This window comes from Watersipora subatra, unplaced genomic scaffold (genome assembly GCF_963576615.1).
Source record: "Watersipora subatra unplaced genomic scaffold, tzWatSuba1.1 SCAFFOLD_75, whole genome shotgun sequence".
NCBI lineage: Eukaryota > Metazoa > Bryozoa > Gymnolaemata > Cheilostomatida > Watersiporidae > Watersipora > Watersipora subatra.
In genome coordinates this window covers 356119-428207 of record NW_027045257.1, presented here as the reverse complement: position 1 = coordinate 428207, position 72089 = coordinate 356119, and the positions used below count along the sequence as shown (strand labels likewise).

The 72089-nt window shown below is 37.9% G+C and overlaps 2 protein-coding genes and 1 long non-coding RNA gene across 3 annotated transcripts; 1 reads left to right on the top strand and 2 right to left on the bottom strand.

The window, feature by feature from the left end:
• The first annotated feature begins 49508 nt into the window (after positions 1-49508).
• Positions 49509-50610, top strand: LOC137410088 (uncharacterized). The gene is made up of 3 exons (XR_010980984.1): positions 49509-49613; positions 50257-50376; positions 50551-50610. It is a non-coding gene; the product is annotated as an uncharacterized lncRNA (long non-coding RNA).
• A 7572-nt stretch (positions 50611-58182) lies between these two features.
• Positions 58183-59193, bottom strand: LOC137410087 (uncharacterized). Its single transcript, XM_068095669.1, has one exon. It carries the CDS (start codon positions 59191-59193, stop codon positions 58183-58185), a length of 1011 nt encoding a protein of 336 aa, XP_067951770.1.
• A 4446-nt stretch (positions 59194-63639) lies between these two features.
• On the bottom strand, positions 63640-64074 carry LOC137410086 (protein FAM200C-like). Its single transcript, XM_068095668.1, has one exon. The coding sequence runs from the start codon at positions 64072-64074 to the stop codon at positions 63640-63642; it is 435 nt and encodes a 144-aa protein (XP_067951769.1).
• Between the last annotated feature and the right edge of the window lie 8015 nt (positions 64075-72089).

Below are 72089 nucleotides of genomic sequence, written 5' to 3'. Positions count from 1 at the left end.
AGTGAAACAAATTATCAAGAAAACAGTGATTAACCTACTGCCTATGTGAAGGTAACTAACCGCTCACCATGATCTTTACTGAATGGAAGAGAGCACTGTTTGATAAGTTTGGTGTGAGGAATCAAAACCCATTCAGATCACGCCACAAAAGTACCTGGAAGGGTAACTGAACCATCACATGTAGCGGTGCACTAAACATGGTAACAATATGTAAGAGAACAACTAAATATCACTTTATAGATCCATATAACCAGAGTAAAACAGAGTACTGGGTGTTATTATAACACCCAGTATAATAACACCCAGAGTACTGGGTGTTATTATATACAACAAAAAGCAATAATGAAAGGAAAAGATTATATGTTTATATCTCTCACCCTGCAATAGGAGAAATGCAATATTGGCCAATATTAGAAGTAAAGTGCACTGATATCAATAGCATGACCAATATTATTATTATAGTAATAGTATAAAACCAATGCACAATTTTGTTTACATTTCAAAACGTCATAGCTAGCAATATCAAGAAGTTGTGATATTTATATATATTTTTAGAAATTCTGTACTACGTAGTCATTGTTCTGTAGTCATCCAAACTTATAATTAAATATTGTAATAACCTCATAAGGATAGTTAGAAAAAAAATCATCGCCATTTCCTTTACTTACACTGCGTTGGACATCAGCTAGAATACTAAAGCATTCAAGACTGTCTAAAATATCAGTTACTTTGAAATTGGCATAAATGAAACTTTCATGAAATGATTTCAGTACTCCTACGTTAATTACAAAAACCTTCGACATTTCGACAATGCTATAGACTAATGAGATGCGCACATTATTTTTTCCGTGAAATGCGCACAACTTAATCATTCTATTCTCTGTTGCTAGGCGTTTCAATTTCCAGTCTTAACTTTTATTAAACCAAACTTGTCAAGCGTTTTGAAAAGAATTTCAGCCAAACTAATTTGTCTATTTGTGTATAATCCGTTCAGATGGGTAAGTTTTAAGATAATTTCGACAATTTACAAAGACTTGGTAATATATTTGAATAGGTTTATATGTGTTTTGTATTGCTATTATACTTTAACAACTCTACAAAATGATTTTAAAAATTGTTGATGAGATTTTGAAACAAGAGTTGCGACGTTAATAATGAATAATTTTCGTAAGTTGTGTGCACATGCATTTATCATTAAAACTCTCAAATCAAACTTCGCTTCCGCTCATTTGGTCGGGGGGGGGGGGGAGATAAGTAATTTGATATATCAGTATGACTCGAGACATTGAGGTCAAGGACCTAATCACTAATCAAGTCTTCTGTTTACCGCTATTAATAGCAGCTGATTTTATAAATAGAGGCTGTTAATTGGTTATTCACCTACTTAATATCTGCCATATATTTTTCCATTCAAGATAATCTTCCCTTGAATTAAATTTACTCTTTTATCTATTAATGTTAGCGTGTTTAGCACATTACCAAAAATTTAAAAACTTTGAATGAAATGTTCGTATGTCATCAAGAAACTACTGTATTGAGTGATCTCTGCTACTTTTGTATTCTGGCATCTCACCTGAACATTCTCCTTCTGTTCTGTCACACAGGTTACAGATGAACTTTTTACATTTCTCACAGGCTTTTATCAGCTGCTCGTTTTTGTTATTTTTACAGAAAGCTTTTCGGTATTTGCCTGCTGTCTGTTCAAATTCTTTCATAGATATGAACTTGTGACCTCCTCGGAAATATCTATCATGCAGCTGAAAAATTGACAAGTACTCGCATCACTCTATGACAGTAATAATAGATGAATGAACCAGCCTATCATTAGAGAGCGCTGAATTAGTGACTCATCAATCAGACACAAGTGGTAGTCAATTACTGTACCAAGGACTATGTATGTTAATTTGACAACTACTGCATGTGACTGCTCTCATTGGTACACTGCCAATTAAGAAGCAATAACAAGTCTTCTGAGAAACAGTATTACAAATTAACTTACATCAGAATTTTTATTACACAAAGTAATAAGTTCTATCAATACTTTCAAGCTATGAAACTAAACAGAAATATTTGCGATGTGCAAAATATGGAATGGAAACAGCTGTGACACTATATATATTTATTAAAGTTGTTCGGTTGTGGAACTTGATATTACGTTCAAAATCCTTACTCTTGGAAGCAGAGCAAACGCTTACACGTTTTAAACACATGACTTTTGACAATAGCTAGTTTTAAAGAAAATTAAGTTTTAAAGAAAATTCTTTAGAGTGAACTTCCAAGATGTACACACAAACTGGTCAGTGTTGATCTATACCCACTTCTTACATCTAGCAGCTAGCCAATATGTGAGCTTCCATGATGCTGGTAATTTGTGAGTCTGCGTCATTTTTGAGTGACAAATAGCAAAAAGTCAAGCGAGTTTTAGTAGCTGAAATTTTTTATCAAATGTTTCGTGCTTTCTGAAGAAAGATATTTCACTAGCAAATTCCGCGTAAGAATATGCCAGGCAAGCTTATCCATTTTCATCATTTTCGCAATTGAGTTGTTTCAATTTGGACTCGGGCAGTTTCATGTGCTCCAACTCAGAATATAACTTTCAGACATAATACTTATGCTTTTAAACTGTATACCCCAACACTCCATTCAGGGACAAAGAGGCATTTACATTACTGTCTCTGATAAACAAACCTGATTTACAAAAGCTCATTGACAGAAAGTTTCAGACGAACCAAGAGATTGTTAGAAGTTTAGCAGAGCTGCTCATCAGGAGAACAAGCTACGAGCAGCTTTAAAACGAATAAAAAGTGCTAAAGCAATGAAGAATTCCTTTTTTTAAAGTGTCCGAGTTAATATACGACATGTGAATATTTATTGTAACACTCATCACGGAGTAACTTAAAGTGTGCATCATCTACAAAGTGAAAATCTAGTTAAAGGTTGACTTGCGACAAAATTCACATTACAGTTATTTGATATCAAAAGGTTCACCATGTCTTACTCTGTTGCGTTGTGTGTTGGTTCCTGCGACCAACACGTAGAGGCGACTGGGTCGGCTTACTCTACCGGTCTGCATTCACCCCTCTCAGGGGCTGTGTAGTGGTTTCCCGTGACCAACACGCAGAGACGACTAGGTCGGCTTACTCCACCGGTCAATATTAACCGCCCCACACAAGGGATTGCGCCCAGAGAGGTTTTATACTAGGTCGACAAGGTCGACCGGAGGTCGACGAGGTCGACAGTGTTTTTATGAGTCTATCCCCACAGCACAGTCCATAGACTAGGTCTTTGGAGATAGCTATATGCCGGGGTGGTTCTGGTATCACACAAGGTAGCAGAAACAGTATGGTTCCAAATGCACTGCATGTATTGAACGAACATAAAGAGCCGAGGTCCTGTCTTAAGTACATCAAATTATGCAAATGAGATGCTAAGACCAGCCTCCCTTAGGGGCGTGGCTACAAAAGGATAAAAAGGGAACATAACTCCAGTTAGAAACTGTACAAGAAGGATAGAAACTTGGTGTTTCACCACACACGCCGCCCCTATAGACAGCAATCGGCTATAATAAAAAAAAACAAAAAAATAAAATAATAAAAGAAAACACAAACAACTAGAATATACTACAAGATAGGGATAGTCAATGTTTTTAACGGGATTCGTGTCGCAATCTTTCACTTGGTCGACATCTGGTTAGCCAACTCTTCCAGGCGACGGGCTGTTCGTCTGAGGCTAGAGGCCTTTTCTCGAAGGGCGTCCACCGTGGCTCGGGGTCGGACATCTCCCAGTCGACATTGGATGCTCCCGACCGTCGTTAGTGTCTTCCTGGGAGCAGGTATGGGTTTCCCCTTCTTGAGCGGACTACATTTCCGATCTATCCGCTTTTCCTTCGGGGGAAAGGGAAAGGGTGCCTGCGGTCCTCTCCTCACAGGTGGCTTCATCTTAACCGGACCATAAGGCATAGGTTTCTCGAAGGCCGGTGGGTTGATTAATTGGACCCTCCTGATCTATGTGGGATAGCGTTCCACCGTGGTTTTTCCGGTTCTCCACGCCCTTCACCCTCGATTGGTGCTTGGCGATTGTATCTCTCGAGGTAGAATTTCTCCCACATTTGCAGAAGAACCTCGTAAAATGTTGTGCAATGTGGATCCGGCGCTGTCGGGGGGTGGATAATGACTGCTGGCACAACGGACAGTAGACACCGTCTTCCTGACATAACTTCATTATTTTCCTGGTCGTCTCCTCTGAGACCCACTTGGTCGGTAGGCGAGAGCTCGGGGAGGAATCTTCCTTCGTCGAGTCGGAATCCATACCATCCAACGTTTCATTGGGAGCCGAGTGTAGTTCTAATGGAGTCACTAGCTCCGATAGCAAGGGTAGAGCTCCGGTAATTGGAGAAGCTTCCTTAATGGTCTCTTTAATCACTTCCATGGCTGGAGGGTGTAAATATGCGTGTGTGTGCGTGTCGAGCTGATAACAAACAGTGAGAGAGCTTTCTTCGGTTTCCAAAATGGCCGTCCTTTGGCCTTGACTCCTTCTGGCCTCTCCTGATTGGACAGTATTGGTGTCATAATCCGCTAGATACGCAGGGGGCTTTCTTATTCGTTGAGGCCGCGTGGTGTTTCCGGTCCCAGTGGTACTAGCCTGGACTCCTTCATTCCCCGTAGCTCTTGCTTCTTTGGTCGCCAATTCGCAGCCAGTGTCGAGGCCAGCCCTCGAGTCAGAGTTGTGTTCACTTGGTGAGACCAAAAAATCTTCGCTGGGGAGCCGAGGTGGTTCCAATCTTCCTGGCGATTGTGGTATTGGTAAATCTATTAATCGACTAGGCAGAAGTGATTCGGAAATAACGGCATCTGGATTACCGTTTTCCCGTGATACTCGTCTCCGGGGATAACCTCTCATGTTGGGACGTCGGGCAGGTTTGACTTCAGCTGGGGCTCGACCTTGTTGCACCGGGCTAGGGCGACAGAGCCTTAATCTTCCTTCGGCTTGAGTGGATCGCTGTCCATATCTTTCTACTTCGTACGTATGATTTTCGTGACTCCTTAGTACGCGATTGGGCCCCACATACTTGGCCGCTAATTTCGGATTTTCCCCTTTTCTTCGCCGCTTGCTTAGCAACCATACGAGGTCGCCCTCATTGAACAGCGGAGGCTCTCTCACATCGGTTGATACAATTTCCTTCTGTCTATCTTGGAGGAGAGTATGAGCTTGTATCAACCGGTCGTGAACAGTCTGGACATACTCGTGTGTGCTCGTAAATGACTCCAACCTATTTCCATGCAGCAATTGGTCAGGAAGACGAAGCTCTCGACCCAACATCAAATAATTGGGTGTTTCCTTAGTGGCGGAGTGCGGTAGCCCTTGCAGCGTCTGCATGATCTGTGGCAATAATTGATCCCAGTCCTCTTGTCCTCTGCCCAGTAAAAGTGCTCGTAGGGAGTCACCCAATATTCGATTGTTTCTTTCAACCACACCATTTCCTTCGGGGTGGTACGGAGTGGTCCTAGATTTGTCGACTCCCCACAAGTCACATAGCTCTTGAAACAAAGAGGACTCGAATTGGCTCCCCTGGTCGGTGTAGATAATTTCGGGCAGACCGAAGTAACTGAATACTCTTTCATCCAAGATTTGGGCCACCGTTGGAGCTGTAGCCTCAGGGATAGCTAAGGCATCCGACCACCGAGTGAAATGGTCAGTGAGTACCAACCCCCAGCTATTTCCTCGAGGTGTCTGAGTTAGGGGTCCCACTAAATCGACTGCTAGACGTTGCCATGGCCTCCCAGCGTACAACCGTTGTCGATTCCCGGAGGTCCGGGCCTTTCCCGTCTTAGCCCGCCGGCAAACTTCACAGGAGAAAACTGCCTTCCTGATATCTCCAGTCATGCCCGGCCAGTACCAATCCAGCTGGACACGCTTCAGGGTCCTTTCCACACCGCAGTGAGTTTGTTCATGGGCCTTCCACAGGATCTCCTGTCGCAGAGTTTGGGGGCATACCACCACCACCCTTTCTCGCCCATTCTGAATGAGATGAAGGGTCAATACACCTGATTCGTCAATCTAGAGCTGATGGAACATCCGGGCCAACCGCTGCAACTCGGAGCTGCCTACTTGTAATACTGCCTCTTCGACTCTTTTCCGGTTCCTGACGGCCTGGTAAATTATCACTAGGTCGGCAGCGGGTTTCTGTTGCAATGCTCGTACTTCATCTGGTGAGGTTTGCACTACTGTCAACAATTCCGGAACCTTTGGAGCAGCTGGCGGTGAGAGATCTAAACTCGTGGCTCTAGCGTCTGATTGTACTGCAACTTGGTCATTCTCCACGCCGAGTCCTGGCTCACCTGCCACCTTGATGGCCCGTAACCGAGGGTTTTGAGACTTTCTGAGGGGGTTGTCCAACACTCTGGGTGACCCCGCACCGCATGGCAGCCGTACTGGAACTTGGCTGGCTGGTGTGGGAGTCGGGAGGCTGGGCCCTGATGTATGTCTGCTGCTGGGTAGTCGAGGCCATTCGTCTTTGTCCAACTGGTGGGCGCTAGGACTGGGTTCTCCCGTACCTTTTGGTGGTTGTACTGGAACTTGGTCCACTAGTACAGTAGTTTCCCAATTAGTCCCTGGGGGTACTAGCGAGTCACACACTTGTAACCTAGTTGGCCCCCGATCCCGCTTCTCAATGGCAGCACACTGCCGGCACTCGATGCACTGTTGTCGACTCAACCCATCGGCGTTACCGTGCTTAACGCCTTTTCGATGGATGATTCGATACTTGTGCTCGGCTAGGCTTTCCAGCCACCGGGCCACCTGGCTAGAGGGTTCCTTTCTCCGGTGCAGCCAAACCAAGCCTCGACAAGGTCGACAAAGCGACAAGGTCGACCGGAGGTCGACGAGGTCGACAGTGTTTTTATGAGTCTATCCCCACAGCACAGTCCATAGACTAGGTCCTTGGAGATAGCTATATGCCGGGGTGGTTCTGGTATCACGCAAGGTAGCAGAAACAGTATGGTTCCAAATGCACTGCATGTATTGAACGAACATAAAGAGCCGAGGTCCTGTCTTAAGTACATCAAATTATGCAAATGAGATGCTAAGACCAGCCTCCCTTAGGGGCGTGGCTACAAAAGGATAAAAAGGGAACATAACTCCAGTTAGAAACTGTACAAGAAGGATAGAAACTTGGTGTTCCACCACAGTTGTAGGGCCCAAAAGTGTAGAAATGTGATTACAAGCTCTAAAAATCTCAAAAACGAAAAACCAGTGTAAATTGGAATCTTTTTATTTCTCTGACGTAGTCATGATAGTTTGGTTATTGTCTTGTGGCGCGATGTTCTCACGTGAATTGAAAGACTAATAACAAGCTCAATAAAAACTTATCGTAGCACTAGTATATGACAAACACTTCGGGTTTTACCAAAGACCCCGTATCAACTATAGATGCTCGCTACTTTACAGTTTTGTTTCGGCTTGAACTAATTGTCGAGTCGTAATCTGATCATGTGACCCAATACTTTGAAAATAATTTTTGCAGCACTTTTCAATTATCACAGTTGACCAACAGGCTCGTCATGCTCATCAGACAATGATATGTACGCCTTTGAGCTAAAGTTAAAAAGGTTAACAAATTTTTATGATTCGTTACAAGAGATCAGTGCTAAATCTGACAACATTACAATGAGGATGAAACAGAAGTGTAATAACAATAGACATGGTTTTATTGAATGCGTGAAGTATATTTGTGAAAATATTTTGACATATAAGGTTGCATGACAGTGTAAACAAAAACCATCTACCACAGCTATGTCATATTGAGCCGTTTTGGCAAAAGAATCCAAACTTCAGTGATCTCGTGTGGCTGCAATTAACTGTTCCTTTTTTGGCTTTCGAGAGCTTGTAATCACATTTCCACATATTTTGCACCTCCAGCGCAACAGAGTAAGCCATGGTGAATCTTTTCATATTAAATAACTGTAATGTGAATTTTGTTACAAGTCAACCTTTAATTAAGCAAAAAGAGTTTTGAATTAGTATCACACATGATTGCACTGTAATGTATCTTTGTGTCTAGTTTCCTCATAAACTGCAAGTATTATCAACAGACTCATTTGATTATCATTATGAAATAAAAAACCTGTTAGTATTCAGTACAAGAGCTATTCTACAGAACTAAACATTCCCAATTTTCAATTACCATAATTATTGCAGGTCTACCATAAACTATTCACTCACTGAGTGTCAGTGTGTGGTACAGCACGTAACTTAAAGTGTGATCTACTGCCATATGTGTAGCAGTTACGAAAATGTTTCTCAAACAGTAACTTTATGATAACAAATAGTTATGACCCATGATAGTGGTTACTGCCTATAATATTCCATTCGCTCGCCTTCTATTTGAACACAGGTAAATGTAATTTTCAAGTTTAGTTACCAAACCTCAACTCTGTCCACACTAACAGGAGTTTGATTCATTGTTTAGTGTAAAATTGAATATATTAACATAATGTGTAATTATAATTGCTTGAAGCTATTAAACAGTATCAGAACATTTTAAATAAATGACAATATACCTCAAGGTCATCATTGCAAACTTTCTCTCCACAGTCTACACAGAAGTTGTATGCTGTATTATTACATGTCGGTCTATCACAGGCCACTGTTGTTGGATGCTCTGACTCATGAAACATCGCAATCAGCAGACTCTGAATGTCAAGCTTCTTGTACACCTTTGCTAAATATATATGCAGTCAAATTTCAAGATGTATCACACCGACTAGTGCCAGCTATAGCATGTAAGTTGGTGTAAATTCGGAATATATATTAACTATAGCATCCCAAAACTATAGTTATGAGATATGAAGTTATTATGCGCTGTAATGGACTCTATTGAATCATATTTACTTCTTGAACATAGATAGAAATTGTCAGATTACCAGAGTGAAAGTAGCTTTTCCTATAACAGACCAATAAGGTGAGAGCATGTTTTTACTATTACCTACAGTACTTAATGATGGACATTTGCAAATTCAATCACAGAAAGCCTCAGATAGTAGATAAAAGTTTCCATCCTCTTTCATACAGCTTTGCTGTTAGGTATTACCATGGTACATGGTAAAAGGGATGAAGTAAAGCTATGTGGTAATATATTCTATTGAATATTCTATTAGGTTTGCGACCTTGTTGAATATTCTATTGGCTCACTTTCAAACAATACTTCAGTACTATTGCTATTCAAGTGAGTGTAAATATCTAAAAATTACATTGACTACATATTACAAGGTTTTACTTACTGGCAGGTTTCACATCTAACACCTTTATGTATCTTGTACTTTGCCTCTAAACACGGGGTGCAGCTGATACGACCACATGGTAAGACACGAGGTTCTGTCAGCTTTGGTAGCTTTCCCCAACAGTGAGAACACTCTTCTTCTTTGTCAAATGTTGTGGCTGATGCCATTTTGAGAGGGAATGATATTTACTTGTTCTAACTGCTGATTGGCTGTCGTTATGAACTGTGTGCTTGACACTTAACTCTATATTCTTATCAGTAATAGATAAGGAATTGATTAGTATTCCATATTTGGTGATTACAATTCGTAATCAGTGACGATGATGTGTAGATGCCACCTACTTAATTTCTATTTAGTCAAGGTCATCTCCTTTAAGGGTCAGCAACAGGAAGCCGACTAAGTGCAGAGCCAGTAGTGAACTGGGTGGTGGACTTGGTGGTGAGATAATGTTCATTAGAAACGAGGCAGAATAAGCATAAGGTGTGTTCAAACTAAGAAGCAGTGAGTCATATGTAAACATTTAAAAAGTTTGGACATTAAAAATTGACTACTACACGGTTATAACCCAGTAATAGCACAGTAAATAATAACGCAAATTCTTTCAGATTTATTCACAAACACTGACAAAACATTTGAAAAGTTCGCCTATACTCTGGAACATGCAATGCTAGCAACATAACAAGTTTTCTATTGGTCAAGTCATCCTTCGGATAGAAAAAGTTGCAGTGAACCAGAGTCTAAATTCGAGATATTGCCTGAACAATTTAAAGTTGAAGAAAAAGAAATCTGAAAGAGGGGAGGGTTGACCGTATTGTAAAAGCATAGGGCCAACTGAAAGGTAAAAGCGGAAGGTCGACTGTAAAGTAAAAGTGGAGGGTCGACTGTAATGCAAAAGCTCACATAATGCAAATACTGATCAACCCCAGAGCTCTATGTCAGCTATTTGTAGCCTTATCACTATTTTATGGTATCACAGGTGGTATATACCTTATTCTGTGCCATGTATGCAACAAAATACTTTATATTGCTATATCAGCTTCATCAAACTAATAAATCATGCCTAACACTTTCTTACTGAAAGTGAAAATGTTTAAGATTGTTGATTTGAGTAACAGAAAGATTTTATGTTATTAGCTATATATAAACATGGATTCATGATGTACTAATTCTATGGCCTCTTGTTTACATTAGAACTTTTACTTGGCTTAAGAATATTAGAAGAGCTATTTCAACAGAGAAAATTTACTAAGACTCGGTTATGATGTGCATTATAAAAACAATATGGTGGCAGCACATTCGTATCTAATGCTAAAACTAGTGTTTCGTTACATCACTAAGGTATTCTTTCCTTTGCAGTATGAAAGAAATGAGTTTAGAAATGATCATGCATCCAAACCTTGACTTGTTAAAGTGATGTGTACAAAAATATCACTACACAGACTTGACCTATGTAAGTATGAGGTCCCTAACAGTATTAGAAGCCAGAGATAGCTGGTTTCAGTCACACTCCATAAGAGGAAAAAACTGCCTCGACCTAATCTTATTCAAGTTCTAAAGTGTTTGGTAAGAGACCAAGACATACATGTAGTTAAACAGAGCTGAATAAAAAATAACTTCAGGATAAACTGACTTCTCTAAGCAGCCACCCAAACTAGCTAGCTAGTACGTCATTTTTTACTACCTAGTATTAAGAAGTAGGGTTTATATTAAACCCCCAGTCACATAACACCCTGTAGATTAGAAGCTATTAACAACTTCACTATGTACAAATCTCGGAAATAGTGTCTGAACTTCCAAAAAGTGATAAGGTGTAGCAAAAATCTGGGCTGGATGAGAATATGCTTCACCATCATATAATCTATGGCCTTGACCCTGTAGAAACTTACTCATGTTTATACTAGTCATTTTGTCACAAATTCTTTATCTCAATCCTCTTACACGAAAATATAGGATTTTAATCAATGGGTTGTGATGCGCTCAGCTATATCTGCACCAGGATAATCCTGACAATGAGTATTGGATAGGCACAGGCATCATGAATAGTTTTGATAATATGCAAGAATGAGCAATGATGACTTTACCATTCGAGATATAGTTTTTGTTGTCGCAATTTTGATGATTACATGATATAGTAATCATTGTGATCTAAATGACAATCACATGCTCATCCCACTTACAAAGGAGTCTAAATGGTTGTTACAATGATGAGAGTACAAAGTGGTGTATGATAACTGAGTGGAGTTTCTATACCTTAGACATGAGCACTAGTAATAATGTATCATTCCTGCTGTAACCTGAGTCTTGTTTGTAAACTATGATAACTTACCACTTACTGTGTAACAAATATATTTGGTAACTACTAAAGTGTTTGCTTCTAGCAGCTTTGAAGCTAATTCAAAACATACAATCACAGAATAGTCAGAGACTGATGAGTGTCATGCGCAAAAAAATGTTGGAAATGTCACACAAAATAAATTTCAGTAATAAACCATCTAGCATATAATAATGAATCTAAATTAATATCGGTGTTTGTCTGATTGTTGGTAACTGAGTTTTGTGTCAAGTTATAGCGATACAGTTGTAGGAGCGAAAAATCTACATCGCACTGAATTTGAACTCCGATCCTCCAAGATTACAAGCAGAAATTCTCTTTACTAGGCTAAGCGGCTAAATAGCTAAACATAGTAATAATCGTGGTCATATTCATTACTTAATTATTCATTACTTATTCATGACACGTAACGATTACAAACTGGCTGCATGGCTCTTAGAATAGTAAATATTTAGACAAGTTTATGTTACTCAAAATAGTCATCTTGCTTATTTTGACATTGGCTAATTAGTCAACTTAGCCAGTACTGACTACATGACCTGTCACTTTTTATAAGCTGGCACTGTAATATACATGTATGTACTAGCAACACTACTACTGTATCAACACTGCACACTCTGCACTAGGTAATACCACAAACACTGGTTATTATGTATGAATAAAGAGTTGTACTGTGTTTATACGGTACACTGCATGTTCGACTTACACTCCGCTGTTACTCGACATAAGAAAGAATGTACATATATGTACTTCCTGTTGCACGCATAAAGCTAGCATTATGAAGGAAGATTTGACAACTCATCGATTGCATAATGAGTTTTCTATGAAATATTTACAAATATGTGTTACATGAAGACCCAACGCACCAGGTTTCATCTTGCAAGCAAGCGCAACAACAGCAACAACAGCAACAACAGTAACAACAGCAACAACAGCACCTTGCTATGCTACATGCCATCAGATAGCATTATTCCAGCCGTTACTCTAGAATGGAGTCAACTTTTGTAAAGTAACAAAAACAATAGTTTTACATTTTTATGCTACAAGACGTATTCAGGCTACGCGTTAGCAACTAGAATTTATTATATACAAACATAACCGATGGCAAGAAACAAAACAGATTAAATATTTCACTAGATACTAAGAGAAAACGACTAGATTTTGTACAGTACATGGCTAAGCCAAGGTTTAGATAGGTAAATGTTTGCTAGATCGTGAAATGATACGCTGCAGCGAAAGGTCTACCCATTCAGATTTTGTGAATCAGCTGCTACATCAAAATGCTTGTTCTTGATGTCAAAGTGAAGCTCAGAATGTGCTTCCAAACGTCATAGAAACAGAATTTTGATATCGACTACAAAACTAATTTTTGAGCATAAGAATTGATACCGATCGATATGACAAAACTGTAACCGATGATTTACAGAATAACAAAAAAGGTATCGATTTCAGGTATGCAAGCAAAGTTTCTCGAATCTTTCAAGAGAATGTTCCCAACCAACTGCGAGAGAAAGTCAACCTTACCAATCCTATCTTCAACTGCTTGTTTGTAGTTGCTGTTGACTTACTTCAGCAGTTGGTCAATTCGCTACTCAACCTTTTCAAGAGTATGAAACTGAGCAACTGCGAAAGAAAGTAAACCTTACCGATTCCCTTTTCAACTTCAGCTCTTTATGCCACTGTCTCTGTTGCTCAGTTGTTTTGCAACTTGCTGTTGATCTACTTTGGCAGATGGATGAAAATAATCTCAACTCTTTCAAGAGATTGTTCCTAACCAACTGCAAAAGAAAGTCAACCTTACCAATACTATCTTCAACTTCTGCTCTTTATGCCGCTGTCTCTGTTGCTCAGTAGTTCTGCGAGGTGCTGTTGACTTACTGCTACAGACAATTAGCCTTTTTTTCAAATATTTCAAAACAAAAAGGCCAATGACCTACAGCAGGAAGTAAACCATACCATGCTATTGACTTATTCGGTCTTGACTGATTCTCCTTATCTTCAATCTCTGCTCATCTCGCATGCAACTATTTCTTCTTACCTACAACCCAACCAAAATAAGTTTGCACTTTATATACTTTAATCTTACTGCTATTGAATACTACTATGTATAATACTCTAACTAGCATTTTGCTATACCTCTGAATTAGACACCAAATCTTCCGGTCGCATAGGTTACTCCTTCTTTATGCCGCTGTCTTTGTTGTTTTGTAGTTCTGCGACGTACTTTCGACTTCCTCTGGCTGCCACTGACGATCTTTCTCTTCAATCTGTCCTCATCTTTGGCATCTGCATGCAGTAATGACTTCTCACCTACAAGCAGACCGAAACACTTTTGTACCCTGAATACTTCAGTTCTAACACCATTGAAGACCATCACAGCCATCGTCAAACCCACTGTCACTGCACGCTTACCATACCACTGGGTCTTTGGGCAGCGTCACCAGATTTTCCCATTCAAGCATTCGTTCGCATTCTGAGTACTCACATTCGCACACCGCTCCAACAATCTCTCGTCTGACAATCATTTGTATACAAGATCATACTCAACATCGCAATCGGCAAGTCAGGTTTCGAAGGCAACATGCTGAGATTCTTATACCAGCACTAGCTATCACGAGGGCAATAATCATGCTGCGGGTGCGAGTAATCATACGTGATGTGATACAGCGCGGCAGAAATTGCTTTTTTCATTCCGTCAATGTCGCCTGAATTCTGAGTGATGGCGTTGCGATAATAAGACTGCAAATCTCGCATCAATGTGTCTGCAAGCTTGCCTTTACCGGAAATAGGCGTCAACGTCTTTTTATATAAAGCGTTGAGATTTTTCAAGTGAGTCCTCAAACGTTTAGCAACATGATTTATACACTCTTCCTTCTTGACACTGACATCACCGTATACGTTTAGACTACACACCGCATCATACGCTAAACTGTCACCATCACCAAGAAAAGCAGTATATCGTAAAGGCTCTGTTGTAGATCTCTGCCAGATGATCTTTGCTGCGTCTCTCCATAGCACCGCTCGAGCCCCCATGGTTCTTCTCGCAAGCATCTTGGTGTTTCTTCCAGAACTCATTGTAATCACTGTCATCCTTCTTCGGTCCTTTCTCACATACCTGGCAGTAGTTTGACATCACTTCAAGGTCTACAACAGATCCAGTAAGAACATCTATAACAACAAATACACCATTGAGTGAACTATTTCCACGCTTCTGCCATGTACCGTCATAACTTACAGCTATATCTACAGTATCTACATCAACATCAGTCCTACGTTCCTCAAGCTTTAGATGCTCTTCCTTTACAATAATCCTAATGATTCTAAAATGCTCCTCTAAAGCTTTAGTGCATGCAGTAGTTAACTTATCTAACTTAGTGTAGTATGCACAAGAAGTAGTAGGCTGAGGTAAATTTAGATCTGAAATAAAGCTACACGCCTGTGCATATCCTACCCCGTTACTCTTACAAGAATAAACATCATTGATATCATAAGCCCTACCAACTACCACACTCGGGGATGTGTGCTGCGACATAATTGTGGCCTCACAATCTTGACAAACTACTTCAAATAAACTAGACATACCGTAGACATTAGCATTCTCAACTAACCTTACATTCGTACTAGAACAGGTGTAACAAACTATATAAGATACTATGCTATTTAGAAATTCCAAACTAACTACCCTATAGCTGCCTGCACAGACACTGCTTGCGGCAGCATCACCAGAAAGAATGTCGGCACTAGCATAAATAGGGTGGCCAGCAGTATATTCCCTGAAGGTCTCCAGCTTGCGCTTGGACGCAGCAACTGGAGTAGCAGCAGAAACTGGAACAGCAGCAGAATCTGTAGCAGCAGCAGAATCTGAAGCAGCAGCAGAATCTGAATCAGCACAAACTGGAGCATAAAATGTTGATGGTGCTGGTGACAGAAGAGATGTGCTCGGTGGTGTTGTGGCGGCATCAATTTTCTAGAAATAAAAAAAATAATGATGCTTAGGAATTATCGGTTACGGATAATTAATTTTTTTGCTGAGCCATCACATTTATCTTGAGTTCATATTCAGCCATGTAGACAACATAAACAGCATACTGAAGCACCATAGCTAACTTCACCACTGATAGAAGCGCTAATAGGAAATCTCCAACACGAATGTTTTGTAGCGAATAGCATAACACCAACTAGGTATTATCGATACATAACCAACATTTTATATTTGATACTGTTGAATTCTTTGGTTTAGCCTAATGAAATAGATAGACGCTGAAATGATATCTAGTAACTAATTAAAACTAGTCATAGCGACAAAAAATTGAATCGAAATAAATAAAAAATAGCAAGACGAGAATACTAACATCATCATCAGTTTTTTTAGATGAAAGACTCTTTTCTTTTTCTTCTTGCCGTATGAACTGGGTGTATATGTCTTCACCATCTTGTAATTCGAAATAGCAACTTGTAATAATGTGTGAGAGTTTTAGAAACGCGTACGTTTGGGTCTTCGGTCAAAGACAAAAGGAATGAGCTTATCAATGGCTTCGCAATGTTTACAATCGCTACCTACATCCGCACCGCGGCATTCCATTGGTCAATTTTAATGATGCGTTGATTTCATTTGATAAGAAAATAGCAGCTCCGACGCAAATCAAACTAGCAGGTTTCACTTGCTTCAAGGTTATTCTTTTGGCGGGAATAAAAAGGCTCTCACTCTTCATTGGTTGATTGAAAGTGAATATTATCAGTACGATTGAAAAGATCACGTGTTGAGCTTTCGCTTGGTGTATAGATTTCATTTGATAACGGCCGATAAGGAGCCATTTATTATGCCAATAAACCGGTCGTAAGGGTTGCATTTTTTGCGGTTTTCTTGCGGTTTGGTTTATTACAGGGTCGCAATAAAAGGCTTATTTGTATAGTTTGCATTAGTTTCTGTCAATAAAATGCATACCTGTTGAAAGAGCACATTCTAGTGCTTACAGTACTTCATAAATCTGCAATTTTAGAAAATTTGACAAAAAGTCAAAGATTTTGTACAAAATTGCCATTACATTACATTGGTTGGATAGAAGACTGCCCATAAAGTACATCTAGTGATTCCACCTGCCATAAAGAGATACCAGATTGGTCACTCTCTATGAGAATAACAAGTCCTTAGCTGTAAATGAGTCAGACAGGCTGATTTTCAGTGTGTTGGGAGAATACAGAAAGTAGATTAATGTTCTAAGGAAACTAAACAAACAAACAAGGATTTAATATTTGTTTCAAACAAATTTATACCAAATGTTAATTGTATATTAGATCTCTTTTAACAAAGGTAATTCATTATAGAAAACCCATTGATAAAGGAATTCATCGTTAAATAGGTCCATCTCATCCTCACTCGGCAATATGGTGCCGTTATATTTGTTCCTCTTTTACACATTAGATTCCTATTCACTGCTTTGGTAGTATATTAAAGTATCATATTAAATATGAGAACTTGTTTAGTAGTATGAAGTAATTAAACTCAATTAAAAATTGATTATGTTATTCTTCTAGTTCAGAATCTCATATCAACCAGAGTGAATGTGTAAACATTGTCTATGTGAGGAAGTCTATGAAACAAAGCTCCACCTACCTGGTGGTGTGACCTGTTTAGTTGATGAAGGTACTCATTAGTTAAATTATTTCAACTAAATAATAGGATGATTATGTTAGTCTTTTAGTTCTGAATCACATATCAAACAGAATGCATGTGTAAACAATGTCTATGTAAATAAGTCTATGAAACTAAGCTCCACCTACCTGGTGGTGTGACCTGTTCCATCAATGCAGGTACTTATGAGTGAGATGCCAAGCCAGGAGAGCAACACAGTAGAGTTGGCAGTATCCCTTAGTTTAAACCACGGCAGCCATCTTTCTCGAATATCATCTGTCCACAGCTAAAGGGCAAGTTGAAGAGATGCATTAGTTTCAAAAAATCGGTATTTGTTCTACCTACAAGGGAAGATAAATACTCTGTATCATTTGAAGAATACGATAGCAAAATACAAGTTGATCAAAAGTAGATCTATGTATGAAAGAACCTGTCTGCCGAGAGGGTGGGTAGCCATGCTACAACATCCCACAAAGATTATGGGTTAAATATTAGTTACCCTAGGACATAGTTACCCTATAATTCGCTAATATTTAGTTTCGTGAGTAGCATACAGAGTAAAGTATTACTGCAACTTAACTTCGCAGCGCTGGAGAGTGCGAAAATATAGTGATGTGAAAATAAAAGCAGTGGAACAAACAATTAGATTCCACAAGTTCAGTTCACTGCAGGCCTGTATTCACTAGTTGCAAGTTGGGGTGGTTAATGTTAGGCGACTGGTTATGAACACCTGGGGGTGTGGAGGGGGCGGTGTAAGACACCAACAGGTTTTTCTTAAGTAGGGCCTCAGCCGGGCCTCTTGTGTTAGGTTTTAAAAAAAAATTATCGGAAAATATCAACATTTTTCTATCTTTTTGAGATTTGTTTTGCTTTAGGTGATGTAATTGACGAGACGTCTTTAAATTGAAATAGGCAAAACTTGACCGCAGTTGAAACGCTCGGAAAAAAGACATCTTTTTCTTTTGAGCGTTTTAACAAAGATCGATTTTGCCAATTTTATTTTAAGTTTATACGGAGATTTCCACGCTTTCGATGGAACATGGCCAAACGGATGTTTGATAAAATTGATATTTTGCAAACCTTTATAAAGATCGCGAACAAGAATATTTTGCCACTGATGAGGATAATAATGATGCCTAAGAACTACTGAAAGGTGATGTTTGTCTGTATGGCTTCGAATGAAGTGATATTCTACAGCGATAAAAACAGTTTCCATAGACGTTGGGCAAATAACTTTTCGAATAAATGGGGTTGAGGTCGAGTTATCTGAAGCAATTTATCATTGCGTGGGAATGGACCAAACAAATCCGTTCGAGTTAACCTTGTGTTTGAGATGAAATGTTACATTTTATTTGAGGGCGAGTTATCCGAGTTTGACTGTACTTAGCCGCAGAAAGTTCCTAAAAAGTTGGAATGGCTCAGCCGGCCAGCCGCCCCAGGGAATACGGGCCTGGTTCATCGATAAGAAAAACATTTCAATTTGGGAACTGTGAATAATTGCGGGTAATTGTGAACTGCAGGTAGAATGGCGTGGGCGAGGTCGATAATGCAATTTGATCGCTTGCTGCCATTTGTTTCTTCGACTATCAATGAACAAAGCTATTTAATTTCGCGTTTTCGCTCATTCGTTATGATAGTTTAGTTTCGCACATTAAATTTTCGCGGGAGGATGACTCCGCGAAAACACGAAGGTTAGATGTGGTGAATACATAAATGTCCTAGGGTATATAGGTCTGACTACAAGATTAATCCATCCAATCACAGAAGCTGTTGTAAGACTACCATGTGGACATATCTAGAAAAGATTTTGTTTTACAAAAGGTCACTAGTCTGCAGTATGCCAATAAGATGGCAATTTGCCAGATTTAACAAGTTCTTCCATAAGCCTGGTTCCCATATCGATTGCAAGACTCCGGCAGTAACACGCCCAGCAAATCGCTTGCGCCGCTCGCTCGCATCTGTTCACATAAAGCCACATCGTTAATAATATCGTAAACATAATTGCGTTATCAAATAAAATACTCCAATGCCGTTTCTATAATGGTGACCTGTACCCGTACAGTGCATTTCGGGAAAGTTTTGTCTGCGGTCTTTGGCGAAATTTGAGCAGTGCAAAACTATTGCGATGCCGCCGGCAACTACCGGCCGTACCCGGCGCGCAAATTCCCATTTCTTCGCTAATAGCTTGCGGTACTGATGGGGTGCTTTGCGACGTATATAGGAACCAGGCTTTACTGAATTACTTGGGACCACCAAAGTTGTTCACAGTGTCACAGTTGTTCACAACAAGTCAGTTAGTTTTACCATAGTAACTATGGCACGGTTGGATATTCACATCTAGTTGAATGCTAAGGGGAGGGGTTGATGATGATACCCAGCTATGATCATGATACCATGTGACCCGTTATGATTTTGATACCACGTGACCAGCTAAGCCGTGATACCATATGGCCAGGTATGCCCGTTATACCATGTGACCAGCAATGACTACCAGAGCATTCGACTAGCTATAACCATGATAGCTTGTGACCAGCTGTGATCATGATACCGTGTGACTAGGTAGGGGAGTTATACCATGTTACCAGCTATAAAAATTATATCCTGTGAGCAGCTATGAATGTGATACGATGTGACCAGCTGTGACTGTTATACCAAGTGACCCGCTATGACTGCAATGTGCTCGACAGTCAGGACATCAAAGAGTTAGATTGAAAGTGAGTCCATACAGCGAGGAGATCAAATATCCTTTTTAGTCTGTAGTTATTTTAAGAGCAGAAACAGAAGGTCTATGACTATAACTGCTATCAAAGTTGGCTGTCAGAAGATACGACCTGATTAAAAGCTATAATCTACTCAAGTTTTAAAAAAGTGATATACAGTACATACCTCCTAAACAGCTAGCTATAAAGTACACCATGATGGTTATAGAAACCTCACCTCTTCTGATCTACAAAGTAAATACAAATAGAGTGATAGTATGTATGTCCAGTGCTTATAATGATACAAAGGCCTGAACTAGTTACAACTAACTATAGATCTAAATATTGTTATTAATAAAGTTAAACTTACAAGAGATGATGTGAGTCTATGTCAGCCTGGAGCACTTTGTTGCTATAAACTATTATAAAAGTATTTTTAAAATAAGAGCAGTGACAATAACCAGAGTAAGATGTACACACGTTATATAACATTGAGGCATGACGTCATGCAACCTTTGTTAGCCCTGTGTAAGGACTGCTGAATTTTCGTAAGTATAGTTTAGGTGAATCTTGATATGGCTGGTTTAACCAGCTTCGAAAATGACCACCATATTGACTTTGTTCTTGCTACATTGATATCGCTATCATCATGAGTTGTGTTTACCTTCTCGTGTTATCTTAACCTAATATAAACAAAACAAGTTGTGAAAGTCACCAAAATGACTCACTCTTTAATTATTACCATTCTGGCCACCAACATCTACATTGTATAGATGGTGTGTAGATAACAGAACAAACAACTACTCTGGTAGTAAAGATTCTCTTTTTAAAGACAAAGGGCTTGTTATTAGTTACATTCTTTGTATCTATTTTAAAGCACGTAAATTACATAATATTTTTATTATGTATTTTAATGCATCAGAGTCTTGGCTTTCGAATGAGCCTATATTCAATACACAAAGAATGATAGAACTATAAAAAACGGGGTGTCAAAAGTACGTCCTGCAAAAAAAAACACTTGGTTCAGGTACTCAAAATGTGACGCCCTAATTCTCATTTAGCCTTAGGTCGTCAATCCCTTTTGCCGCCATTGAGGCTGCGTTTTTCTGTGACAATCGATGCTGTTAAATCCGGAGAGCGCTAATAATAAACTAAGATTCTAGATAATCAACAATGCCTGCGATCGTGCTAACGCCCAACCAATACAAACACATGTTCTGGGTTAATTAATTATGCTTCAATAAATGTACTGTTGTTGATAGAGGTAATGAAATCACATCGATTAAATTATGACCTGCGTGGCCCTTAGACTAAATGTCAACCGCATTTTCGCGAAATCACGCAATGCTTGAAATTAATTAGTCTCAGTCGTCACCCTCAACATTACATTAAAAATAAAGAGCTAGCGCATAATATCATCGGGAAATTATAGTATGGTGCTTTGAGTCTGAGGTACTTATCATAGAAATAATATGTACGTGGAGAACTAATGACACTGACTGATTTGTCATCTTCATTCGTTCTCTGGAGTTATCCTACCTTGGCCTGCCACTAGCGTCATTATCGCCATTATCGTAGTTGATAAATAAACAATAAGAGCACACAACAACGAATATGAGAATTGCGACATCACAATTTTCGAGACTATGCCAGTAAACTCTTTCGCGGTAGAGCTTTAGGGAAATCCTATAAACACCAACCAATGTCTGTCTCACTATGGCAAACAATAGCTAATTTGAAAGCCAAGACTCTAATGTATTGAAATATACCATAAAAAAATTATGTAATTTATGAGCTTTAATGTTAAAGGTTGACTTGCAACAAAATTCACATTACAGTAATTTGGTATCGGAAAATTAGCTATGTCTTACTCTGCTGTGTTGCAGGTGCCAAATATGTGGAAATGTGATTACAAGCTCTAAAAAGCTCAAAAACGAACAAATAATCGCCGCCATCACAAAACCGCTGCAGATTAAAATTTCTTTAAAAAAGATCTTGAGCTTTTAAGATCTTGTAACCACATTTCCCCATATTTTGCACCTACAACACAGCAGAGTAAGACATGGTGAATATTTTGATACCAAATAACTGTAAAATGAATTTTGTTGCAAGTCTATCTTAAACATTCTTTGAAATTCTCTTCATATGGGGGATATCTATTTAGCACGTGTGCATACTAATGTATTTAGGAGGTGTCATTTATGTTACAACCATATCACTGTACAATAATTACAGCCGTTATATTCTAATGACTTGGGCGCGCAATGTTACAATTGTCCTTGACCTTGCACACATATTAATAACCACCAATATAGTCAGTTTGTAAACCATGGGGTGAAGGAGATAGCGGTAAAACAAAAATATACAGACGCATAGATATGTTTGGTTCATCTTAGGTTTTATGCAGACGTTACCATCAATAAATGTTTGTGATATACCTACTTTCAAATGTTAAAAAATAACTATGAGTGGGAACTGTCAAAAAGCTTTTGGGATCCTACAGTAAGCTGAGGGATCCCAACAGAAGATCTCGCAGTGAGTGGGATTCTCTGTTGGGATTCCACTCACTATAGCTGGTACCCTGCTCTGGTGAATGGGACCAGTTCACTAGAGTCCAAACTGTTAATGAACTATTTTAATGGTTTTCCATAAATACTGATCAATATGTTATGTTTACACGCCAAATAAGAATTAACTGCAGTCAGAAAAAATGGAACAAATCTTGGAACGTACCTCCAGCTGTCTCACTATTTTGCAATTCATGAATTTATACGCTTCCTGATGTGAAAGGCATTCAAATCTGTCACAATCTATAGGTTGAATACGACTGTAGATGGTGAAGGTATAGAACTTGGTCTGGAAGTTGAGGTACTCTTGACAATCCTCCTCAGCTAACACTAAAGGAGACAGGGTAAGGTACAACATGACAGTTCTTTGGTTCAACAAATTACAGAGAAAAACAGCTCATCAGTTGACTACCTGAAGAAAATATAACAAATTTTTGTATTACTAACCACCAGTGATAGAGCTCTGGTCACAGCTTACTGTCTACTAAGCTGTGACCAGAGGAGAGGAGCTTTAATAAAGTGACTAGAACTAACAGAACTACACTCAAGACACACTAACACCCACAATGCACTAGTCTGTTCTTTGAAACTTCCTGTTAGGCACAATCAGTCTTCTCTACTTGAGAGAGATTTTCCAATATCTACCCTAATATATTTCTAACCTTCTGATCAATAATATTTTCTCAGTGTATTCCAAAGTTTCTCACATAGTACTCGGTTAGAACTAGCTTGAAAACCTTACAATATACTTCAACTTACGAGTGCCCCAACTTACGAGAAACTTGAGATACGAGTCAGCTTTCAAGCAAGTTTTAGCACTACCATACGAGCCATGTTTGATATACGAGCACCTGAATCAGTTGCCCAGTACGTCGAAGGTGTTTTATGAGAACAGCATCGCGCTATATTTTTTAACTGCTCTGGTTACACTTTTGTACTGTGTTTTTGTTGTGCGCAATTTTCAGTGCAGAATCATGTGAATTAAAAGTACTGTGCGTCGACCGAGTTTTTGCCAGTAAAATAAATAATAATGCAAAAAAAACTGAATGATAGCAATTGATATTAAATGGACAAGTATTGAAAAATAGGCGAAATTTGTATGCGTGATTGAGCTAGCTCAGTAAAATGACAGAAATACATCCACAATTATCAAACAGAAAGTTTATGTTCAGGGCATTTAGTTTGCTAAAGGCCAACCATAGTTTCTACACAACACAGCGATCTTCACGACCGCTGATGAAGAGACTGCTCAGGTATTGAATTAAAGACAAACAATTGGCCGGCGACAGCGTAACTGAAACGATGCTATGTGAAAAAGCCGGTGATATCTATCACAACTATAAAAAATAGACATTCGGACAAGCTGGTTAGTGGTCGTGCATTAACCCTTTGTGATGACACCTGTGTTTGTCCTAATCGCAACATATTGAAAGGGCGACAAAGGCAAATGTCCTTAGATAGGTTTCGGTTAAACAGCCAGCTGGTCGTGAGAGCGAAACACAGGAAAATTAGCTAACTAACGTGAAACTAGAACCACCATACCATACCAGAATACCATAGAACCTTACAATAGATCAAACAGCATAGAATGTTACAAAGATCAGCAATCATAGCACCTAAAGCCGGGTTCCCATATACGTCGCAAAGCACCGGCGACACACCGCAGGCTATTAGCGATGAAATGGGAACGTATGCGCCGAGGACCGCCGAGGATCGCCGGTAGTTGCCGGCGGCATCGCAATAGTTTAGCGCTGTTCAAATTTCGCAAACGACCGCAGGCAAAACCTTCCCGAAATGCACTGTACGGGTAAAGGTCACCATTATAAGAACGGCATGGCGAGCGAACATTTTATTTGTTTACGCAATTATGTTTACAATATTATTAACGATGTGGCTTTTATGTGAACATTAAACTGCGCCGAGCACCGCAAGTGTTTTGCTGCGCGATATTACCGCCGGTGCTTTGCGGCGTATATGGGAACCAGGCTTAAGAATAGATCAGGTACCATAGAACCTTACAATAGATCTGATAACATAGAACCTTGCAATAGATCAGGTACTATAAAACCTTATAATGGACCAGGTACCAAAGAACCTTATAGTAAATTAGGTACCATAGAACCTTACAATAGATCAAATACCATATAAACGTACAATAAATCAGCTACCATAAAACCTTACAATAGATCGGGTACCATATAATCGTACAATAGATCAGATACCATATAACTTTACAATTTATCACGTACCATTGCGGCTTATAATAAATCAGGTACCATATAATCTTACAATACTGACATTAAATTTGATCTTGATCGAGGATGTAACAATAGAATACATATATCAAAGCAAAAACTTGCATTAGATTATTGTTAGCCTGAGTAACTTACGTTAAAGTAAAGCTAGTTGCATCTCTGGCGCTAGGTTCACGACCTTCAATTAGATTAAAACTAACTTGTGTGCATTGCTCTATGTTAAAGTTAGTTTCAGAAAGTATGAGTTATAGCTTCATTTAAGACCTTGTACTAAATCACAAGATATTTGTACTTACTAATAATACCGGATAGAACGGAGTTGAGATTGACAATCCATCTTTGAAGACAACCCAATGTCCCGGAGTTGATTGAACAGGATCACAGCAATCAATGAACCTCCGATAAAAACATGTGGTTGGCACTATGGATCCAGCTGCAATAGAGGTAACTCTCAAATCTAAGAGACATTCTCTATAGATAACACAAGCTTAACAGCAACATTTTAACTAGTACTCAACTATTCCTCTACAGATGTAGAGTTTATAGAGAGAAATTTCTTATAAGTTGACAGTGAGATAAACATCAACTATTAATCAAATAATATACTGAGTTTATATACTACATGAACATGTCTAATATACCATATTATACAAATGTGGTACTTTATGGTTGAATTATTAAAACATAAAATGATGGCTTGTAATGTTAGAATTACTGAGACAAGCTTGTGAAGAGAGTTTGGTGCTTTGAGTTAACAGCTAGGAGTGAGGCGGAACAATGAATGAAACACCAGTGAGACGATGACTAACCTTAACGGTATTCAGAGAGTGAGTTGCCAGGCAATCAGCTATTCCTAAATCAAACAAAGTTAATGGGCTAGATATTACTTTGTTGATTCTGACCCGCAATGGCTATGACACCGTGTGATCAGCTTTGACTGTGATATCATGTGACTAGTTATGAACATGATACCATGTGATCAGCTATGATTGTGATACCATATGATCGAAGTGACCAGCAATGATGCAGGAGCATTCGGCCACATAGCATGATGTAAGGTAAAACAGTCATAGCTGGTCACATGGTAGAACTCCTTAGTTGGTCACGTGGTATCATGGTCATATGTGGTCACAAGCTATCATGGTCAAATGATGGCTTGTGACCAGTTATGACTGTGATACTATGTGACCAGCTATGACCATAGTAATATCATGTTTGCACGAGGATGAAATCTGACAAATATAAATTATTTTTATGTAAAAAATACATTAATAAGCATATATCAAGAGTTACATTGCCAGAAAATGAAAAAAAATTTGAGTTTTACGTGACGCTAAAATAGCTTAAATCTACAAAACTTGATAAAAATAAGGCCCGCTGACCTACTTTAGCGACCTCTGACCCTAAATGACAGCCTCCGACAGAAAAGTTTTTAAATGAAAATGATAGATCACATGTGGAAGAAGACAACTAAAAATTCAGATTTTTAGAAGATATAGTTTTCGAGATATTTGTTATCAAAAAACCTAACAAATCCGACTCGGAGTTGCCCCTCCTGAATGGCAAACTTTGAGGTGATGCCGGCAACGCCACTAAATGTTGAGAGGCTAAGAAATTTAGATTCCCACCAAGTTTGACATGCTCTTTAACATATAATTAGTTTTAATCATATCTGTGACAGGTCAGCACACACATTGGACCAGTCCCCATGGAATGGCCCTTATGCATGAGATAGCATGGGACTAACTAAGACAGTGATGTGATCAACGGCCAGCATATCAAAGAGTTGCACTTAAAGGGAACACTAAAGTTCACCTCAGAGTTCTAATACCCTTTTTAGCTTCTGCATGTTTTAAAATTGGAGGCAGCAGATTATGTTACTATAGGCAACCCTAGTTGTTCGAACTAATATCGGCACCTAAGAAACTGGTTAAAGATCACTAGCCCGCATCACTTGGCTCGTCTGTCATGACAACATCTATTGGTCAGAGCCATCATTCCTCAGACAGGCCTGGCGTATCGAACGAACGACTGGACAACTGAATGTTCAGAGTTGTCAAGATTTATAGAGAGGATCTATGGGTATATCTACAAACAAAGTTGACTGTCAAAGATGTAACCTTATCCAATACTATCAGTATCTACTCAAGTATAGTAATGACATACAGTACATACATCCTATACAGCCAGCTATAAAGTGCATCATTTTGGTTATAGAAAGATGGAGACAACCTGTGATATCAAACACTACCTTCTCGTGTTCTGATCTACAAAGTAAATACAAATAGAGTGATAGCATGTATACCCAGTGCTTATAATGATACAAAGGCCTAAACTAGTTACAACTAACTAAAGATATAAATATTATTATTAATAAAGTTAAACTTACAAGAGATAATGTGGGTCTATGTCAGTTTGGAGCAGTTTATTACTATAAACTATTATAAAAGTATTTTTATAATAAGAGCAGTGACAATAACCAGAGTAAGATGTACACGCATTACATAACATTGAGGCATGGCTTCGTGTCACCTTTGTTAGCCCTGTGTAAGGACTGCTGGCTTTTCATATGTGGAGTTTAGCTGAATCTAGATTTGGCTGGCGAAACCTGATTTTACAATGACTACCATATTGAAACTGTGGTACGTGTTACTACTATGCGCTACCGTGACAACTATGTGTCATTTCATATAAGCATGCACATATTAGCAAAAGTGTACAAACTATGTATCACATACACAATTTTACATACGACATTTGAAGGTTTTGAAATATTTCAGATAAATCTATCACCAAATTGTAACAGAGACTTCACTTAGTTTACTAAAGCTAACAATAGAGTGTTTGTTGTGATATAAAGAGAAACTTGGAGGCATATAAAACTACTTGGTAAGCACACAATAAATTCGTTAAAACAATAGATAGTTTTACACAAGTGTAGATACAGATATGATATATATACAAATACATGGACATGTTGAATATAGATAGCAACTGATCATAAACAGGAAATGAAACTATAGGTAAACAAGTAGAGTTCTCACTGTATGACCTTGCACGTAAAGCTGACAGAATCTACTTCACTTTTTTGTTCTCAAATTAATTTTTTTTCACTAGGACATACTTACATATTTGTTAAAACCTAATATTTCATTAAGGTGCATCCAAAGTTCAAAGCTTTTGAACAGCACGGTCTTTAAAGGTTGACTAGCAACAAAATTTCCATTACAGTTATTTGGTATCAAAAGATTCACTATGTCTTACTCTGCTGTGTTATAGATGCAAAATATGTGGAAATGTGATTACAAGCTCTTGAGAGCTCAAAAACAAACGGTTAATTGCGGCCATTACAAAAACGCTGTGGATTAAAATCCCTTTGCAAAACGGCTCAAATGGGACGTAGTTGAACGAGATGGCTCCCGGTTACACTTTCATGCAACCTTATTCGTCAAAACATTTTCACAAATATACTTCAAGCATTCAATAGAACCATGCATATTGTCATTACGCGTCAATTACATAATCATTGTAATGCTGTCATTTTGAGCATCGATATTTCAAAACCTAACGTTAAAATTTGCTTAATCTTTTAACCTTAGCTCCTAGGAGTGCATATCATCCTCTGATAAACATGACGAGCCTGTTGATTACCTGTGATAGTCGAAAAATGCTGCATAAAATTATTTGCGCTGCTTGGCAGGAAGTATGGGTCACATGATCAGATTACGACTAGACGATTAGACCAATCCGAAACAGAACTGCAAAGTAGCGAGCATCTAGATTTGACACGGGCTTTTCGGTAGAACCCCCGAAGTGTTTGTCATAAACTAGTGTTACAAAACGTTTTATATTGAACTTTTTATTAGCCGTTCAATTAACGTGATAACATCACATGTCAAAACAATAATCAAATTGTTTGAATACGTCAGAGAAATAAACTAATTCCAACTTACAGCGTTTTGTGATGACGGCGATTAACTGTTCGTTTTTGAGCTTATAAGAGCTTGTAATCAGATTTCCCCATATTTTGCACCTACAACACAGCAGAGTAAGACATGGTGAATCTTTTGATACCAAATAACTGTAATGTGAACTTTGTTGCGAGTCAACCTTTAAAGTTTATTTAAAGGTGTAAACCTTTTAATGTATTCCGATATACTGTACAGTTAATCAGCATAAATTGGTTTTACCAACCACAAAAATGTCCGAAATGTTTTGCAGGAATTGCTTGGACATTTTCAAAGCCAGTTTAGCTTCTACCGCAAGCACGTTCATCTCAGACGAGCAATTAATATTATTACAGCGTGCAACATTATTATTACTAAAAAAGTAAAATAATAACTCTCAGTAGAATGATTGTACAACTTATATTAATCTGTGAATGATTTGGTCAATCGATACAAATATATACAATTATGCCTATTCATAAGGCTTATGGTCTGAGATGATTATATTTCTTTTAATGTATGTTCATTCATTTTTGGAAATTGAAATATATTTACTGACTATCTCAATAAAAACAATTTAATATGGTAACCTGCCAGGCTGTTCTAGAAGGAATTGAACTTACCACAATAATGTGGTACAGATCATTCAATACCAGAGGACGTGTGAAGCCACAAAAGTAAGTTGTTCCATGAGCAAATACTCTGTACTATAATTTATCAAGGTAAGTATATTAATACTATAAACTAGGACTAAAGAACTGAAGCTTTGTAGACAGTTGTAGATAGGTACTGACACTTAGTGTTCAGTACTAGATTATGATTGGCTTAGCAAAATGACTAAAATCTCGTTCTTTAGACTTATTTTGTCTTAACTTGTCCAAGTTTTGGACAAACACAAATCTGGTATTCACATGTTACAGATGAGGTTGGACCAACTATTTTGTTGGAAATACATATCATAATCATTATGAATAATATTGATTGTGTATAAAGCAATAGAAGACAATTTTAACAACCAAACTCAACCTTGGTTAGGAATATATATAAATTAAAAAGCAACTAACTTACATCTATTATTAACAGTAATTCTCAAGACAGTTTGTGAATTTTCAGTAGAAGTAAATCATAGGGTTTAAAAACATACTTGGCAAATTATTAAAATTTGTCGTTTAATTATTCGATTAATAATCCATAATTAATTAAACATATGACTATATGAGTACCTAATGTGAAAATAATTGAATGCTAAAAAAAGTGCATTTCCTCTAGTATCAGTTCTGTCACAAAAAATCCCAAAGAGATACTATTTGTACATCACCTGGCTTTTTAAAAAAAAATTTTTTATCATACCTTTTTTTAAATAACTACACACTGACATATAGACAACGATTTTAATGGATATTATTTTACAAATTTGATTCGATGTGGGAAAGGAAATTGTTATCTTATCTCAAACATTCATTACCTTTATTGACACTAAAGTTATAATTATCTGATTTTAGCTTGATATTCTTTATTCTGTTTGATACTTATAGAAAACGTCTGTGCAAATAGGAAAGACAGGCATTGCCATATAACTCATTGGCTTATGGTGGTAAAAGGTTTAGAAGATGTGTTCTTTAAACTGAAACCAGATGTTTCATGTGATAATGGACTCAGCTTTGCTGTAACAATGAACTAGCCAGATGGAGAGCATCAAAAATACAGCTAACTCGTTGTTTTATTGCTTTAAACTTCCTTTTCGATTGGTTAATTCTACACAGCAAAAGTGCTTCGTGATTATGAAACGACCTTCAACAAAACCTTGAATGTTAAATGACAGCATTTTAAAATGATTTTAATTTCTCCAATTATAATAATGATATATCCTTGTTCACCAAAGATTTTGAACTTGAAAAATCAAAACAGTTTGGAAAACACAAAATAATTATGATGGAAGCTCTATGCTGTGACACAAGGTCACTTGTTTGGTAAAACACAGACATATTATATGTGATGTCAATACCGAGGATGAGCAATGTATGATTGCAATATATTTTTACACATTTTCTATCATCTAGACGTCAAACTGAAGGCTTTGATTGCCAAAAATGGCAGATAATCATAATGTGAGGTGAAAACATATTCCACAAAGTTCGAAAAAGGTTGCTTCGTATTTATACGCCCAGCATTAACTTTTAAGTGGAGGTTATAGAATTATACTAACCAGCTTGTGAGCTAGCAAAATGTTCTTTTACACAAACGGGTCCATTAGAAAACTCGAATTCATCAAAGTCGTAGGGTTCGTAGAATTAGCTATTCTCAAATTGTTTGTTCAAAACACAAGTTTTAAACAATAAGCTTAGAAGATGTGTCAGTTTTAATGCTTGAGAATTGCTTCCATCTTATAAACACTTGCTCTGCCTTCATGCTCAAAGATAGTCAAGTTTAAAAATAAACGTTTTAATATGATTATATAATATTGCAACTATTTCTAGTCAAAATTTCCCAAAGCTCTGTCTATTTTTACAATTTAAAAAAGTTGATAAAAACCAGTACATGTTTAAAGTTACACAACAATATTACTCAACCACTAATCTGTAATGTTATCTCTGATTATTAATGCAGTAACAGTTTGTGTCATCACTGTACTTTTAAACAGGCCATGATAAGTGAGTGTTGTGTCTTGTTATTAGCTGTTGTGAGTGTGTTTTATCAGAGCAGCTAATCCGCACTTGAATATGATAGATTATTCATTGTATAAAATAAACATGTACATGGTAATATTTTTATAGCAGCCTCCTTAATGGGCTTAAAATAGGCAATAAACCTATAGAGTTGCATTTCACCAGATATTATCTACTAAGAAGTTCTTGTTTTACCACCACACTTCAATTTTACACAACATCTGAATTCTCAGTAGTGATTAGCCCATTTCTCACAGCACAAACTACTGCTTCCAATTAAAAGGCGCCCAAACTTTTTCATAGCTTAGCAATGCTGGTTCTTTTGTAATTAGTATTAAATGCTTGTCTTTATTACTATTACTACTATTTTCTTCTGGCAGTTAATGTTTTCATGTTAAAATATAGAAGGTTGTGATCAGACACTCAAATATTAAGTTTGTAGTTTCAGTGTTTTCATGTACTAGGTCATACTTTAAAATTATTAACAAAGACAAATCCTTACAACTAAACAGTCTGCACCCTAAAATATTTTACATGTTACTATCAAATTGTATACTTCTTTATACCCCTAATTGTCTGTTTGTTTGTTTCATCTGACATCCAATAGCAACCCAGAGCGGATGTTTAAACAGTGACAGCAATTATTTCACCAACATCTATGGGAAATGGTTAAACAATGATTATAGTTTAACCTGAATCTTTCCGTTATAAAGGCACAAACAAGCATACTTTTATCTATGACAGGAAATCATAGCATAAACTAATAATAAAATATGATTCTGTAAAAAATTCAGAACAAATTCTTAACAATTAACTTGTTACATACACTTAAATCATTTCAATTTGTCTCAAGGCAGAATTCATATTAGTGCAATCAAGCTAAGAAGTTTCATCTTTCTGAAAAGCTCTTATCACAGCTTTTCTTATCAACTTAAACCATAACTGCCACGAACAACTTTTATCGTATTTACTAGGTAAATCAGACATGCTGATTCCGATTTTGTAATCAAAATAAAGATTAGGCCACTAACTTTCAGAGTAATAAAGGATTTTTTATAGCGTTTTAATATCGGTCTCGAAAACAACACGATCGGCATAACAAGCTCCGCCCATAAATACTTGACGTAACCTAGCTTTTTAGGAACAGAAGTTACGTAAAGATGTTTAGACCGATTTAGAATAATAGAGATGGGTGTTTTAAAATCTATTAATATCTAAATCCAGCTTTAAAAATAATATCAGTTTTTTCTGAAAGATAGATAAGCTATTCAGCATTGCGTATTTAAAAAGCGCGATAACAACGCTAGCTCGTGATAAAACCGCGCTTTTTGAGCTCCTTTTTCTCGGCGTCCAGCCCATTTAAACGTCAAGTAACAAGCTGCGAGCAATTTTAAATAGTTTATATCCCTTTCATAAAAAACTGAAATTATTTTACAGGCTGGATTTAGACAATAATGGGTTTTAAGACACCCATCTCTATTATTTTAAATCGGACTAAACTTTCCTAACTTCCGTTTCTGAAAAAGCTAGGTTTCGTCACATATTTATGGGCGGAGCTTGTAATGCCGATTGTGTTGTTTTCGAAACGGATATTGAAACGCTTTAAAAAAGCCTAAATGACTTTGAAGGTTAGTGGACTAATCTTTATTTTGAGTACAAAATCGGAATCAGCGTGTCTGATTTACCTAGTAAATACAATAAAAGTTGTTCGTGACAGTTATGGTTTAATAGATGATACAGTTTTATCAGCTTATGTATTTACATTAACTGATATCACAATCTACGGTATCTTTTACAGGAACTAAAATTTCCGTTACAAACATTTGCGCACATAATTTTATTCTGTAAGCAAACTGAGCAAAGCAATGAATTTAAACAAACTACAAGACTTAAAACTATCCCAATGACTAGAAATGTTTCAATTAATAATACAAAAATCAGCTTGCATAAAAAATCAAATGACAGAAAACAAGACTTTCTATAAAAAAACAATGGCAACCCAAAATGCTGGTAGAGATAAAAGAGAGAATGAAAAACCTGTGAACAATGAAGCAAAGAGTAGCGAAATTGACAACTACAAAGAAAGGTACTTTTTAAGTCACCTAAAAGACCACACTGTGGTAACAATGATAGACCTCTGCACAGCGGGGTTCGAATATACACCATGTACATGTTTGCATTTGCTTGTGTAACTATTTGGGTACTTACTAATGTACACCCATTTCAGTATTATGTTTGATATTATCCAGATGTATTTGATTGCTATCTACCTTTTCATCCTTACTGTAAAATATGAAGAATGCGGAGCCATACTGAGCAACCGGTGGTGTTGCTTGCAGCGATTGAGGTTGTGCATGAAAGCTCTTACTTATCCCTTGTAAGACAACTCGGACGCCGAACAAACTCACAAGTGGCTGGTCGACACCGACTTTCTCAACACTTTTTATACAAACTAACCATCTGATCTCTTGAAATCTTCTGGTTTTTCGAAATGATATAATGCATAAAAAGCTATTGAAAATTCACTATTTACTATTTTTGATTATAGCCGTGTGATCAAATTTTAAACGAACAAAATGATCATTGAAATTACGATTGAACTTATTGTTTGTTAGTCGTTAGTATGACTAAATTTTCAAGTAAAAGATCAATGAGAATAACGAAAGCAAATTTAATTTTCCTTATCTGTAGAAAAAGTCAGATCAATATTGTAAATCAAGTCTTTTAGGTTAATTCATGTAGCCGTTGTCGCCAGTAAGGCTTACCAAACAACTGAAAAAATAGCACACCTGAAGCAAATGTCATCTGTGACATACAAACAATCCCTCGCATTACACAGCTTCCCGTTATTACGATGACCGACTGGATTCAAACGGTGACAGGTCTATGTTCCGCACGCCCTATGTTCCGCAAGGCCCTATGTTCCGCACTTTTCCGCAAAATCGGATAAAATTTCTGAAAAGGACAGACAACTTCTAAAGCAAATGCAATTATTGCTGTTTAAATTAAAACCGTCGTTGTGAAATCACGCCGTTGGGAAAATACAAACCGCTCTGCTGAACTTGAGAGAAAATAAAAAGATCTGACGAATGAACGTTCACTAAAAATTAGTAGTGATAATACACGAATTATCAAATTAGAATACGCAAAAAAAACCATCTTTTTCAGTCATTTTTATTTTAAAGTAATATAGATAAATTCAAAGGCTACTTCATTTTTTTATTTAATTATAGACAAGCGTTCATGTAAGCCTACATTTCTAATTATAAAAGCCATAAACTCTATATATCTCACTCCATAACAATATTAACATAATCATGTAAGCCTATGTTACGTACTCTGTAATATTATACAATTTTTCTTCTAGGCGTAATGTTCCACCATATGATATTGTATGCCAAGAAAACCGATGCTCTACACTAAATGATATAGTAAATAAACATAATCATGAGGCTATGTTCCTCACTCAATTATAATACTGTATAAATATAATCATGAGGTTTATACTCCTCACTCAACTATATTATAAATAAAATCATTAGGGCCAAAGTTCCTCATTCGATTATATTATAAATATAGTAATAAGGGCCTATATTCTTAACTCTATTATATTATAAATATAATCATGAGGGCCTATGTTCATCACCCTAATATATTATAAATATAATCGTGATGGCCTATGGTCTACACTCTGTTATAAAGATAACCCTGATGGCCTGTGTCCTTCATTCTATTAGCATAAAAATAAAAACCGTGAAAGGCCTATGTTCCTCACTATACTTTATTATAAATATAATTATGTTATATTATAAATATTTTATTAGTTAAATTTTTTCTATTATTAGCTATGTATAGTTACGTATATTATAAACATAATATGTTTCTCATTTTATTATAATATAAACATAATCATGAGAGTTTTTGTTCGTCACTCTATTTTATTATAAATGTAACAATGTTGTATTATATATATTTTATTAGTTAAATTATTTATATTATCAGCTGTATATAGTTATGTATATTATAAAATAATATGTTTTTCATTTTATTATATTATAAATGTAATCATGAGGGTCTCTGTTCCTCACTCTATCATGTTATAAATATAATAATGAAGGCCTATGTTCCTCACTCAATTATAATATAAATACAATAATGAAAGACTATGTTCCTCACTCTATTTTATTATAACTATAACAATATTATATTTTTAATATTTTATTACCTAAATTAGTTATATTATTACTAGTTACGTATATAGTTACTCACTCATAACTATATATAGTTATTTATATTATAAATATAATATGTCCCTCATTCTATTATAATATAAATATAATCATGAAGGTCTCTGTTTCTCACTCTATTTTATTATAAATATAATAATGAGGGCCTATGTCCCTCACTCAATTATAATATAATTATAATCTTGAGGGCTTATGTTCCTCACTCGATATTGTACAACGTACTCGCTTGAGCCTATGTTCCTCACTCGATATATTACGATATAGGTATTCACTAGGGCCTAAATTCCTAACTCCATAACGAGCATACTACACTTGCTTGGGCCTATGCTCCTCACTCAAGATTGCGCAATATACTCAAAGGGCCTATACTCCTCACTTCATAATGAGCATATTATAATCCCTTGGGTCTATGTTCCTCACTCGAAATTGGGCAATATAATTAAAGGGCCTATATTCCTCACTTCATAATGAGCATATTTCATTTGCTTGGGTCTATGTTCCTCACTTGAGATTGCGCAATATACACAAAGGGCCTATGTTCCTCACATCATAATGAGCATATTTTACTTGCTTGGGTCTATGTTCCTCACTTGAGATTGCGCAATATACACAAAGGGCCTATATTCCTCACATCATAACGAGCATATTTTACTTGCTTGGGCCTATGTTCCTCACTCAAGACTGCGCAATATAATCAAAGGGCCTATACTCCTCACGTCATAATGAGCATGTTATACTCACTTGGGTCTATGTTCCTCACTCAAGATTGCGCAATATACTCAAAGGGCCTATATTCCTCACTTCATATTGGGCAATATACTCCCTTGGGCCTAGGTTTCTCACTCGATTGCTTGGGCTTATAATCCTCAATTGGTAATGCGGAACATGCTCAAAGAGGCTATGTTAGTCACTCAATCCTGATATAAATACAATCAGTAGGATCTGTGTTCTTCATTCTGTTATAGCATGAATAGTCATATGGCCGAGGTTTTTCCTTGATATTGCATGCTAGTCTTGCTAGATCATATAAAGCTCTTAAGATCTCATAAAGTCAGACACGGCCATTTTTGGCATGATTGTGAGGCGCAGCACATTGGAATGCTCCCTCGCATACTTTACAGCCTAGATGTGAACTTTTGCTATCATTTATGCTGCTTTAGGCAGCACTTGGCACCAACTATCACTAAATGAGGTTTCATCCTTGTCATGTAATGGATTGAAAAATTATTAAATATCAAACCTGGTGTGATAACCATAATTTGACATCAAAAACTGATTTGTGATCAATTGCAAAAATCTTCTGAAGTTTTTGACACATGACATTATTGTTCAGCAAGCTCATATCTCTACTACCCTTCTACTAAAAATATGTACTGTTTTGTTTTTTAGGACCAAGTTTAATGATTCTGTGAGGTTTGAAAGAAGACTACCACCTGTGACGCGCGGAACTGTGACGCGTGGGACAAAAATAACACTACGAAAAATCCAGAATTTCTCTACGTTTTGTAGTATTTAGACAACAAATTGTCATGATTTGGAGTCACAACATCTACCCATATACATGTGGTCAACCAACTAATAATTTAAAATTAGTATATATTATACTTATTTTATTTAACCGTGAATTATAAGACACATACGATTCAAAGATTGTGAAACTTTTATGCAGTAAACAATTTTTTCTTAAAATCGTCATATTCTGCCGTTATCATTTTCTCATTTTTTAGTAAAAAGTACCACAGTGACCTGATAGTTACCCCTGGTGCAATAACTGGAGATACTTTAAGAGGAAAGTTCATCTGGGTGGTTCTTTTGTCGTTGGGGTTTGGCTGCATGAACTTCTTGCGTGCACTGTGCATGTACTTTATAGTTCAGCTACTTTCATTGGCCTTTGCAATGAGAATTTCTCTCGTGTTGACTTCAGAGTCATAGGCCAATGCGACCAGCATTTGTGGTGAAAACTCCATTAATGTTTGTGAAGTATCTCTTGTGGTAACTTCTTGATTAGGTTCGCTGCTCTGTGTGTGTGGAATTGGCTGCCAGGTGGGATCAATCAATCAGAGCAACATAACTATTTTTTAATTGCAATGTGATGGCACGATCAAATGCCATGAATTAAAGGCACCATGGACCAGGGTTCTTTGCACATTTGCGCAGTTTCAGTAATCTTATCTTTTGAGATAGAGAATATCTTTATTGGTTTCGCTGATTTGGAAGTTATTGTTGTTGCAGCTTTCGCAAATGACTGCTGAGTTTACGACATACTTTTTTCCGATACACTGCCATTAGCACCTGTTGTTTGATGCTTTTCCTCAATACCATCTATTACACCTTCGCCATGCGATATGATTTTTGTAATCATACATTAAAAACACACATTCAGTTCAAAGATTACCTCACAATTTGACGGGCATCACGCCAAGTGTTTGTATCAGTAGGGTAATATTGACCAACTCCATGTTTTGAGTTCGAAACATCGTAAATTAATTCTAATTTTTTATTTCTCTCAAGGAAACTGGCTTTTTTGCCTTGGAATATCCAGCGATGTTTTCCCATGCAAGGTATCAAAATGAAATCTCAAACAAAGGCAGACATCGTCATATTATTAAAATTGTTCGGCGTGTCACAAATACTTCCATGTGCCCATAAAACCGAAACTATAGCTATATTTTCAGCTAATTAGCAAGTTTGGCTGGTCAAACTCGCCAATTCTCGCCAAATTTCGTTTTATAGATAAAAGATTTTTACCTCAGATAGCTTAGGAAGAACAGGCTGCAACTAAATGCACTAAAATTGTGACACGCGGAACAAGCTATTCTTTGCTCACGCGAATGGTAAAAAAAAGTTGCATTTGTTAGGAAAAAACACCTAAGCTAAAAATCTACTTTTGTATTGATTATAAAAGAAAAGCAAAATTTATTTCAGAATGAATAGCAAAATTTTAAGAAAGATGACCTATTGTGCCGCCCGTCACACACCATACCAGAAAAATCTACTTGCATACCCCATATCATCATGAGAGATTATTTCATTATAAAAACTTTCTTGTTTCTGTATGTCTGAACATGTTTACTCACTAATTGACAGAAAATTATGATCACAAAAAAGTAAAAAAAATTGCCTATGTGTGTGACCCTATGTTTGGCTCTGCCCAGTCGGATTTTTCTTGCTTGTTCTCGCGTAAAACAACTCGCTGTTGCTCACTGGGGTGAGCCATGCTGAAACTGACAATTCAGTTATGTATACTGTATACAAAAAAAAAACCTTTTTTCTGGCATTATACAAAACATGCCTTTATAAATTACCTCAAGACTCGAATTTTGGAGTAATACATTTATACTCTTTCCTTTTAGAATACAAAAACCTGTGGTGAAACCTTATGATGCTCAAGTTAATCAATAACTTTTGGGAACTTGGGTTTGGGAAAGTTCAGGAAATTCAATCTTATTGCATTCTAACCATAGCGTGATGAGGTATTCCAAGTAGTGATGAGATTTTGAATTTAGCGATGTATAATGTATTTGTGTTTACTTGCTACCAAGCCAGCAACAGCGCATTTTAAGCAGCTTTGGAAAAATTTGCAACTGACCAAAGAGGTGCAGTTTATCTTACAACTACCAGCAAGTATGTTTGGGGCCTATGCTTATGTGATGTTAGGCCTATTATAAATGTAGGTTATTCAGGGAGTCCTGTTTGTCATTCTACTCTAATTCAACTTTGCTTATGCAGGCTCCCTGGGTGGTGTTCATAAAGCTGAAAGATCATATTTCACATCAGAAGGTTATGCTCGCAGCAACAATTAATATGTCGTATGTTTCAGCCAACTCATACTCACTCAGGCTCTGTAACTCTGAGTCTGATCATCAGGGACCACCGAGAAAGGAGATGGCTGTAGATAGCCGTTTTCTTATGCCTATGGTGTTTTTATAAAAGCACCTATACTGATCATCCCACTGAACACGTAGCCAGCAGAATAAATCAGGCTTATGGGGGAATATGGGCACTAATTTAGGACTGACAACTGCCAGCTTATCAACCTGAGAATTGTTATTCACTTTTTTAGTTTTTCTTGTGCCCAGCAGCAGTTGAGCATAAGTTATGTTGTGACATTATTATTTGTGTTCATAAAAATTAAGGCTATTGGAGGGTATGTCAGAAAAGTGTCTTATTGCAGCCACATTTATATACATGTAGTCGTAAACATTTGCTCCGTTTGATTGTCTGACTTAATAATTTAAGTCAGAAGTTTAAGTTCTTAAAATAATGTTTTTACTTTGATAAGGTTTATCATCACCGCTATGTACAATATCTTTAACATACCATGAAATTTTTAGTAAGTGTTTGTCTCAACACACAAAGTAATGACATTACATGAGGTCGAGTTTTTCAAAACATTCTCTTTTTGCAAATTAATATAAAAAGGCAAGTAAAAATAATAAAGCATTAAGGCTTTACTGTATACATTTGTAGATGCTCAAGGTAGTCAACGGCACTGAAGAATTCAGTGCCTTTGAGGTTGTTTGCGACTTTGAGATCAGTCTGCACGAAGCAATAAAAGCAGCAGGACCCAATGTAGAAGTATGTGGGTGCTATTTCCACACCACCCAAAGTATTTCTTGAAAGGTTGCAGCTTTTGGTTTGAAATTGGCATACAATAAAGATTGTAATGTACTAGAGATAGTACAAACACTCTCAAGTATAGGATCTTTTTCGCCACATCACATTGAGTAAGTTGTATTAAATTAATATGATTATTGTAAGGTAGATTTTTGTTGTTATACAATTTTATTAATTTCATTTGAATATTATTTGACATGATAAACATTTGAACAAAAGCTGATCAGCAATTGTGCGCATTAAAAAGTTATTTAAAAGTTAATACACCTGGTTATCAAAAAATGGTGGTGATAGGACTAACGATCAAATCAAGAGTGGAAAGTATTTTACTGATTAATAAGCAAACTACAGTAGAAGTTGTTTAATGCTATAGTAATCAATGCAGTTCTATGCCTAGAAGATTAGCTCTACATAGAGTATTTGGTTAATAGAATCTTACAAAAATATATGAAATGAACGCTTACATTAGTATAAATGGCAATTCTTTACAAGTGGATAGGCATTTTTAAGGCAAAAATTGTATTATTATAAGTATTACTCATGTATAAGTTCATCCCGCTATTCCAGAATATTTTAGAAGCACTATAACTGTATCGATTGTTGCTATCCGAAAAGAAATATAGCTTTCAAAAGTTTTTTTATTCGATATGATAAATAGAGTTCATCGGCATGTTTTATACGAGGTTTTGGTTGACTCACTTATGATATTGTTTGTGAATGGATCACATGCTAAAACAAAAGTTAAGCATTGCCTGTTCTCAATTGGGTGTGAGCTGCTCAGGAGGTAGTAAAAAAACCAACAGTGCATATCTATAGTCTATTTAGAATTTACAGTTGGAATATTTTGCCTAATGTTTTCCGAATATATTACTTGTTAAACTTAAAACCGATCAGTAGTAGTTCAGCATAACATTAGCGCCTGCCATATTATGATTGAAAGTGATGTACTAAGCATGTTCAGTAGAAATATATATGGTATCTTCGCTGATATTTGATACTGGTACTTCTGTGAAATAGCTTTAACACTTATATGCTGAACTATCATTAATATGAGTGTTTGTGAATCCGTAGACAAATGCATGCTTCGTCGCCATTAAATTTGCTATTTGGCTTATTTGCTATTTGCTATTTATGAAAAGGTTTCAATAATAACGGCTTTTGCTGGAAAGCCTTTCGTCTTCAACAACCATGAACAATTGTTTTTTATTTATCCACATTGCTCGTGCCATCAAGATTTTGTTAAATAGTAACTATGGATAGTATGAACACGAGCTATATGGATAAGAATTGATTTTCATATTTAAAAATTTTTTTTTTTTAATATTTTACTGCATATGTGCATATAAAATTTTATGTAGACAACAGTGCGAATGCGCAGTCGTCAGTATTTAGGCTAAGATCCTAAAAGGCTAGTGAGCTAACTGCAATCTGCTGTAAATCAGAAACAAGCTTCCACAAAGTTAAAATAAAAACTGTATGCGATTTTCATCCAAAATTTTGGGTTGAAAAAGATAATTCGTATACCTTAATCATATTATAAGCTTATTCAGCAAAGTGTTTTTCCTTAATGCCTAGCCCGGAACAGTCATTTCAATGCATGGTTGGAAAAAGCACCCTTCGATATAGCTTCTCATTTCATGTTTAGAGGACGAAGAAGTATTGTATAAACAACAAGCCGCAGCAGCTGCTGAATATGGGAACTAACATTGTAATCTACTTTCTTTGGCAGACTTTGTGTGACATAATGATTAATTTGTATTGCTGAGTGAGTATAAATTGTGTCATAGAGCAATAATTGCTCTATGACACAATTTATGCTTAATACTTAAAGATGTAGTTGCGTCAAAAATGAAATTAGGACCCATAAAAGGCTAAAACATCAGCTACAATTTGATGCCATTTCTGTCTTTGTAGACCAACCCTGTCCAGAGATATATGCGTTTGAATGAGGCCCTCTTTTAAAAAGCTCACGTTCCAGGGGATGCCTATTTCGTGACGTCACAAGCAAGGTATCTGAAACGAAACCACGAGCAATAAATATGAGGTCGATTCGTTAGCCAATCATGCGTGCGAAATTTTTATATAGGCCGTAATAAATGTTATCACTCGTAAAACGCGTTGTCTGTGATCTCGAAGATTCTCATCGTTAGAGAATTCATTCTCATCGTTACTGATTCAACGCGTTTCAACAATTACTAAGTTATACATAGTTTTAAAATGGCTTCAAGTTCGAGCGACCGCTACTCAGAGTTATCTGAGCAACTTTTAGTAAAAGATTAGAGTAGACAGCCTATGGCCAAAGCTGACAGGCGTCAGCAGCGTTCTGCTGCAGAAGAAGACAGAATGGAGGTAAATTAACTTAGAGTCTTCTATACTTTAGTAAATGTAATATTTTTTATAGTCATAAAGACATATACTAATTAATAAAATGATAATTCTTTGCTATCTCCAATCATCGTTTCATAGCTTATCTGCCGTTTTACCTAGCTATAATATTTTTTCGAATTTTCTTTGGTAAATTAGAGTCATGATTACAAATTATTTTCACTCGTAGGAAGTGGGTAAAATCGATTGATCATTGCAAATCTTTAATTTCCAGAACCAAAGCTTCGAATCGTTGGCGTGGCGTACTTGTGCTTTTATTAAATGTTTATTCGTTTTTAAAATTACACTCGCAATCTATTTATCTCCCAATTTGGAAGCTGTCAATAGATACGCTTTAGAATGACATATCTATGAATGACATATTTATTGCATCTACTTTGTTTACATTTACTTGTTTTACTGATTACAGAATATTTATGTCGTCCCACCAGCCGAAGAAGCTTTGTCAGTGTGGAAACTGCCATAAAGGAGAAAGCGAGACTTGAATGCGTGTTGGATGATGTTTTGTTTGAGTTTGTTGCAGTAGATGAATTTGTCTTATTGTATCAGCTAATACTATGTGAGTGGCCACGACTTGATGAATATTTTTAATAAAAGCTTTATACCGAGATGAAAATATTTTTGCTTGTAAAAATTATATAATAAAATAATATTGTTGAAGATAATGCAAAACATGATTTGCAGAATATTGTAGTGAATCGGATATGGTATATGGGTGTCCGCAGAACTGGAGAATGTGAGTTCAAATTCAGTTTGCAGCAGACTTCTCATCCTTAAAACTCTATCCCTGTCTATATTATTTTCAAAGAGGTGGCTTGCTTATTTCACTTATTTAGTATTCGGTAAGAATACTAGTAAGAAACTAGTACGTAGGCAATAGGTAATAGGCGACATAATGTGGGCGGGGCTTATGGGAGGCTGTATATCGTTTATATGGGTAGCTGCAGAACTGAGCTGATACAAAGACCGCGTTCTACATAAAGTGACTTGACAGAATTACCGTAGACCGGTAGAATTGGTAGTCGGTACCCAAATGTTTACACAACATTTGGAGAAAGTGAGTAGAACAAATTTTCAATTTTCGTTATTTGAGACCTTTTAAACATTCATAATAATGCATCTGTAGCAGGATTTTTCAGCAAATATTTTCACAAATACACTTCACGCATTCAATAAAACCATGTCTAATGTTCTTACGTGTCTGTTTTATCGTCATTGTAATGCTGTCACTTTTAGCAGTGATATCTTATAACTTACCGTAAAAAATCGCTAAACTTTTCAACCTTAGCTCGAATGAGTACATATCATTGTCTGATAATCATGATGAGCCTGTTGGTTACCTGTGATAATCGAAAAGTGCTTCAAAAATTATTTTCGAAGTATTGGGTCACATGATCAGATTGCGACTTGACGATTAGTCCAAGCCGAAACAAAACTGTAAAGTAGCAGAGCATCTATATTTGATACGGGGTCTTCGGTAAAACCCAAAGTGTTTGTCATAAACTAGTGCTACATTAAGTTTTATATTGAGCTTTTTATTGCATTCTCAATTCACGTTTTTTTAATTTAATTTACTCCAAATTTAGGGTAAAAATTTACTGTACTCCAATTTCAAAAATAATTTCATGTATTCTTGTGTTAAAATTTTAGCCCATACATGTACTTATTGATCCTTATATTCAGTCCTCCTTTACAGCGAAAAGTGAGGGAAACACTAGTTCAGTATTGGTCAGTACAGCAATTTGATATGGTTTTTAGGGACAAGCCATTCGCGGAAACAGAGGTGGTTATGTGTTAATATACGATGGCTATCGATACCAGCGTAACCGCAACCTCGTGAGCTCTACTCGTTGGAGATGCTGGCTTCAGTGTGGGGCATGGATAATGACTCAGCGATACTCTGTCTCCCGTGAAGGTGATTTTGTTAAGGTGTATGCCACAGAAGACCATAGCCATCTTCCCAATGAAGGCAAAATAAGGCATGATAAGCAAAGACAGATTCTAGAGAAGTTGGTTTTATTGAACCCAATTGATACGCTGAAAAGGACATACGCAAAAGAGGCTGTACAGCATGCCAAATTCCCTGAGTATGGCACTGTTTCTAGTGTGCTGAAGAGAGCAAGGTGGGTTGAGGCTGCTACTGACACGTTAGTTTAGTAACGTGGATAACTAATAACTAGTTAACACTTAATAATAATAACAATATTGAACTGTATGGGCGATCACCATTTTTTGCAGTGTCGAGAAATTGTTGGGCTACTCCATGTTAAATAAACAAATCGCTGAATTCAGAAGAATTTAGTTTAGTTAGTGAAGCTTAATACAATTGATGGAATAAAATATATATTATTCTTTTCTCAGATGGCAATGTGCATTTAACAAAGCTACCATAATCTAAGAATAACATTAAAAACACACCTAGCTCGCAAGTTTGTAATGAGGGTTGAAATCAGGGTATTATACCTTTGAATTAACAATGGTGAACTTTTCAATCCTGACTCATTACTTGTTATTAATTTTCATAGTGTTCAGCCTATTCTGAAGTCTGCCTATTCTACATTATGCAATATTGTGATTGCTCATCATTTTTTACAGTTTTTATTTAAGTTTGCTTTTAACAGGTCAAGCAACCTCCCTAAAATCCCAAAACTGTTGGACGAAGTCCAGATACCACTAGAGTGGCAATGTACCCATGATAACCGGCCATTTATGTTTTACCAAGTAAGTATAATTCTAAAAATATAATTCTTTATGTCCTTGCAGTTACTTTCAAAAACGTGGTATCTAACCCAAGGCATTGTTATAATAAAATATTTTAACAATGGTAAGTGAGTCAACTATCCACCAGACAAAAATAGTATAGTTGTAATTTTTAGTGAGTTAATGAAGGCGTGTTCTATTACTATTGAAATTACTCATCTCAAATGCAAAGTTTTAACTGTTAATTGTCAAATGGCATTTTGTATAGCTGTTAGTTTCAATCTAATTACTTTTCATTTATAGAACAACAAAACTGGAATATTGATTTTCGCCACACAAGAAAGCCTTGACATTGCCAGGAGTTCGCAGACCATCTACATTGATGGAACTTTTAAAGCCGCACCATTTCCATATCGGCAGATTGTTTCTATCCATGCCATTGTTGCCGATACAGTGGTGCCTACAATATTCTGTTTGTTGGCTTCAAAAAGTACAACACTGTATAAGGAGGTAGTATTCTTTGAATAACAGTCTCTTGGAGATAAGCAATCTTGATTACCAACTTCTACATTGTCTAGTATACATAGTTACATACTAGTGTACATAGTTACATACTAGTGTACATAGTTACATACTAGTGTATATCATTACATACTAGTGTACATAGTTACATACTAGTGTACATAGTTACATACTAGTGTATATCGTTACATACTAGTGTATATAGTTACATACTAGTGTACATAGTTACATACTAGTGTACATAGTTACATACTAGTGTATATCATTACATACTAGTGTACATAGTTACATACTAGTGTACATAGTTACATACTAGTGTATATCATTACATACTAGTGTATATAGTTACATACTAGTGTACATAGTTACATACTAGTGTACATAGTTACATACTAGTGTACATAGTTACATACTAGTGTATATCATTACATACTAGTGTACATAGTTACATACTAGTGTACATAGTTACATACTAGTGTATATCGTTACATACTAGTGTACATAGTTACATACTAGTGTATATAGTTAAATACTAGTGTACATAGTTACATACTAGTGTACATAGTTACATACTAGTGTATATCATTACATACTAGTGTACATAGTTACATACTAGTGTACATAGTTACATACTAGTGTATATCGTTACATACTAGTGTATATAGTTACATACTAGTGTACATAGTTACATACTAGTGTACATAGTTACATACTAGTGTACATAGTTACATACTAGTGTATATCATTACATACTAGTGTACATAGTTACATACTAGTGTACATAGTTACATACTAGTGTATATCGTTACATACTAGTGTACATAGTTACATACTAGTGTATATAGTTACATACTAGTGTACATAGTTACATACTAGTGTACATAGTTACATACTAGTGTATATCGTTACATACTAGTGTATATAGTTACATACTAGTGTATATAAGAGGGCCAATGTTACAAAATGAGCTTCATGGTGAATCTGATGATATCGAGTTTTAATAAATAAAAATCATTCAGTATAGTAAACACTTCTATAACTTAAATCTTTACGCTATTTGGAATTTATGTGAAGTTTTTGCTTCGCACACCATAAAAAAATATAACGTAGAGAGTCAAGTCGGGTGAGTTCTCAGATTATCTTCGAATGGCAGCACATCTCGCCACACTTGCAAACGAACAAACCGAATGCATTACTATTACATATGTATAGCTTCTGTGACATTCTAAATTGTCGAGATAAATTGTCAGATGTGTCGACAAAACTGAGGATAAGGTAGCTGCGCAATTATTCAGAAATACTTGAGGGGGATCGATTGGTGCAGGTGTTACAGTGTCAATCTACCAATCTGAATGTCACGAGTTTTAGCACCACCGAAAGGTATATTTTATACTAACTTTGACCCCTGCATACAGATAGACTACGAACAGGTAGTACTGCTAGTTTTATAGTAAAAATATATTTTTTTGCTTTGCTTACTTTTAGATGTCTGAAACATTTGCTATTAGTTTCACTTTGTTGAATAGGCTTTGCTGTTTAGAAAAAATAAGCAAATCGTTGTAAATGAGCATTGTCGCTGCAAACCAATAATACTGCTGACAAATTAAAATGTTGTTTTTTGTATGACTAAGGGGTGAGTTTGGGAAGATATTGGAATGGATTAGGCAATATACATGTAGTTTACTATTCTTATAACGTAAAATCTCTATTATGTAAAGGTTCCTGGAAGCGATTATTTACGTTGTAGGCACACGCCCTATATGTTTTAATCTACAGAGTTCATCATTGATTTCTTAAATATATTTGAGGTATTACTGCCTGCATGGTTATAAAACGCTGCATTATGTACTGAATCAACGAGATCTTTTTAAATTTTCATGAGGCTTCTGAAGACCGTAAGCCTGATTGATCGATGTTTGACTCTTCATTACGTGTACTGGACTATCCGCCTAGTACAATATAGTCCAACTACTATGTCCCACTAACCGTCACCGGAACCACAGTTCTATACAGTCACGTGAAAATTAAATGACTATCCTGATTAAAACACATTAAACAATTAAAAAAAGCAAATAATTTAGTGGTTTTATTTATTATATTGAAATTGAATCTTATTAAAAACAATAACTTGTTGCTTCAGATTAGCTTATGCTGATGATAACAGCCCGAGTGTTTGATTTAAAAAGTGTCTTTAGTAATAATATTATTATTTTCTAGTAAATATTACTAGAGACACTGTATTACAAATCACTAAATTATGTACATGTACTCCTAATGGAAATGAAAGCCCGTTGGCCAATTATTTTTAGACCGCATCAGCTTATTAGTCAATGGATAAGCACAGAGGGTTCAATCCTTTAGAAAGCTTCTTACACTTATCGCGCTCAAGCGGCTCTGATGAATAACTCCTAGCAAAAGCTTCAGCAGTGTTGAATAATTGCTAACCATCTTATACTTATTACACAATATTGCCTATCATAAAATCTAAGCTAAATGTGCCCTACAATGTATGGTCGCTAATTATTAATAATTATACCATGTTAAAAGTTTTTTGTAATTATTCCAAATTGCTGCCTGAATTTGAATGACTTTATAAATTTGTAGATGCTCAAGGTTGTCAAGGGCACTGAAGAAATGAATGCTCTGGAGGTTGTTTGTGATTTCGAGATTAGTCTCCACGAAGCGGTAAAATCAGCATGGCCCAATGTAGCAATATGTGGGTGCTATTTCCACTTCACCCAGAGTGTTTCTCGAAAGGTGGCAGCGCTTGGTCTGAAATCCGCATACCAGAAAGATTGTAATGTACAAGATATTGTACAAAAGCTATCAAGTATGGGTTTCCTTCCACCACATCACGTGATCGGGGCATTTGAGTGAGTTGTATTAAATTAGCATGACTGTTTAATGAAGATTTTTATTGTTATGTATGTTTATTTATTTCATTTGAAATTCCTATAGTAAAAACGTGGTCTGCCTTAACATGATGATCATTTGAACAGTTGAAACTGGGTTGTGAAATGTATATATCCTTGGATAGTTTTCTCAAGTTAAACACCTTTATTAGACAAAGTCCAGGCAACAACTGTTACAGGTGCGATGACTAATTATGCAATGAACTGGCTTATTAAGATATAAATTACCTAAACATACAAGTAGGAGACAATAATGATGTAAGGTCACAGAGAAAGGGTTATAGTACCATTTTCAACATGAACAAATGCTGATCAGCAGATGTGTGCATTAAAAATTGGTTTAAAAGCAAATAGGCCTGTTTTCTGAAATATGGCATTGATAGGATTAACCATCACTTTATTACTAACGAATATATTGGATGAAACCTTTCATCTGGCTTCTTCAAAAATAATATAACTTATAAGTATAATATAACTTCAGTGTAAATTCAAAGCAACCAAAAAATATGAGCTACCAATTGCCAGGAAACAGTTTTACAAAGTACATATTTTGCAAGAGAGCAAATGCAGCAAACGTTTGAGTTCGCCACCTATAAATCCAACCAAACATCTCATAGTATGATTTCCACCATGCTTCCTCGATGACATCTGAATCCTTAATTAATGTTTTCTCATTTCTTATTGTAGTAGCTTAAAGAGCTCAGTAGCTGTAAGGGAGGCGGCGAAACATTTCCCAGCCATGGAGATATTACTAGCCTATTTCCATGATACCTTTATACACGGAGTCATTCCAATCAGTGTATGGAACGTATATTTTCGAGACATAAGCACACGGACTAACAACTATGTGGAAGGTGAATATAAAAAGCTGAAACAAATTACAATATCAAAAAACTCAGACATCGTCCTTTACACAAAATTAGTGATGCTTGGAAATTCGGCTTCCCCAGTTATTGCATATTGTCTACATTTGTGGAATATGTTGAATCTTGTTAACAAAAATATCTGTCAGCAAAACAATTCTCGCCAGCAGTATGCAGGCAGATTTTTATTCTTAAGACTATATTCTATAATGATACATCATGTGCCAATATCCTTTGATTCTGATTCATATTATTTTGCTGTTTTAACATATTGAAAACCAGCAAAGTTTATTGACACTCAATTTATAATTTTGTCTTCCTCAAAGTAATTCAATAAAAAAGAGAAGCGTTCAAAAAGCCGCTGCCTTCACTACAAACTTTAAGTATTTTACTGCATATGTGCATATCAAACATTACGTAGACGACAGTGCGAATGTGCAGTCCCCAGTATTTAGGCTAAGATCCTAAAAGGCTCGTGAGCATACAGCAATCTGCTGTAAATCAGAAATAAGCTTCCACAAAAAAAATAAAAGCTGTATGCAATTTTTATCCGAAATTTTGGATTAAAAAAGATCATTCGCATAGCTTAATCATACTATGAGTTTATTCAGCAGTGTTTGTCTTTTATGCCTAGCCTGGAACAGCCATTTCAATGACGTCGTTGGAAGGAAGCACCCTTCGATATGGCTTCTCATTTCATGTCTAAAAGATGAAGAAGTGTTGTATAAACAACGAGCCGCAGCTGCTGAAAAAGGTTTGTCTTTTTACGAAAAAATATATGAACGATCATTATAATCTACCTTCTTTGGCAAACCATATATATATGTATATACATATATATATATATATATATATATATATATATATATATATACCCTAAACGCTTTTCAAATGCATTTTTATTTATATGCAATAATTTTCATTTCAGGGAAACTGATAGTTCGCAGGCGCAAAAAGTGGCAGAAGTTAGAAGAACGAATCCAAAAACTCAAGAGACAGAAAGCGAACAATAACTAGCTATTGGCGAGCGATAAAATATGCTGTGAATGAAATAATTTAAAATTACCCGCAGTCACTTCATAAAAATCTATTGTATATTGTATTTATCGATTCAGTTGATTGTCAGAGAACACTTTTTGTATGTAAAATTATTTATTAAAAAATAGTTCATACCTGTTGGGGCTCTCAGATGAAATTGCTAGAACAAGATAAAATCCTAAATATATCGGCTATATAATATCCAAATAATCCGTTGGTTACTTGGCTGTTTTGTTTATGGTAGATGTTTAAAACACATTTTATTATTATAGTTACATAATATATTATTACATCGATTAGCTCATTTCTTTTATTTAAATTAGGCAAGTGAAGAGTAAAACATGTAAAGTAGAAAGAGGAGATATAGAAACTTTTTTAACAAGCACTTGTTGCAATTTATGGCACTAATGTCACATGAGGATATTTTACCAGTTTCCAATAAATAAATTACTGGACAATGTCATCATTTAGTTGCTAGATATAACTACATGTACTTGGTTCTGTTGCTGCTTTTTTGAAATACCTATTAAGTAAGGAATATAGGCCCTTTGAGTATATTGTGCAATCTTAAGTGAGGAACATAGGCCCAAGCAAGTAAAATATGCTCGTTATGATGTGAGGAATATAGGCCCTTTGTGCATATTGCGCAATCTCAAGTGAGGAACATAGACCCAAACAAGTAAAATATGCTTGTTATGATGTGAGGAATATAGGCCCTTTGTGTATATTGCGCAATATTGAGTGAGGAACATAGACTCAAGCAAGTAAAATATGCTCATTATGATGTGAGGAACATAGGCCCTTTGTGTATATTGCGCAATATTGAGTGAGGAACATAGGCCCAAGCAAGTAAAATATGCTCGTTATGATGTGAGGAATATAGGCCCTTTGTGTATATTGCGCAATATTGAGTGAGGAACATAGACCCAAGCAAGTAAAATCTGCTCGTTATGATGTGAGGAATATAGGCCCTTTGTGTATATTGCGCAATCTCAAGTGAGGAACATAGGCCCAAGCAAGTAAAATATGCTCGTTATGATGTGAGGAATATAGGCCCTTTGTGTATATTGCGCAATATTGAGTGAGGAACATAGGCCCAAGCAAGTAAAATATGCTCGTTATGATGTGAGGAATATAGGCCCTTTGTTTATATTGCGCAATCTCAAGTGAAGAACATAGGCCCAAGCAAGTAAAATATGCTCGTTATGATGTGAGGAATATAGGCCCTTTGTGTATATTGCGCAATCTCAAGTGAGGAACATAGACCCAAGCAAGTAAAATCTGCTCGTTATGATGTGAGGAATATAGGCCCTTTGAATATATTGCGCAATCTCAAGTGAGGAACATAGACCCAAGCAAGTAAAATATGCTCGTTATGATGTGAGGAATATAGGCCCTTTGAATATATTGCGCAATCTCAAGTGAGGAACATCGACCCAAGCAAGTAAAATATGCTCATTATGATGTGAGGAATATAGGCCTTTTGTGTATATTGCGCAATCTCAAGTGAGGAACATAGACCCAAGCAAGTAAAATATGCTCGTTATGATGCGAGGAATATAGGCCCTTTGAATATATTGCGCAATCTCAAGTGAGGAACATAGACCCAAGCAAGTAAAATATGCTCATTATGATGTGAGGAACATAGGCCCTTTAATTATATTGCGCAATCTCAAGTGAGGAACATAGGCCCAAGCAAGTAAAATATGCTCGTTATGATGTGAGGAATATAGGCCCTTTGAATATATTGCGCAATCTCAAGTGAGGAACATAGGCCCAAGCAAGTAAAATATGCTCATTATGATGTGAGGAACATAGGCCCTTTAATTATATTGCGCAATCTCAAGTGAGGAACATAGGCCCAAGCAAGTAAAATATGCTCATTATGATGTGAGGAATATAGGCCCTTTGTGTATATTGCGCAATATCAAGTGAGGAACATAGGCCGAAGCGAGTGTATTGTACAATATCGAGTGAGGCCCTTTGACTATATTGCGCAATATGAAATGGAATTATAGGCCATCATGGTTATTTTTATAAAATAATTGAGTGAGAAACATGGTCCTCATGATGATTTTTATACTATTATTGTGTGAGAAACTTAGGCTTCAATCATTATATTTATATTATTATCGAGTGAGAAATATAGGTCCTCATGATTATATTTGTAGTTAGTTAATCTTCATTGAAATGATATTAATATCAAATATAATATTATTTGCGCTTCTATTTGCAGGCAAAAATAAATATCTTCAATTTTATTTCATGAGAAGGAAACTCCCCATCTGTAGGTGAGATTGTCAGATGTAAATAACGAAACGGTTATGTAGAGAGGGTAATTATAAGTAGCAAAGTAAAATCATACTGGCAGCAAACAGAAATTGCTTCACGGCAAGACTTATATGCAGAGTTTATATACAAGACAATACAGAATATATTGTAATTATAAATTTAATCACATTATATTGACTAAAATAATTACAAATATAGAATTATATTTGTAATCTTTTTGAGTGAGAAACATATACCTTGCTGAGTGCATTGCAAAATATTATGTGATGAACATCAGCCCTTGCGAGTATACTGCGCAATATTAAATGAGGAGCATAGGCCTCCATGATTTTATAGATGTTATTATTCAGTGAGGAAGATATGCTCTGATGATTTCATTAACAATCAGCGAGTAATACACGTTTTTTGATTATATTTACAAAATCAAATAATCAGAAAACAGGCTTTAGTTTTTTTTAATTTAATTATAATACAATCGCTTGGACAACTTATTACTTATACAGTACGCATTCCTACATAAACTTGTTTATTGTATTCTTGCGTGAGAAACATCGGCAGAGCTAATGTGCTGAGACGAATCATCAGTCACTTTTACGTCCGCAACGTCTAGACAGCAATAAATTTACTGATTGAGCCGTAGCGATTTGCGGAACATAGGGCCTTGCGGAACATAGGGCCTGCGGAACATAGGGCCTGCGGAACATAGGGCTGTCCCCATTCAAACAGCTTCGTTACTAAGCTCCGCCTACTTAATTAGTTAATGACATAGAGCGTGTATGTGATTGCACTTGCGAGCTTATGTGTCAAAAAATAATTAGCGTAACGTAAATGTCAAGGAACTCTGCCGTCATAACGTATCCATTGTTGTACGTTTATACAAAAACAAATCGCTTATAATAACCGTGGCCAGGCTATCAGCAAACCATTCACAGCTAGTATTATGAACGGTTTCCACTGTGCAATAAACTTTTCCATAGTGTAAGTAAAACAAAAGTCAAGTAGCCCTACAACTTTGTATTAAGTCATTATATCTTGTTTTGTTGCTCGCGTGTCAATGGCGTACGTGTCATTTAAACCTCGCCTTGTGAGCAATATGAGCAATCTTTATTGTGGTAATCAATAGTCATATTTTACAATATGTTTTCCACAAGGTACCACGGCAAGTAAACTAACTAAAAAGCGGTGTACGACAAAAAAAAAATAAAAACACTTTACTGAAAATTTTAAATCAAGACCTTATGGTCGATTTTAAAAAGTTTGTACTGGTTTTTGTCTTGGTCTACCAGTGTACCTAATGGCGACCCGACAGGTCGGCTTACATTAGCTTGCCGTGCCTATAGCTGTATGTGATTATAGAAGACCACGTCAACCCTAAGGTCCGTCGTCTGATTAGCTTAGGTCGACCTCTCTGCTACTAATTAGGTCGACCCAGTCAGGGCACCTTTAGCTGCTGACCCCCGTAGTCAACCAGCTGACCGATGATGCCTATACTGGTCAACTATCCTGCATTAATTCTTGCTGACCGCTCAAGCGAGAAATGAAGAGAGAGTGTGTGTGTGTGTATAATTGTATTGACTAGACTACAAAACAACTGCCCCACTGCGGGCTATGCCTTCCTTTATATAGGTTGCAGCTCACCCATATAAGGGCATAATGACTATATATGGTAATAATGACCATATACGGGTTAATGACGCGGGGTTGACTAATAATGTAAGTAAGCATGCACTTGCAATGAGCTGTATAATATGATGAGTAACAAATCTGCCACATACGCCGCCCCTATAGACGGCTATCCGTCTATATATACATATATATAAAATAATAATAAAAAAAGGATAGTAATGGTGATAAAATAGCGAAGGAAATGAGTTCCAACTACTTGTTACCGTCGTAGCTACGGTCTGGCCTCTTGCTGGTCGGCCAGCTTTTCTAAATATGCGGCCGTCCTACGCAATTGCTGAGCCTCTAACCTCAACCGGTCAGCGGCTGACATTGACTTCCTTGGCATCGAGATTTCCAACCTCTCTGGACGTACACTCACAGTCCGAACGGAAATCTGAGGCTGGTGTTGACTGAATGATTGGGGCATGGCAGCACATTTTAAACTAGCCGCTGCCGATGAAGTAATCGCTCCCGAATTGTTTAATTGGATACTGTTCAACTCATACTCCCGCAGGTGCGGAGGCAGATTCCTACTCCTCTGAGGCCTGCTAACATTGTCTGGCTGTCGGTGGACAGCTGACTCTCCTGCCTCCGCACTTGCTGGAGTGCAGTTTTCTGTATCTCGGCATTGTCCACTGGAAGGCTGGCTCTCTGGGTTGTCAAAAGCTTCCTTAGGAGTTGTCCCATCGCCACCTTCGGAGTTGTCCTTCCTATTTGCCTTTTCTGCATTTTCAGCTTCTAAGACAGGCTCTGCCTGAGTTTTTCCATTGTTTTTCCTTACTCCACGCATGTTAGGCCTTCTACTAGGCTCAAGCAAGACTTGGGCTTTTCCATGATAATTGCTGCAGGGTTTGTAAGCTCTCAACCGGTGTTCAGACTGTACAGAACGCTGTCCCCGGCGTTCGATTGTGTACGTGTGATTTGGAAAGCTTTGGATTACCCGGTAAGGCCCAACTCTCTTGGCCGACAACTTGGAGTTCTCCCCCTTCCGTCGACGTCTGCGGGTCATCCAGACCAGGTCGCCAGCCTTGAACAGTGGTGGTTCAGTGGTGTCTTCAGCCACGATTTCTAACTGCCTGTGCCTGAGAATCTCATGGGCTCGTAAGAGCCGATCTTGGATTTCAATAGCGTACTCATTCGTACTCTGAAAAGATTCCACCGAACTCCCATGTTGGAGTTGGTCAGGGAGGCGCAACTCCCGACCGAGCATCATGTAATTTGGAGTTTCTTTGGTGGCTGAATGGGGAATCCCCCTCAGTGTTCTCATTAAATGTGGTAACACGAGATCCCACTCTTCCTGTCCTCTTCCAGTAAGGAGGGCTCGCAGGAAGTCTCCGAGTATCCTGTTATTTCGTTCGACTATACCGTTACCTTCAGGCCGGTATGGGGTCGTCCTTGACTTCTCGACTCCCCAAAGTCGACACAGCTCCTGGAATAGGTCAGATTCGAACTGGGCCCCCTGATCAGTATGGATTATTTCTGGCAATCCGAAATAACTGAAAACCCTTTCCTCCAGCGTACTGGCCACGGTAGGCGCGGTGGCATCTGGGATTGCGATAGCGTCCGACCACCTAGTGAAGTGGTCGGTCATCACAAGAGCCCAGATGTTTCCTCGGGTGGTTAAGGGTAGGGGGCCGACCAGGTCTACAGCCAATCTCTGCCACGGTCGACCAGCGTAGAGCCTCTGTCTATTGGAGGTTGTTGCACCAGTGCCATGTTTGGCCTGTTGGCATACTTCACAGGACATTACCGTCCGACGTACGTCACTGGTCATTCCTGGCCAATACCAGTCCAACTGGACCCTTTTTAGTGTCCGATCTACGCCACTGTGGGCCTGTCTATGTGTCTCCCAGATTAGGTCTTGCCGCACAGGCAAAGGGCAGACGGTGACTGCTTTGCTTCTACCATTTCCTGGGATTGTCGCTGTCAAGACCCCGTCGGGATCGATCCGCAGCTGTGAAAACATGTTGGCTAGCCTCTTCAACTCTGGGTCGCCTAGTTGTAAAACTTGGGCATCTATGGGTCTACCAGTCAGCACTGCCTGGTAAATTTTCCCGATTGCCATCTCTGCTCTCTTTTGTAGCGCGACAATTTCGCCAGCTTTCGTCTGTGCGGAGGGCCGTTTTTCTATAATAGGGAGGGGCTGACCTAAGCCTTGGTCGACCTTCTTGTTTACACTAGAATCGCCCTCTTGGATTGGCCTGGGGCCGGCCTCCTTGTCCCTCCGAGGCCCGCTGTTGGGTCCGACCTGGTCGATCTCCACATCTGCCGGGATGCCCACTGCTTGGTTCCTCCATCTCTGGGGTTGTTGGGGCAGAAGTGGCCACTCAATCTCATCCAGATTTCCCGTGGGAACTCGACTTGATGGAATCGTCCCCTCCTGTAATTCCTTACAGATCTCCGAGCGGGGAGGCCCACCATCTCGTCTATCTATTGAGGCACATTGCTTGCAGTCTTCACACTGTTGCCTACTCAGGCCATCAGCATTTCCATGCTTCTCTCCCTTTCGGTGCACAATCTTGTATCTGTGTTCCGACAAGCTTTCCAACCACCTGGCTATCTGACAGGAAGGTTCCTTCCTCCGATGCAGCCAGACTAGGGAAGCATGGTCGGTCCTGATGACAAACTCTCGACCGTACAAATAGGGCCGGAAATGTTTCACGGCTAACACCACCGCCAGGAGTTCTCGCCTCGTGACACAGTAGTTCCTCTCCGCAGGGGAGAGCGTCTTGCTGTGATAGGCGATAACTCGCTCCTGTCCTTGTTGGACCTGGGACAATACGGCCCCAGTTCCGACGTTGCTGGCATCTGTGTCAAGGGTGTACTCTAAGGTCGGATCTGGGTAGCCTAGTACAGGGGCATGCGTCAAGAGCCACTTGAGGTGACTGAAAGCTTCTTGTTCAGGTTGACCCCACTTCCAGGTGGACCCTTCTGCCGTGAGTAGTGTCAAGGGCTTGGCAACCGAAGCGTAGTTGGGCACGTATCGGTAGTAGTAACCGGTAGTGCCGAGAAAAGCCCTCAGCTGAGTCACATCGGTTGGCTCTGACCACCTGTGGATCGCTTCCACTTTTTCCGGATCCGTGGCTACCCCAGTCGAACTCACCACATGTCCGAGGTACTTTACTTTTGTCTGCATGAGGGTACATTTAGATGGTTTTAGTTTCAAGCCGGCTTGTCGAAGCCTGTCTAGTACTTCTGACAGCCTAGACAGGTGACTCTGGAGGTCGGCTGACATGACTATGATGTCGTCCAGATACAGCAAGAGCGTCTTCCAGTGGAGCCCTTGCAGCACTCGCTCCATAAGCCTCTGGAACGTGGCAGGGGCTGACGTCAGCCCGAAAGGCAGCACTTTCCATCTCCAAAGCCCACTTCTCGTGATGAAGGCTGATTTCTCCTGCGCTCCCGGCGACAGGGGTACCTGCCAATAGCCGCTCATCAAATCGAGAGTGCTGAACAACTTGCTGCCTGACAGAGCATCCAGACTGTCATCGATTCGAGGAAGTGGATATGCGTCCTGTTTAGTGACCGCATTCAACTTCCGATAGTCAATGCACAGTCTCCAGGTTCAATCCTTTTTCCTGACCAGGACCACAGGAGAGCTCCAAGCTCCATATGCCTGCTCTATCATTCCCTGTTTGGCCAGCTCAGAGACCTGCCGATCTATTTCCGCTTCCTTCTCAGGGCCAACCCTGTATGGGGTCTGCCGAATGGGTTGAGCATCCGATATCGTGGGTATCTCATGTTGGACCAGGGTAGTCCGACCCACATCTCCATCCCCTTTACTGAAAACATCGGCATACTGATCAAGGAGCCTAACTACCTGTTGTCTGTCGCAGTCACTCCTACAGTGCACTATAGCTTGGCTATACAGCTCTTTCACGTGAGGAGCCACCTTTGGGTCAGGCCGGGTATCCTGGCTTGGTTTCGCTCCCTTTGGCCCCCCTTCTGTCCAGGGCTGGCCGATTTCAGTTTCATCGACTCCTGTGTAGCTGCCAATCACAGTTCCCGACGCTACCTGTACAGGGGAATCTGTCGGGTTCAAACAACGCAGGGCCACTCTTCCCTTCTCATCAGGTAGGTGGAGGCTGGCAGCCACCATGTACCGATCTCCTGATCCCTCTACCATTCCTAAGGGTTGGTAGGTGTGGGTCGTGAGGCGGCATGTAACCACCATCTCCGACCGAGGTTGAAGTGTCATGGTACGGACAACCTGCACCTTGCTCACCAAGGGTCGTCCGTCCCGATCTGTGCAGATCAGCTTCTGACCATTCACTACCAATGTGGATTCTTGGAAATTCATCTCACAGCATTGGTCTGTCAAGAATGGCATCCCGATGATGGCATCTTCTTTTAGGGGGCATACAAGAAGTGATACAGTCACTTGTACACTTCTGACTCGGATGGGTACGGTCAACATGCCATGAAAGTTTAGGCGAGACCCGTCAGCCATCGTGCCATAGTCTGTTCTCTTTACCAACTGAGCCTTCATCCCAGCGGGAAGCCGGTCAAAGACATGACGGCTGAGTAGGTTGGAGGTGCATCCACTGTCTATCAGGAAATGAGCAGGTCGGCCCATAATCTTCCCAGGTAAGAAATAGCTACTACTATACGGTTTCCAAAGGGTGTCCGCAGCCACTCTCTCAGGACCGACCTGCTGAGTCGTCCGACCGGTGTGCTGCCACCTCTTACGCCGTCTCCTTGTCTGGAGCTTTTCTGTAACCACTGGGTTTGGGGTTTGGATTTCCTCTGTTTGCTGCTCAGTTAGTGAGTCAAAGGAGTTTTCTAGTAGGACTGAGGTCGACCCATGGGGGGTCTGAGGTCGACCTGTCCGACGTGGGGTTTGCCAAGGTGGCTTTCTCTGGTTTGAGGGTCCACAGTCAGTATGTCCCCCTACTGCTGTGGACGATGTTCGTTTCCCTGCTGCTGGTTTCTTGCTGGCTGGGTAGCTGCCATCTGAGGACACTGTCGTCTGACATGTCCGACTATTCCACATTCCCAACAGCTGGTCGCCCTTCTGATTTGCTGCGGCTCTGGAGTAGTCCGACCTTGGCTTCTGGGTCGGCTACCATTGACCGCCAGTCTTGTCGTCAAGGTGGTCAGCTCCTTTAGGGCTACAAGGACATCTTCCAACGTAGCCGATTTTGTAGTTTGTGGGAGGTCGACCTGGGCTGCCTTGGGGTCATCCTCTTCCTCCCCTTCTATAGCCATGATGGTTGACCTTTGGGTCAACCGAGGATTAAATGGCTGAATTTGCAGAAAGTCATTTCCAGCCTGCACTGCCTCTCCCAAAGTCTGTGCTCCCACCGCTAACAGATGCCTCTGTAGATAGGTGTTGCCCAATGTCAGGGAGAAAGCATCTAATGCCATATTTGCACGATGGTGCTCAGGCAGATCAGCATAAGCTATATTGGCTAGTCTTTCTACTTCCGCAGCATGATCTTGCAAGCTAACCTTGACTTCCTTCTTGAGGTTTAATCGACTCCTGGCCTCTCTAACTGTCAGACCAAATTTAGTTCTCAAGGCTGCAAAGATGGCATCTGTAGTTTCTCCCCTGCCACAGCTTTTAGCACCATCCTTCAGCACCTCTCTGAGGTGCAGACGTGCTGACCCTGCAGACCATTGATTAGCTTCAGCTACTTCCTGAAACTGACTGATGAACAGTTCAACATCATCACTGCCATCAAACTTAGGGGGCTTGAAGTCCCTCTCTGGTCGAGATTGCCGTAAAGCCTCAGTTATGGCGTCAGCCATCCGCCCATACTGATCAGCTTGATGGAGGTCAGCCTCAGCTGCCTCTCTCCTAGTTGACCGCCTTCCAGGCATGGTCAGAAGATCCCACCGCTGCCACCAGTGTACTGGTTTTTGTCTTGGTCTACCAGTGTACCTAATGGCGACCCGACAGGTCGGCTTACATTAGCTTGCCGTGCCTATAGCTGTATGTGATTATAGAAGACCACGTCAACCCTAAGGTCCGTCGTCTGATTAGCTTAGGTCGACCTCTCTGCTACTAATTAGGTCGACCCAGTCAGGGCACCTTTAGCTGCTGACCCCCGTAGTCAACCAGCTGACCGATGATGCCTATACTGGTCAACTATCCTGCATTAATTCTTGCTGACCGCTCAAGCGAGAAATGAAGAGAGAGTGTGTGTGTGTGTATAATTGTATTGACTAGACTACAAAACAACTGCCCCACTGCGGGCTATGCCTTCCTTTATATAGGTTGCAGCTCACCCATATAAGGGCATAATGACTATATATGGTAATAATGACCATATACGGGTTAATGACGCGGGGTTGACTAATAATGTAAGTAAGCATGCACTTGCAATGAGCTGTATAATATGATGAGTAACAAATCTGCCACAAGTTTACACTGTGCAACTCCGCCTATTTTACTCGTGGGTCTAATATTAGGCACACTATTAATACAGATGCCATGAAGTTCTCATTTTTTAACCGAGTCATGAAGTTTTGATATATATATATGGAACAAGCTCAATGGCAGATTTTATTTAACTCTCGATTTTATAAGAATATCTGATCTCTTTTATCGTTATAGTCGCATCTTATCTCTAAAGGCTTATCGGGCCACAAGAGATATTTTATCGAGATAGATAGATAGGACTGCAAAGAAACTATAGTCTAACTAAAAAACTAGTGAATAGTCTAACTAATATAATAATATTAGAACTGAATGCATAAAATATGTAGAACACAAGCTTGAAGATTGATATGAGTATTGTTTAAACAAAAAGTGGACAAATAATAGCTCAGTGAAAATAGTATACAAATATATGACAAGTTTTCTAGTCATGAAAACAAAGTGTAATATGAAATGGTTAAAATAGGTAAGGCTATATGGTGAATGGTATTATTGGTCAGAGGAAAGTAGATGTAGTTTGAGTTTTGTTTTAAAAGATTGCAGAGGAAGAGTTCTTAAATGAGTGCAGAGATTATTAAATGAATTTAGCAGGTTGCTGTTGAGTTTGTTGTGGCTTATGGCACTAGGTAATTTGAATCTGTTTCTGGTTTTGTGACTATGGTTTACGGTTTGAAAGCTATAGCTGAGATATTTAGGGCAGTTATCGTGGAGTATTGAATGAGCAGCGAGGCAGGTGAAGTAATGTGATAGCTTACGTAAGGGAAGAACACCGGTAGTGCTTGTTATTAAGTTGGTAGATGGTAAGTGCTGGTTTTTATGGGGTATGTTTAGGTCTTTGCATATAAGTCGTAAAGCTTTTTTTGTAAAATAAATAGTGTGTTGGTATATTTTACAGGTGTTGTAGGGTAAAACACATGCAGGCCATATATAAGATAGGAATGGATAAAATTATAGTGATATAGTCTGGCAGTATCAAAGATCATAAGATGACGAATGTTATAAAATAAACGTAGGTTAGATGATATTTTATTTGAAATGAATGAGATGTGGTCTAGCCATGATAAAACGTCGTTGATGATGAAGCCAAGTAGTTTAGAAGTAGATTGTCTTGTTAGGGTACTGTCAAATATAGAAATTGTCAGAGGGAAATTCAATGGTGGATTTACTAAGATATTGTGAGATTTTGAAATTGTTGCTGTACCTTTTCATCACATTTGCTTGCAGTGCTGGACCATCGTTGTCATTGTTTGCTTATCGTTCATGCGGTGTTATTTTTGGTATATTTTTGTAAGGTATATTGTTATATTGCTCGGGGGAGCGATTAAGCACTCACCGTTGACTCAAGATCACAAGAGGCCTTTGTCAGCTTTGTCTCCAGTCACTATATATCCATGGGGGTCCGTGTCTCCTAGGCGTTTAAGCCGCAGCCTAATAGCCGACTAAGCCGTAGATTCTAGTAGCTATAACTTCTAGTAGTCTATTTAGCCCAGGGGTTCCCAACCTTTTTTACTATGTTCCCCCTCAGACATGTTCAGAAATTTGAATTCCTCCACACATACTTCATGGCTAAAAACAAAGACTAATACAAATTATAATGAGACTTTATTGTACATTTGCAAACACATAACAAAATATTTTTATACAACATGTAACTATGTAATTATTGAGAATTCTGTTGCCGCTCATTCGCGCACAGTACTTCAACGTGAGGCTTTGTTTTGGACAGAGCACAGCGCTGATCATTTTGTACGATCAATTGATCACAAGTTTTAGACTGAATGGGAAGTACGTGTAATGTTGAGAAGCCTGACTCGCACAGTTATGTAGTCACAAATGGCAGCAGTTTGTGGAGTTCAATTTTCGCTACCTTGGGATAACATGCGGTCATTGTTGGCTAAAAGTCAGCAATGGACGTTATTCCAAATGAAAGTTTTGCAGCCGACTCAAGTTTTAACTCTAGAAACTTTTTCTGACAGTCATCTGGTACCATGTTGACTTCACACTGAAATGGATGGTCAGATCCAAGTCTTCGCTAGGTATTTTAGGGAAATATCTTTTGGACTCTGTGTGAAAGTGTTCTAGATGTTCTGCAATCTCGTCCTGGATTTCAGGAGGAAGATCCAAGTTGCCACTGTCCAGCAAGTTGTCTAAGCTTTAAACATTGCAAAGTTTCCACAGCAGACTTTCCTCTTCTAGCTCATCAGCTTTGCTTGAAAGCATTCAGCTGGTTGATAAATATGATCATGTCAGTATTAGGACCCTGCATCTTCAGATTTAGTTAATTAAACTGCTCAAAAATATCTACTAGATATGCAATCTGAATAATCCAGTTGTTGTCTGTGAGATGCTTATGGAAACTCTCTTTTCCCTGTTGCTCGGTAAACAATATCAGTTCATTTCGGAGGCTGTAAACTCGAGCTGTGACATTACCTCGTGATAACCAATGAACATGTGTGTGATACAAAAGTGTTTGGTGCTCAACATCCATGTCTTTGCAAAGTACCTTAATTAGCCTTGTGTGCAGTGCATTGCTCTTCATGTAGTTAATTAATTCGATTACCTCCTGTAAGACAATGGAAAGAGATGAAGGAAGGGTTCTAACTGCCAATGCATGCCGGTGCAGCATACAGTGAGTGCTCTCTACATTAAGTGAAACTTTTTTACAAGAGCTTGAAAGCCTGATTTTGTGCCTAGCATAGCTGGTGCCCCATCTGTACAACAGCTAATAACATTTTCCCATTTTAGATCTACTTCATCAAAAAAATTGGAGACAACATTAAAAATGTCTTTAGCTTTGGTTGTGGTTTCCAGAGGTACACGAAACAGAAATTCCTTTTTTATTTCTTCGTTGTGTACATAGCGGGCATACACCATTAACTGTGAGCATGAAGCTACATCAGTTGATTCATCCAACTGAATAGCAAAGAGCCCAAATGGAGATAACATTATCTGCTGGACAACCTGATCTTTAATGTCATTGACCATGCTGCAATTTCTTCTCTGCACTGTGTTATTAGACAATGACACTGCAGCCAGCTTCTTCTCAGCCTCCTTTCCCAATATAGGTTTCGCCATCATCAGTGTACATGGCTTTAATAAATCTTCTCCAATGGTATGGGGTTTTTTCTGATTAGCGATTTCATATGCTACCTTGTACGGAGGCTTCCAGTAGTTTGGAGTTTCATTCATGAAAAGCCCCAATTGTGTCTAGCCTCATCTGCTTGAGCGGTTTTCCATGTCGCTCAAAGAAGTTTTGTTCCTTTGCTGAGGAGAGATGATGCTTCAATTTTTTAGGTCGTATTGAATCATTGCCCAATACTTTTATGCATCACATACATTTGGCTTTTCTTCACCCTTGCTAACTAGACATTGAAATAAATATTGCATGTAGCTTGCATCATATTTTTGTTTCTTGCTAGTACTCATTCTGTAATGAAAGATATTATTAGTTCAATATTTAAGCCGCATTTTAACATGAAATCTGTAGTAAGAACAATATTACACACTGTATTACATCCCAAATACACAAATGCAAATTATATAATATATACCGTAAGTTCTCGTGCTCAAGTCGTGTGGCTAAGGCCATTCTTTTAAAACTTATGTGGAGCTCAGGGCGGCTTCTCGATAAATGCGGTCTCTGCTCAGTTGCCGCACTATAACCATAGAAGCGCATTCATAATAAACTTTTATGTATGGGGTCTTGGCAACCTACTTGTTTATTTTCAAGAACATGTTTAAGGAATACTTTACACTAAAGAAGAATTTATCGCCCAAGTCGAGATGAATTATTAGTGAATTATCAATGAAGATTTTGTTTAGTTTGAATTCATGACACTCAAATTCTTGGGTGTTTTTTCGGTATTTTTTAAAAGTAAATTTAAATTCCAAACGAAATTTTTATCTATGAAGATGATGAGGTATGTTTAGCTCACCACAGTCATAGATTATTAACACCTTTTCATTCTTGACCGGCATCTTTTCATAAAGATGAAGCCCTCTAACAGTGCAATAATGATCTAGCTGAGACATGGCAAGTGAGTTCTTGATGCAAGGGTTCAGGAATTTTAATTTGAACATGGAAGTGAACGAAAATTCTTTTCACATGCACTGATGTAGCCTGTTTTCTTATTCAAAAGGACACAAGTATAGCGAAACCCGTCTCAACACTCGCTCCCGAAGGAGTCATGATGACAAAACTTCAGTCTTTAGCCGCGTGTTCTGTGAGCATATGGGGCTTGTTGGTAAGGGCGGCTAGATACCACTGACAGCTTATTTGAGAGTTATTTTTCCGTCATGAGTCATCTGTTTGTGAGCATAAGCCCACGGCTTGAGCATGAGGACTTATGGTACTGACCTGATGAAAATCAGAATGTACTGTACTGCAGCTTCCCTGTTGACTGTAGAGTAATTACTGTTATTAACATCCACTATTACTTGGTACAAGCAGCCAATAAAAATGCAGCACTACTAAACATCATACTACAGGAGTTCCCAACCATAGGGGAATTCCCCTGGTTGCCTTATCGTACTACAGTGCACCCTCGAGATACGATGTTAATCCGTTCCAAGATTGGCATCGTATGGTGAAAAAATTGTATATCCGGGTATAGAAACCATTGTAATTATACAAAGAAAAAAAAGAAGGTAAAAATCGTCCAAATTTTTATAAAAATGCGGTACATATTGAAATTTAGTAACAAAATGGTATGTTAACTTTAGTAACTATAGTTACATACAGTAGCTACATTATATTAAGAGCACCTAGTGATTATAATCTGCAATACTGTAAAACGCAAAATTACGTATAATCTGTTTACCAAATGCAGATTGTACAGTAAGAAGTTCTTACCTTCAAAATGTACACATAACATAAGCATTGAATTCACTTCGAATAAGTTTGGCTTGCAAAACTTACACTTTAAACTGAGTTTTAGTATGTATTTTGAACTATTTTACTGAATTTCAACTGTTTATCACAAAGTTTTATCATTCATAAGTTTCTGTCTTCACTTTCATTATAAAATTTAGCATGTCTGGTTGAGACATTTTTTTTAACCAAATTTAATAAGAAAGGCCGAGCGATGCAGTTATCGAAAGCGGCCTCTCACACGCCTGACCATTTAATGGTTACCGACAAAAATGAGATTTTATTTACTATGCAGGACATACATACCTTTGGAGTAACTTGACTCTAGCTGGCACATATAGCAAATGAAGCAGAAATGAGGGAAAAACGTATCAATGCTAATTATGTTGCTGTACACTTGAAGATTAATTTAATATTTAAAGAAATGGAATTTTTAGCAGTCTAAAGAAGTTGTCTAGTCCTGTCCAATTTTTCTCCTAGTTTAAAAAAAAACTGCTAACTAGCTAACTCTTGTAGAAGGATCCAGAGAGAGTGCTACAGTATTTTTTTTGTATGAAATGTGCACAAGAATCAATGTAGCCATACGTACAAAGTTTGTACGTATTTATACCGTAGAGGACAGGGCTTTAACAAGTTTCAGAAAGTAAAGTGGATGCGTCAACTATCTTGAGTAGTTAGATATATGAGTTACATACATATGATGAATTGTATTCACGTAGGAGATAACAAGCCTACCTGCAAAGACATGGTTAAACAAGGAAATAAAACATAAAATCAGAAGTAAACAAATAAAATGAATAAAATATGAAAAACCTGTCACACAAGAGATAAAATATTATACATGCATTGTTTTAATATACCAGTCCATATAACTAAATTAATCACTTGAAATATTTCTGCCGATGTGGGGTTTGCTGTATCTTCTACTTCCTCGTCCTTGCTAAATGTTTGCTCATTTAGAATGCTGGTCGAGTGCATGGCCTTCTAACTCCTTTGAATGCTTAAGTCGTAAGCTCCTTCCTGTGCTTGCTTTAATGGAGTTCTTGTTTTGATAATAATTGCAAATGCTGATTGGCTACGATCATATTTATAGTTTATAGTTCATATATCATAGTTTATAGTAAAATATATTATAACGCTGCAAATGAATATTTGCCCACGCGGAATGATGCCGTGAGAGAAGTCGATCATCGTGTCTCTTCTAAACGTTCTGAAAATGTATTCGGCAAACTATATTTTGGTGTCTTTTTTATTTCGCCATGCGTTATGAGCACACCGACCGCCAAATTTTAACACGGGCAAAACTTCTTTCAAAATCGTATGGTGAAATAAAACTCGTATAGCGAGGTAAAGATCTCACAATATTCGACTTCGTAAGGTGAAAGAATCGTATATCAGGGTAATCATATCTCGAGGGTACACTGTATAAGCAAAGCATTCATGCCTGGATGTAGCTGAACATGTCAGCATGGCAGTTGTAACTGCCCTCCCAAATTTAGGAATGAAGTTCCGAACAGATGTATAGATGCATTTGTTGTGGTATATTTACATCTTAAGACCGTGAAATTAGGTTTTTAAAACTTGATTAACATATGACATTTAGCTAATAAAACATAATGTTAAATGTTGACAAGAATTGCAGAAACTAAAGACATAGATAAACAACATTAATCTAAAAAATAAAGGAATACGTATAGATAGACATACCTTTTTCACTCCTTTCCAGGAGAGAGTTAGGTATACAATCAGTTTTATTTCTTTTTAGTTATTAAGAAGTCTACACTTTCTGAGAGTATAATATGAAATGAATGAGACAACGGTTGCTTGAAATTTATATAAAATTGGAGGGAAATAATCGTATAGCAAATAGTGACAACATAAGAGCAGCAGTGATTTCATTTATTTCTATTACTTTGTGGGGCAAAACTAAAAACAGCTATTTTTAAAGGTAGGAGGATGCTGAAGAGTAGTGAATCTTACCAAGGTAAACAATTAGAGCAGCTTGTGGTTGTCTATTTGAATAAGAATCGGCAGCGATAAGGCTTTGGACTTGATTGCAGACTGGTTTGCACTTGTGGTTATATCATTACATTTATGGATTGGCAGCTAGCTGATAATAAACAAGTTGACCAGAATTTACGTTATAAAATTTCACAATTATTATTCAAAAACATTACAGCAGTTGATTAGTCTTACTTATGGTGGAAAGTGGAAATTGTTAGAGGAAGGCACTCGAGCTTACACTAAAGGGTACCAACAAAACTCTAAAAAGTCAAACACCTCTTTGTTCCACCCTGTATGTTCAAAATTCCCCCCAGGGGGCAATTCCCTCTTGGTTGGGAACCCCTGATTTAGCTGTGGCTCTTTATTGCTGAACATGTTACGGTATGAATATATAACATGCTCTTTTTTTCTCAAGACTACACTGCCTAATCCAAAATACAAACTTTGATTCCAATACACTCAAATTCACCCAAGTACAACCACAATCAGCAGAACAAATAATCTCTCAAGAAGAGAGTTAAATTCAATGACGCGGGGTTATCAAGCCAAGCAGGTTAGTTAGTCACAAAAGCTTCAAATCATAGTTACCGTATCGAAGATGAGATAAAAATCTTTCTACTCACCCAATATTCTGTTTAATTACTCGTCTTTCCTTCAGTCATCAGTTATCGCAAATTTAACAGTTTTACTCGCAACCCAGTCCGTCTCAATCTATCTCATCTTCATTTACCCAAATCACCTTCATACTGACAATATCCCCATACCAATTGGCCTTCTCAGGTTTCGCCTCCATTACCACCGGGTTATCTGAAACTTTTGGCTCGGAACCAGCAAGCTGGTCGTCATTTCCACTCTAAACTTTTGACTCAGAACCAGCGAACTGGTCGTTGTTGCCACTCTGAACTTCTAGCTCGGAACCAGCGAGCTGGTCGTCATTGCCACTCTTTCCAGAGCTTTCAGGTTGGACCTCCTTTTTGGGTTCCTCAACCTTACTCTTCTCAAAACTAGCATCTCTGCTAGGGACTACTCTCACAACGGAGGTTTCAGATTGGATCTCCTCTTTGGATTCCTCAACCTTACTCTCCTTTCCGGTAATCGTTACAGAACTCGCGTCCCTTGCACCCCTCCTCTGAGCCCTCTTTTGCTTTACAGCAGACAAGTGCAACAGAGCCTCTCTATACTCCTCACTCTTAATCTCCTCCTCCAACTCTCTTATGTCTTTCTTTATAGCAGACAATGCGTGCTTGTACTGCTCCTCTACTTGCCTCCTCTTATGCAACATCATAGCTTTCCTCTGCCTGATGGTAGTCTCAGTCGAAACATACTCTGTCTCCATCTGTTCTGCAAAACTATCCATCTTAGCAACAAAGGGTAAACTCGAACTAGGCTTCTTCAACTTAGAGTCCGGTCCCCTATTGTTACCCTCCTCCACCCTACGCTTAATACCCGCTGCAATATCTCTATAGGAAGACCCACAAAAATTACAACCTTCAAGTCCATGGTCTAACTTCCCACGAAATCTACACAATGTCTTTTTGAAACCTACAGCATAATGTCCTTGAACTTTACATTTATAACAAATGAATCCAGGACACTGAGCAGCCTAATGGTCTTTAATGCTTTTGCAGACAACACACTTAATGTTACCTGGCTTACCGTACACTTCTTTCTTACCTTCGCCCTCATTCTTACCCGACTCGCTCACCTTCTGCTTACTAAACACCGTGTTACCCTCCGAATCCTTCGTCACCTTCACACCCCACCCCTGCCTCTACTTACACGGCTGCTCTCGGCACCACCACCTCCCGGCGAATCGCCAGCACTATTCATAAGTGATAGTCCAGTGAGAAGTAAGATTTGTCAGATATCAATCTGAAACTATAACAAAAACATTTATAATATTCCATATCGTATTTCTTAGGTGGTTTACTAACTCGACCTGAGATAGTGACGGCAGGTCTTCTACTAAGAGGCAAAATTCCATTTCTAGAATTTCTTCTAGGCAAACATTACTATTTTCTAGAACAAGTCTATTCTCAACAACAGAAGTCTCCTCCTCGTGTTCACCGATGTCGGGAGTTTCCTCCACGTGCTCAGCCACACCAGGTGTTTCCTGCCCCTTGTTCAAGAAGCTCTAAATCAGGGATCATGTTCTCCTGACTTTCAGATAAACCGTTGGCATTTTCTACTACTTCAGAGTTGTCATTTTTTTAGGAGTAGCTACCCAAGGGAAGACAATATCATCAGAAGAGTCAGACGATGTATTTTCGTCATCAGATTTCAACAAAAACAAATGTTTTCTATTTCTGCGTATTTCACTCATGCCTACATTGACCCAGTAACTTTCAGGAGATTTATCCTTTCTCAAAACTATACCTTTTGAACCTACATCAGTAGAGGCTTTTGCATAAACCATTTGACCAGCTTTTAACTGGTCTAACTTAGAAACTATACTTTTTATCCCAATGTTTCCTAATTTTGTTTTTGCGGCTAACTTCATTTTCTTCAAACAGTTCATAGTCTTCATCACTTTCTAATGGGAAGCTCAAGTTTGATCTAATAGCTTGACTAAAAATCAGATCACTTGGCGTATATCCTGAAGCCAAATGTGTAGTCCTATATGCAGACAAAGCCACATCTTTATCTCGACTTTTCTCCCATAATCCTTTAACAATTTTACGGCACTTTTTGCTAAACCATTAGAACAAGGATACCGTGGGCTACTAGTAGTTAGAATGAAACCCATTTTCTCTCAAAAGTTTTTAAATTGTTTACTAGCATGACAAGTTCCATTATCAAACCTGATAACGTTGGGTATACCAAATCGAGAAAACAGATACTTGAGTACTCGAATTATCTCTCTAGCAGTTTGAGATTCTATATGCAGACATTCTATCCACTTTGAATAATAGTCTATAGCTATCAGATAATATTCGTTATCAAACATAAGTATATCCGAACCTATCACCATAGGCTGGTGTTTGACTTTACTATGCATAATGCAAACATTACATCTATTTATATAATCTGCAATTTCCTTACTATAACCAGACAACCAAAAATGGCACTGAGCTCGTCTACGACGTTTCATTATGCCCTGATGACTTTCATGACAAATTTCTAAATACTTTAGTCCTAATGACTTAGGAATATACAGCCTAGAGTCATATAACAATATATTATTATAACTACTTAATCTCTCTCGATCCATATAAACCTATCAGTTCTTTATGAAAATCATCCAATTCAGATTGCCAACCAGATTAAAAATACTCTATACACTTGAGAGCGTCTGAATCTTTACTAACCTCTTCTCTTAGTTTCTCTTCTTTAACATCCCCATATTCAGAAGAGCAAACTATCAAGTTGACATAAGCTTCTAGCTTATTACAAACAGTTTTACTTACCTCATCACAAATAGCCCCACTGTTCGGACGGCTAAGCAAATCAGCAATAAACATATCTTTTCCAGGAGTGTGAAAAATGTCATAATCATATTTCATTAGTCTTAACTTAAAACGTTGTCCTCTTACAGGTAGCTTAGACAAATCCTTTTCACCTAAAATTGCAATTAAAGGCTTGTAGTCAGTTTCTATTTCAAATTTTCTACCAACTAAATATTAATCAAACTTCTCACATGCCCATACCGTAGCTAAAGCTTCCTTTTCAACTATGGCATATCTACTGTCAGTTTCAGTCAGTTTCCTAGAAGCATATTCTACAGGTTGCCACGCATCTTCTTCGTTATACTGTAACAAAACTGTGCCTAGTGCATTTCTACTAGCATCGGCAGAAACTCTATGTTTAGCATTTATTTCAAAAGTACATAATACTGGACTATTAGAAATTTCTTTTTTAACAGTTTATAAAGCTTCTTGTTGGTTAGGACCCCAACACCATTTCGATTTACTACCCGCTACTCCATAAATAGCAGTACATTAACCAGCTAACCTTTTATTAAACTTCATCAAATAATTAACCATTCCAGTAAATCTCCTGGCCTCTTTGCTCCTTGGAGGCTTCACTTCAACTATAGCTTTTATTTTACTTGGGTCTGGTTTAATACCAGAACTGCTAACCAAATGTCTTAAAAACTTTACCTCGGTACATCCAAATTCGCATTTTTCTTTTCTCAAAGTCATTCCAGACTTCTCAATTCTATTTAAAACTTTATGTAACTGTTGCCAATGTTTGGTTACAGTTTTTTGTAAACTAT

What these genes read in the sequence shown, in the direction of transcription:
- LOC137410086 (XM_068095668.1), bottom strand. Translation starts at nt 64,074, where the DNA reads ATGGCGAAACCTATATTGGGAAAGGAGGCTGAGAAGAAGCTGGCTGCA.
- LOC137410087 (XM_068095669.1), bottom strand. Translation starts at nt 59,193, where the DNA reads ATGGGCCGACCTGCTCATTTCCTGATAGACAGTGGATGCACCTCCAAC.